We start from the raw sequence: 63,694 nt of genomic DNA on the forward strand, positions 1-63,694 counted from the left end.
CTCTCATAGGGGCACTCACCCCATCGCGAGGGCTCCATCCCCCACAGTCCCCACCTCCTGACACATCACGCTAGGGGTTAGGATTTTCACATATGACTCTGGGGGGACACAAACTTTCGGCTCATAACACACCTGTAACTCCAGTCAGGTCGCATGTGGCTAATAGAAAACAGGATTTGATGTTACAAATTTCTAGCATAAGGCAATTGATAGTCTGGCTGTCAATCCCCGTTTCAGTGCAGGTCCCCTGGAGGCAGGGCGCATGATGGGGATATTTGCACAAGTGTTGTGTAGGGGGTCGCTCCCAGGAGAAGGAGAGAGAGGGGAGAGCAGGCTGGGGCGGGGAAGGCCAGAGCAAGGAGGTGGGCTCAGCCTGACGTGGGCTCAACCCTCACGGGGACCTGGGAGCATGAATTGCACCTCAGAATTGTCCCATCTTGAAGCACGGAGGCCAGCCGTTTATACTGTCATCTCAGGCAGTCATTGGCCTAGTGCCGTCCTTGTGGGGCAGGCACAGCCCTCCAGGCATTTCCAGATAAGGGACGCCCTTCACCCAAGGGCGATTCTCAAGGAATTGAGAGAGACGAGTGTGGCAGTGGGCAGCCTTGGGTCTGGGCGTGTCACCAACGTATCTGCTGCCATCCCCAGTGGGGAGATGGAGATATAGAAATTCTTTGTTAGTGATAAAATAATAGAGGAAAAGAAATTCACTCTCAAGTTCCTGCATCCAGGGATTTGGCGTCAGTCTAGGGCCAGCTGCGGGGCTGGGCTCTGGGGGCTGGCAGTGAGCAAGTCAGACAAGGTTAGGATTCTCCAGGTGCTTGCCTGATAGTCGCGGGCAGAGCGGGCCACTGAGAATGGAGCGCAGTGGGGGATGAGATCTGAGTCTGCAAACTCAGGCCCGCGGGCCAGACCCGGGCACACCCATTTGTTTACACCCGGTCTGTGGCTGCTTTAGGGGCTGCACCAGCAGGTTCGAATGGTCAGACAGAGAGCATACACCCTGCAAGGCAAAAATATTTGCTCTCTGGCCTTTTCCAAAAGTTTGTAAAGGAAACGTTTGGGATGAGGTCCGGGAGGTCACCCGAGGCCTCGAGGACTGCGGACGGTGCGCTTCCGTTCTGAGGGTGCAGGAAGTCACCGAGGGCGTCGGGCAGGGCATCGAGATGATGCGACTTTCATTTTTAAAAGTTGGGTGGTTAGGGGGCAGCGGTGGAAGCAGGGCAACTCGCAATAGCCATGTCCAAGATTATAGATAATGCAATATCGAAAACATGCTTAAAAATAAGAAACCGTGGAACAAGCGTTCCTGTGATCGCTTCTTGGTGTGGTCTTCTCCCCGTGGCAGGTGAGGAACGAGAGGCCCTGGACACCTCCAATGAGGTCAGGTGCCTGGAGGTCGCCGAGCAAGCCAAGCTTCTCTTCACCGGCCTCGTTTCCGGGGTCGTCCTGGTGTTTCCCCTGAATTCCAGACAGGACGTGATGTGCATCCCCCCTCCGGAGGCCGGGAAAGCCATCAACTACATGGCCCTGAGTAAGGATGAGGAGCGCCTGGCCGTCGCCTACGACAGCCTGGTCCTGGTGCTGGACATCAGCCCCGGGGACCCCTGTCCGGTCATCGGCGGGCCAACCTACACCTGCTACACCCAGCTGCCTGAGACCATAGCCAGTGTGGCCGTGCTGGCCGACTACCGCGTGCTCTACGTCATGACCAACGGCGGCCTCTTCCTTTACGAGTGTGTGGCTTCCAAAGTGTTCCCTCTGGAGGGGCATGGAAGCCGGGTTGCCTGCGTGGAGGTCAGCCACAAGGGGCAGCTGGCGGTCAGCGGGTGCGAGGAAGCGCTGCTGTGTCTCTGGGACCTGCAGGCCTGCAAGGGGAAGTTCGAGATGAGCTACACGGTGCGTGGCCGGCCACACCACGCGCGTGCCAGGTCCCAGCATTAGAAACCCAGGACAGGCGCCATTTATTAAGTGCACACCACCTGCCACCGACCTGGGTCGGGACTGGGGTGAGGCGAGTGAGACGCACTGGCCTCGGGTGCAGAGTTTCAGGGGCTGCCAAAAAACTCGGCAATCAGGACAAAGAACATTTTAATGCGATGCTTAAAAAAATCAAAACCAATGCAAAAATCCATGGAGAGCAAAATATCCGCATCTGAAATAAAGACAGGCTCAGTCCTGCACTGGCCCTGCCCTAGCCCCCTCTCCTCGCCCTCATCCCCCTGCGCCATTCTCTCACCCAAACTGTTTGTTCGCCTGACCTATGCCAGGCCCCTCTCCAGCGCCGAGGAAGTGGCCGTGACCGGGACAGACACTGTCCCGCCTCTGGGAGCCACGTTCCCGGGGAGACACTGAGAGCTCCGTAAGGGCAGGACTTTCGGTGTTCTGCCCCCTGAGGTGGCCCCATCCCCAAGAGAGCTCTCGACATATCCTCTGTGCTTGATAAATTTGAAATAAAAGTAAAACAGCAGATACACGACGGGGTGCGGAGCAACAGGGCTTTGAAGAAAAAATAGGGCCGGGTCAAGGGGGTAGAGAGTGGCAAGGGCTGCTATTTAAGAAGGTTAAATAAGTCTGGTGGAACAGCATTCTAGGCAGAAGGAAGAGCAGCTTCGAACGCTCTGAAGAGGGAAACTGGCAACTCTTTTACATAGGAAGTGTCTAAAAGTTTGCACTGTCCATCTCTTAAGAAGCGATTATAATTTTTGTATCAAAATTAAGAGCTATATCACATATTTAAATATAATACATTCATATTACATTAAAATATACATATTAAAATATCATTCTATAATTTGACCCTCACAACGATCTTGTGAAGCTCAGTGTTATTATCCCAGCTTTTCAGATGGAGAACAGAGGCCGTACCTCAGGTTGCAAGACGTGCAAATTGTTAATAAACACAGGGAGAGGACCTTGTGACTAAGAGAGCGGAGTGGGTGTGGTTTCATCTTAAAAGGCCTTTGTCCCACCTGACTTGTTTCATGAAGCCACGACAAGACTGGGATGCCAGTAATCTTTTGCCTCGTTGAGATGGGAAATGTCACACAGCAGTTAAATGCACCTAGATTTTTGACTTTGTTTTTAAATAAACAATTTTAGAAGGATTTTAGATTTACAGACAAGTTGTGAAGACAGTACAAAGGTTCCCGTCTGCCTACGCCTCGTCCACTTCCTCCCGTGTCAACATCTTATTGTGACTGGAGTGCCTTTGTCAAAACTAAGAAATTAATGTGGGAATGATATTATTAACTAAACTATCAACTTATTGGGGTCATAGATTTTTCAACGAATCCCCTTTTTATGTTCTAAGATTCAATCCAGGACCCCATATTGCATTTGGCACACAGTTTAATTAGATAGAATTGTGGCTAATATTTGTGTAACTAAGGTTCTTTAAGAAATTAAACCCTCTGCCTCCCGCTCCCCAGCGCAGACTGTCACTAACCCTCTCAGTCTGACCACTGTGAGGAGGTTTGGTCCTGGGAATATCGATGCTACCCATCTCTCCAGGTTTTTGTCGGATTCACCCCCATGGGGCGCTTACAAGCCTGGCTTCTCATATGCCTGCCTTGGGCTTGGTCTCTTGGGGGTCTTTCAGTCTGAAATTGAGATCACATTGTCTTTTTCAACAGAATTCTTACTGCCAAGGCGTCCAGTGTGCCTGCTTCTCCAAGGATGACAAGTATGTGTATGCCGGCTTGAAGGATCGCTCCGTGACCGTCTGGAGTGTGCTGGATGGTGAGTCATTTTGCTTTGACGGCAGGACTAGGGTTACATCTGGAAAAGAAGGGCCTGTCCTGGGTCCCCAGCAGTAGAGGGCCCCGCTCTGGCTTCCTCGAGCTGGGCCCTCCACTTAGGGAGGTGTCCCCAGGCCAAGGGGACAGGCCACCTGGAGCTACACCTTCTCCTCCAGACCCACTATCTGGGCACCCAGAACTCCAGAACCCCCGCCCCACCTGGCCTTGGGCCATCTTTAGGGCAAGTGCAGACCTCTTCCCCAGGGCCATCTTTCTGAGGGTGGACTCTGCCCCCCGTGTGTGCACCCCTCGGCTCAGGGTGGGGCCGTGGGTGGTGTGCGTGGAGTCTGGATGTGTGAGCTGGGTGGGGGGGTCACACGTATATGTGTGAGGTCCCTAGGGGGCGATAGGATGGAGCTGGGTGTGGGAAGAGAAGGAGGACAAGCCACAAACAGCTGGGGGCTGGCCCTCCTACACCATTACATTCCAGCACGGAACTGAGGATCCCAAGAATTCCCAACCCAAACCTAACCTTCCAAGTGGTTCTGAAGGTACATCCCTCAATGTGGGAGGCTAGAGCATATTTCATTTAATAGTTTATTAGCTAGATTTGCAACATTTACATATTGTGTCTGATAGATGTGGGCCTTGACTCATTCTCTTGCCCCAGACCCCGTAAATGTTAGGGCCAGCCTGTTTAGGACAAACTGCTTTGAACGCCCCATGCCTCTTGGTCTGTTCAATGTTACACTAAGTGCATATTAACAAGAGTTAACATTTCTTGTGTATGAGGTGCTGTCACGGAGCTGTGTAATTCTCTCAATAGCCGCCCCATTTTACAGAGCAAAAACTGAGGCTCTGAGAGACAGAGTGACTTGCCCAAGGTCACACAGTGAGCAATTAGTAGGCTGTGATTTGAAGCAGGTCTGCCTGGTCCCCATGCTCATCTTTGTTACCTTCCCACACTGTCTCCTATAGAGAAGGGAACCCTTATGGCACTGGTCGGGGGGTAGAGGCAATTGCTATCCCCGTTTGACAAATGAAGAAGATGCAGTTCAGAGAGGTTAAGGGACTTTTCCAAGGTCACAAAGCAAGTAATTGGCTGAAGGAATATCTCATAGAGTTGAATACACTGCAATCAATCATTGTAACCCAATACACTGTAATCAAATACAGGGCAGTCTGATACAGTGTAGCAAAGATACCCGGCGCAAGTCGCAGATGGCTCAGAAGCTGCGGGCTGTGGATTGTGGCCTTAAAGGCCCATCCTTGGCAGGTTCACAGCCTCCCTTGCTATCCTTCCTCCAATAATCATAATATTTACTGAGCTCACTCTGGGCTAAAACTGGTACTAAGCACCTGACATGCATGACTTCTTCACATCTTCAGAGCTCTCTTCAAGAGGCAGGTGCCGTTAGCATCCCCGCATTGCAGATGAAGCAAGAGGGGCTCCGAGAGGCTGCATGTCATGCCTCAGATAGTAAAGGGCGTAGCACAGATCTGACCCCATGCAGCCAAGTGCTGAATGTGTGAGATTGGGTCTCTGCAGCCCCTGTTTTCTCATCCATGCCCTCTCCCCACAGGCTCTCTGCTGGCTGTTCAGTTTGTCCATGCCGTGGTGAACAGAATCATCCCCACTTCTGATGGCTTCATTGCCCCTACCAGACACGGCTATCTCATCCGTGAGCGGTTCCAGTGCCCTTCCTCAAGGGCCTCGCAGCAGGACCCTCTCAGGAACTTCAAGAAGGCCGTGTGGATGGTCAAATCCAGGCAGAGAGGAGAGCTGGCTGCTGCTGCAGGAGCGCTCCAGGACTCAGGATCAGGGAGTGCGCAGGGAAACCAGTCCAAATCAAACAAACACTCACAAGTCTGCCTGATAGTGTAGAAACCCCGCGGGGCACGGGGCTCCGGTGAGTTAGCCCGTCCCATCTGGCTGAGGCGGACAGTGTCCGTGCTGATATGCATATCTGGACCCAAGGCCTCTGATTCTGTGACCCAGACCCTGCTTCTCACCATCTTTCTCTTCCTCTCTCCTCCTTGTGGGCTCCATTCACAGACCTGCCACCCCCCGGTTAGCAAGTTGGTGGCCAATATGCTGCCATCTCCAAGATCAGTAGAAAAGAGAGCTTCCTTTCCCAACAGTTTGAACCAAAGTCCTGGCCGTGAGTCTATTGGCCCCACTTGGCTCACACACCCATCCCAGAACCAAATGCAATGCCATGGTTCTCTGCGAGAATGCAGTGAGCTGATTGGCTGGCCTGACTCAGTGCCCACCAGGGCTGAGGATGAAGTCAATACCACCCAACTATGTGGACTGAGAAGGGGCCAGCGAGGGGCTCTGTCTTGGGTGGGCATGGGCGCCCGGACCCTACCCCAGAATTGCCGTGGGGAAGGCAGCCCACTGGTGCCGGTGCCTTCCTGTTGTAAGCAAAGCCAGGATTCCAGACTTTTATGCAAAATGTTCCCATTTTTAAAACTTCGCGATTGGCCTGAATTTACATCCCCAGGCACGTTTGGCCTGTGCGTCTCTAGTTCGCGAGCTGACTTCGCGACCCAAGCTGGCATTAGAACAATAAACCTATTGTAGTTCTTTATCCATCCTCCCTGGCTCCCAGGCTTTGTGTTTAAAGATGCTTTTTTGTCTTAGAAACTGGAGGCTCTTGGAAGCAGATGGAAAGAGCTGGCGGCATCTCACGGCCGTGCTTTTGGACCGTCTCTGTCTTGAGCAAGTTCCACAGTCAAACGGTTTCCATTCCACTGGAGCGGATCTTTCTCCTTCGCCCGCAGCTTTCTCAAAGCGACACTTGCTTCTGGCGCTTCTGCTCTAGGATGGGAGAACCTAAACCTTCAGGGTGCTATTCTTTTTTCCTTTCACTGGATTTGGAGTTTCAGAAAAGGTAACCTTTCAACCAGGAGCTCTTGAGCTGGATGCGACACTGCGGACCAGCTCACTCAGTCGTTTCCCAAACCAGGGTTCCAAGGACAGCTTCGGCAGTTCTGCAAATGTTAGCATCAAATCACACTTTTAAAAAATACTTTAAATTGTAATTTTAAAATGTGTGCTCAGGTGCGTCGGGTAGCAGGTTTTAAGGTGTTGGCAGTCACTAACTTAGGATTCTCCTGCCATCTGCATCTAACTTAGATTGCGAGGGAGCCCTGAAGAGAGAGCTGCTCCTTGCCACACTCCTCTGCGGATCAGGATTTCGCCCAGCGCAGAAATAAAGGGGATGTTGTGACAGAGTGAGATCTTAGCTACAACTTCTGGTTGAAAATGTATGTGTCCATCTCAACAGCCTCAGGGAGAATCAAATGCTTTGTGTGTAAATACTAATTTGAATATAGGAAAAGAATTTTTACTAATAAAATGCTGTTCTGGATTGTCGCTTATGTTGCATTTTTTTGCAGTGAGCTTTTATTTGAGAAAGAGTTTGGTTGCTATGAATGTTTGTGGAGCACTGGACTTTGAGGAGAAAGGACTTGTCTGAGGTCTCCCAGCTGTGGCGGAGCTGGGGTGACAGTGTGGCCATTACAGTCCCCACCTTGCTCACTTACAGCTAAGCAGGACCAGGTCACCAAACTGGGACACTTTTTGAGAGTGAAAGGGCTCACTAAACTCCCAGACAACTGAAATAAACTGGACTGTCCCAAGACAATTGGAATATACAGCCCCTCTTGTTGCAGCAGGAATTAATTTATGTTAAATTCTAGAGACTTTTTTTCTTTTGAGGAAGATTAGCCCTGTCGACGAAAATAATCCATAACCAATCTAGTAATGAAAATTTGGGAGAGTTTATTCTGAGCTCAAATCTGAGGACCATGGCCCGGGGCCTTTCTTCCTGAAGAAAGAAAGGGCACCAAAGAAGTGGGGTGCACAGAGTGGTTATATCCCCCCAGAGAGGATGTTTCACATAGGATTGAAATGTCCCTTTTACAATAGTCGCGAGACTGCTCTGTGGGCACAGCGATTGATGGAAACAGCAGGTAGGTCTTCTGTCTAGGTGAACACAGCAGGGTGGCAGTCTGTTGTCTCAGGCTGGGTGGTCACAGGTGAGCTGGGTGGTCAAAGGTGAGTGCAGCAATCAGTTCCTAGCCTAAGGAAAGATGTTTATCCCTAAGGAAATGCCAAGGTTGGGAGGGGGAGGGAAGTTGCACCTTTATCTCAGGGCCTTTGTTCTTGCCATAGGGAATGTATATACAACGCATGCTCAACAGCCACAGTCAGGTCCTTTTGGAAAAAACAAAGTCAGGCCGAATTAGGTTTATACCAAATGGCTTCCTCATATACTCCAATATATCCTATTGCTTGCCATTTTTATTTGTCAGCCCTGAGCTAACATCTGCTGCCAATCCTCCTCTTTTTGCTGAGGAAGACTGGCCCTGAGCTAACATCCGTGCCCGTCTTCCTCTACTTTACATGTGGGACACCTACCGCAGCATGGCTTGACAAGTGGTGCCATGTCCACACCCGGAATCCAAACTGGTGAACCCAGGGCCACCGAAGTGGAACATGTGAACTTTTTTTTTTTTTCTTTTAAAGATTGGCACCTAGGCTAACAACTGTTGCCAATCTTCCTTTTTTTTTTTAAGGATTGGCACCTGGGCTAACAACTGTTGCCAATCTTCCTTTTTTTTTTTTAAGGATTGGCACCTGGGCTAACAACTGTTGCCAATCTTTTTTTTTTTTTCTGCTTTATTTCCCAACCCCCTCCCCCTGCCCCCATACACTGTTGTATATCTTAGTTGCAGGTCCTTCTAGTTGTGGGATGTGGGATGCCGCCTCAGCGTGGCCTGATGAGCGGTGCCATGTCCATGCCCAGGATCCGAACAGGCAAAACCCTGGGCCGCCGCAGCGGAGCACGTGAACTTAACCACTCGGCCACAGAGCCAGCCCCTACGTGTGAACTTAACTGGCCCCGAGGCTTTTTTTAAATTGAGGTATAATTGACACATTACAGTAGTTTCAGGCGGACAGCATAACGATTCACTGTTTGTGTAGATTGTGACATGATCACCACAGGTACCATCCATCACCAGACATAGTTACAGATGTTTTTCTCTTGTGATGTGATGAGAACTTTTAAGATCTACTCTCTTAGCAACTTTCAAATACACAGTACAGTGTTGTTAACTGCAGTCGCCGTGCTGTACATTGCATCCCCAGGACTTATTTATTTTAAAACTGGAAGTTTTTGCCTTTTGACCCCTTCTCCCATTTCACCTACCCTCCCCCTCCGCCTCTGTCAACCACCAACCTGTTCTCTGTATCTGTGAGTTTGGTTTCTTTTTAAAATTTATTTATTTTTAAATTCACTTTATTTTAACAGTCTAAACAGTTTTTATTACTTATCTCAACTTGAAAATGTTCAAAGCTACAGCAGAGTTGCAATCTGGGGAGAATGAACACGCATTTACTCACCACCAAGGTTCCGGGATTGTCGTATAGCTGTCAATCGTCTGCTAGACCCTTTCAAAGTGAGGCCCGGGCTAGGGTGACGGGAGGGAGGTAGTCCTCTGGGCACAAAGGTTAGAAGGGCACCCAAAACCTCAGCAATCAGGATAAATAATATTTTATTACCATATTTTTAAGGCAATCAAAATGAATAAAAAATGCATGATGAACAAAATGCCAACGTTTTCAACAAAAACGGGATCTGCCCCTGCTCTTGCAGAAACTTCCCTCGCTCTCCTCATCCACTTCCAGCGCTGGTCACACCAAGACACCTCAGCCCCCAAGTACTTCAGGATGAGTCTCTTAGGAACAAGGTCATTCTCCTACATAACCACACACACCTACGCAAACTAACAGTTGTTATTTAATAGCGGTATTTAATAGGCATCCCTAATTTTCCTAATTAGCCCAAAACACCTTTTATAGCTGTTTCTTTCAAACTAGGATCCAATCAAGATTTGGTTGTTTTATCTCTTTAGTCTTCTGTCCTGGAGCGGGAACTGCAGGCCCGCCGCCTGGTCTGCGCGTCCATCTTATTGGAACGCAGCCACGTCCGTTCATTCACATATTGCCCAAGGCTGTTTTCATCCTGCAGCGACAGAGAATGCATGGCTCCAGAGCCAAAAATATTTACAATTTGGCACTTGACAGAGAAGCAAGCCGGCCCTGGTCTTAAGGCTTGATTAGATTCAGGGTAAAGATCTTTTTCCCTTCTTCTTCCCAAAGCCCCCAAGTACATAGTACGGATTTCCCACACGCCCCTGCCTCAACACACACAGCCTCCCCACCGCAGGTGGCACGTTAGTCACCCGGTGAACCCGCGTGGAGACATCAGAATCAGAGCGGAGCCCTGGGGACGAGGCTGCTTGCTAGGAGGCTTAGTCGTCCATTGCTGCGAAACAGATAACCACACCTTAGCAGCTGAAAATAACAGCTCGTTATTAGCCCACAGTTTCCGTGGGTCAGGAGTCCAGCCTCAGTGTGGCTGGGTTCTCTCTGCAGGGGCTCACAAAGTGTCAGCGGGCTGGCATCTCCCCGAGAGGCTCAGAACCCCCTTCCACGCTCCCTCAGGCAGGTGGCAGAACTGAGCTCCTCGCAGCTGTAGGGCTGGGAACCTCAGCTCCCAGGCCACCTCTCCTCATAGGCATTTCACCATGCGGCTGTTTCCTTCTTCCAGGCCAGCAGGAGCGCATCCCTCTGTTGCTGTGAGGCGCTGACCTCCAGACTGGCTTTTAAAGGGTGCCCCTGATTACGTCAGGCCCATCCAGAATAATCTCGATTACCATAAACTCAAAATCAACTCATTTGGGACCTTAAATACACCTGCAAAATCCCTTCGCCTTTGCCATGTGGCATAACCTAATCTCAGGAGTGACAACCATCATGCTCGCTGGTCCTGCCCATGGTCCGGTAGGGGGTCCGGCACACACTAGGGGCGGGACTCTCAGGGCCCATCTCAGAATTCTGTCACAACACGTGACTCTGGGCTTAGAGATTCTGGTCATAAAGCTTGACACCTGGGAAGACTTAGATGAGTTCAAAATAGGATCTTTCAATCTTCTCTTTCTGACCTTGCTGAAACAGTGTCCAATGAAAGACCTACCTATGAGTCTTAGCTTAATGCCATTCAATTTGCAAAATGGTCAGGAATTTGTGTTCCAGCTTCGTCTATGTAAACTGTCAACTCTAAGGTGTTCAATTTAATCTATGTGGATGAGGATAGTAAAGAAAAAATCCAACTTAGTAACTTTTTATGCCTTATAATGAATGAAATAAGAATGAAAAATGTATGTGTACTATTGTCCACATGTTGAACACACACACACGTGTGCACACACACATATGTGCACACACACACATATACACATGCATACACACTCGTGCCCAAGGTGGAACTGGCTTGTGGTTTCCTGTTCTCCAAACGAGTAAGGGCTTCCTTTGACCATATGAAATCTATGGAAATTATGAAAAACTGAAAGTGATCCTTGAAATTTGAACAGAATCCACACTCCTTGGGGACGGGGGGGCATCGTGAGAGGACCCCGTCGGCATGTCAGAAGCCCACACAGGCCTTTGGTCCTCGAGGACAGTGACCGATAGGTTGCCAGGCAGAGTTGGTGTGAACAGACTGTCCAGACGTCTGGCGGCCTCCAAGGGTTCAGGCCGCCTTAACTGCTGCTCATATAGGAAAGCGCTGCAACTGAGCCGAATTCCTTTCTGGGCCGGGAGCCATGTGTCCTCCATGCTTCCTTCCCCTCACCCCCCACATTCACCCAGCGCCATCCTTTCTGCTTTACCTTCTAAATATCGCTCCCTTCCATCCCCTCCACTCTCCCGTCCTGGTCTAAGCCACCATCATCCTTTGCCTAAACAATGAACAGCCTCCCCACCCCACCCCCCATCTCCCGCTCCCCTCCAATCACCTCCCTGCAGAGCAGCCGGGCGTTCGCTTCCAAAGTCAAAGCTGCTTAAGCAGCTCCTTGCATAAAAACCGTGCGGTTTCTACCAGCGCTAAATGCCAAGACCAAAAACCTTAACTCATCCCAGAAGGATGAGTGGGCTGCCCTCTCTGGCCTCTCCACGTTTATCCTGCACCCTCTCTCCCCCTCCCGTTCCTCTGCAGTCTGAGAAGACTGGTCTTTTTAAAAAAGTTATTCATATGTGCCAAACTCCCTCCCTCCCTCCCGAGGGCCTTTGCACAGCTGTTCCCTCTGACTTTTCTCATGGTGAATGTCTACTCATCCTTCAGATCTCAGCTAGAATGCCACCTCCTCCAGGAAGCCTTCCTCAACCCCTACTAGACTAAGTCCCCCTGGTAGCAGGTGCTATTTTCCAAAAATGGTCATGGCAATATTTCCTGTCCCCCATGCTATTCCAGAACCTGGCCATTCCCCAGGTTCTAGAGTCTGTCTACCCTCCTCTTGAACTTGGGAGGAACTTGGAACGGCCACTATGCAAAGACTGAAATGGAGATGATTCTGTGTGACTTCTGAGGCTGGATCAGAAAAGGCAATACAGCTTCCACCTGGCTCACTCACTCCTCTCAGACGATTGTTCTTGGAACCCAGCGGCTATGTGGGGAGGAAGCTCAGGCTGCATGAGGAGGGCACATGTAGGTGTTCCTGGCACCAGCCCCAGCACGGGTCTCAGCCTACTGCCAGCAGCAACTGACAGACACGTGAGCGAGTAAACCTTCAGGGGATTCCAGACCCAGCCTTCCAGCCACCCAGCTGACACCAAGGGGCCAGGGATGAGCTCTCCCTGCCAAGCCTGCCCAAATTCCAGATTGGAGAGCAAGATAATTGTTGTTGTCATTCTAAGCCTCTAAATCTTGGGGTGGTTTGTCATACAGCCAGAGTAACTGTTACACTTGTACCTTCTCTTCGAAGTGTCTGTTCCAGCTGAAACTTTACATTTGTGTGTGTGATTATTTGATTCCTACCCTTCTATGAGGGCAACAGCCTTGTCAGTCTTGGTTACGATTCTATTCCTGAAACCTAGCACAGTGCCTGACAGATGATCATTCATTGCCAATGTATTCTCAGCTTTCCCGTACCTCTTCACATATAAAAAGATGCCCTTTGGTCATTGATTGAATGTTCATTCATTTAATAAATGCTCATTGATGTGGCTCCGTGTCAGGGATTTGTGTTAGAAATGAAGCACAAAACGCAGATGATGTACAAGGAACTATGGGAGGGCGGGGGAGGGGTAGGGTAGCTTCCTGAAGGTGGGGACATTTGAGTTGTGTTTTGAAGTATGCGTAGGTATTTTCTGGGTGATGAAGAGACAGAAGAGGGCAAAGGAAATGGTATGTGCTGAAGCATGGGACCAGGGAGCAGCCAGGCTGGGCAGGCATTGGCAGAAGGTTCTGCACAGACAGAGGGCAGCTTGCGTGGGTGGAAAATTCTGCAAGAAAAAATTCGCAAGGGCTAGGTTCTTATGGCCTTCAGTGCTGCATGTAGGTGCTTAGATTTCTCTCACAAGAAATAGGAAAACCTTGGAGGTTTGGAAGCAGCTGTGGACCCATCTCAGCTCTTGAGAGCACCGGGGCTGGGAAAACTGGATAAGAGGCTCCTGAACTGGTCTAGTTGGGAAGAGGTGGGGACAGGACTAGGGAGGTGAAGGTAGAAGGGCCGCACTAAGTCAAGAGCCATTTAGCAAAAATTCACTGGGCAGGGCCCTGAGTTATGGTGCTGTGCGCCCATACCCGGTTGTCACACCAACCCTAGAAAGGAGAGGTCCACAAACATTGTTTAGTAAATATATCAGGCTCTGCAGATCTTAGGATCTGTTGCAGCTGCTCATCCTGCTGTCACAGCGGAAAAGCAGCCAGAGATGATGGCATGTAAACGAGTGGGCGTGCCTGTGTGCCAATAAAACTTTATTTTACAGACACTGAAATTTGAATGTCATAGAATTTTCACGTGTCACGAAATAGTCTCCTCTCTTGGACTTTTTCCAACTTAAAAAAATTATAAAAGTCCTTCCGAGCCTGCTTGCGGGGCGGGACAAACGCAGAAGCAGGTCTTGGTTTGCCGACCTGTGCTACATAAAGTACGTACTGTGTTGGTTAGGATTTCAGCCTTAGGGACAAGATCCCAGAGCGAGGCCCTCGGCAGCCCCGCCCCCTCCTTGACGTAGGCAAGCCCCGCCTCCAGGGTGGAGCCTGCGCATGCGCGGTCGGCCCTCGAGGGGGGGCGGGGCGGGCCGCGGCTCCGACATCCAACATGGCGCACGCTGGCGGTGGCGGCGGCGGGGGCCCCGCGGGCCGGGGGCTGAGCGGCGCCCGCTGGGGTCGCTCGGGCTCCGCGAGCCACGAGAAGCTGCCGGTGCACGTGAGTGGCGCCCCCGCCCTCCCTCGGGGACCCCGTTGTCTGGCCCCCGCAGGCCGGCGCTCCCCACCCGAGCCCCGCCCGGCCCCGTCTCGGCCTCCTCTCCGCGCAGCCCGGGACCCCGGACCCCCGACACTCGACCTCTCACCTCGGGCCCTCCGAGCCGCGGCCCCACCCCCTCCCCGGCAGGGAACCCCGACCCGTCCTCCGCCGACCGCGGCCCACCGCGACCCTCCCCCTCCCTGCAGGTGGAGGACGCCCTCACCTACCTGGACCAGGTGAAGATCCGCTTTGGCAGCGACCCTGCCACTTACAACGGCTTCCTGGAGATCATGAAGGAGTTCAAAAGCCAGAGGTACCCGCGGGGCCCCCCTACCCGAGGGGCCGCCCTGGGCCGCAGGCGGGCCCAGCCGGGTGGGAGCCCCCAGCCCCGCCGCCCCCAGGCCGAGTGACCTTGTGCAGGTCGTCGAACGTCTCGGAGCCTCCGTTCCTTCTTCTAAAAGACGGGATTGGAGAGTCCCCCCTTGTGGAGCTGTTGTGGGCCTTCCTGGAACGAGGACAGGGATCGGGGAGAGGAGAGCGAGGCGAGTCCCGCAACCGCAGGGTCGGATCCTGTCTTTAACTCAAAATGTTGGTTTTCAAATGAATTTTGTTCATTAAGGATTTTTTTAAGTTAATTTTGATTTTTTTTTCAAGCACTGCGACAAAATGTTATTTATCTTGTTTACTGAATGTTTTGGCACCCTCTCCCCCTCAAATCTTATCCCCAAGGTGAGTGCCTCCCTGGGCTCACCCTCCTCTCAGCCCAGCTTCAGGTGATGTGCAGAACATGCCTGGTGAGGGACCTGGCACACACAAAGGATTGAAAGCACATTGGCTGTTTTTTGTGGGCGCAGAATCAGGAGGGTTAGAGATAGATGGGGGAGCTCATGATCATGCCCTTGTTTGACAGGAGGCTCAGTGAGGCTTCGAGTAGGCGGGGGGCTTGCCCAGACCCACCTTAGGGGCAAAGGCAGGACTGGAACTCAGGCCCTCTGACTCTAGATTCTCCACTGTCACATCCCCACCATGCTCCTGCCCCCTCTGAGGAAATGGGGCAGGGATGGGCAGGTTTCCTTCCACAGGTGGGGTGCTAAGGCCTTGAGCCTTGACTGCAGCCATGAGGGAGACACCCACACTTGCAGGACCTTTGGTCTTTATGCATTGCGATCAGTTGCTGGGATCAACTCCTGTGTCATAGTTGATCCCTAATTCATACGAAATGAAGGAATTTATCACATCACTTAGAGGGCTTTGGCCTCTTGCCACTTCTTGAAGTCCAGGACTGGCAGTTGCTCTCCTGACATTTTCAGAACCAGGCTCGCGTGCTTGGAGTATTTTGGGAGGCTGTGTTGTGTAGATATTTTGTGGTTCTCGCCAGGAGGGCACAGGGAGCCCAGGCCTGGCTGCTCTGAAGTTAGATCACTGCCCACAGAATCATACCAGTCACGTTTTCTGGTGCTCGTGGTCAGTCCAGAAGCTGGGTACAGGGCACCGTCAAGGGAATTGGGAGTAGATTCGCTTTTAATTTGCTCCCCAAGACACTTTTGCCCGCTCCTGTTCTCTGTTCCAGCATCGATACTCCTGGAGTCATCCGACGTGTCTCGCAGCTCTTCCACGAACACCCAGACCTCATCGTTGGATTCAACGCCTTCCTTCCCCTCGGGTACAGAATTGACATTCCCAAGAACGGCAAGTTAAACATACAGTCGCCTCTGTCGAGCCAGGTATGCGGCGGCAGTGGTTTGAGGGATCTCAGCCTCCACGCGGCCCACCCTGCTGCTCAGGGTGGGTGGTGGGGCTCGGGTATGTCACTGCGAGAAAGCCAGTGAAGGGCCAGTCTTTTTCTAGGCGTGCTGATCACCTCTAGCACAAATCAAAATAGATCGAAACACCTGCACAGGCAGCCTCTGCATCCTAAATTGATCTGTTTGGAGGGTTTAAATCAAGAGTGGATGTGTTTGTGTGTGGCTGGGAGGCATTCTTCTAACACGGGTTTCTGTCCGGTCAGAGTAATGGTGTCCACGGTTGCCGAGGGCTTGGCTCAAGCTTTCCCTTTGAGGGTACTTGGCAGGCCACGCTTGTACTTGGGCACGTGGTCCCTCTGGTCACTCTTGGTGCCACCCACAAAATAAAGCAGTTGAGATGCGTGTACGAGTGGCTGTTCTTATTGTCGCTGTGCTTCCCTGGATTGTCAGCGGGGCGCAAGCTCAAGCTTGTGGCATCGGTCCTTCTCTCTCGGGTAACAGCTTAGCTCTGCAGTCCCTTCTTGATTGAGCTCACCAGGCCCCCTGAGGAAAAGAAAGCCTATTTGAGCTTTACTTTTCTAGGATAACCCTTGTCTTTTTCTCCGCCTCCCGCCCTGTTGCCATTTAAGGCAAAATGTTTTGCTGCAGGGGGGTGGGGGGACCCTGTCCAGTGCATTGGGGATGTTTAACAGCATCCCTGACTCTACCCACTAGGCCCTCACCCAGTAGAGACAGCCAAAAATGTCACCAGACATTGCCAAGTGTCTCCTGGGGGCAACCCCCCCAGGGGTTTTAATAGCGAAGGTAAAACTCTGTGTGGGAAGCGCTCTGTAGGTTTCTCCTGCTGAGGGAGGTTGCAGTGGCCTATCAATTAGGAAGGCAGGATTGGAAAGAGAACAGTGAGATGACGATGTGGCAGCGGCTGGTTCCTCTCTGAGGGGGACTCGCACGTCAATTCTGCCTTTTCTCTATGCAAGGCAGGCGCCACCATCAGCACGCCGTCTCATTAAAGCCGAGGAGTGCGTCTCAGTTTTAAAAAGGAACTTTGAAGCGTGCAGCCCCTGAATTCCAAGGAGCTTCCCTTTCACGTTTGCAAATGGAGCCGCAGGATCCAGAAGCAGGGATCAAAGCCTTAGCAGGGCTGATCTTCGCTCATCCCAGCTGGAGAGGAACCCAGCTGGTTTGCAGCTGCGGCGGGGAACACTGGAGTCTGAGGCGCCCATCATGCTGGGTGTCATTACTGTCGCTTGCTGAGAAAGAGCTGAGACGAAGACCCACACTGCGCTCTGCCTGTGCAGGTCACCTTTCTTAATCCCTGACTGTCGGGGTCACTCCGCTCTTGGGGCTGGGTCTCAATGGGAGCTGCGCTGTGCTTCCATTCGGAGGTGGCCCTCTCCCTAAATAGCCACGGGCCCTTGCTGTCCTGCACGCAGGTGGAGCGCTCTTGTGGAAACAGCCAGTCTTGTCTCCCCTGGCTGGCTCAGGTGACGGAGGTCCATTGACGTGGAGAAAGGTGATGAGAGCTTTCACATGGCCGCCCCCTCCAGGGCTTGAGAGTCTTGCTGCCGCCCGGGAGCAGCCATACCTTGTCCCCCTTCCTCAGCTGCCCACTCGGTTTCCGTCCCCATCTGCAGACCTGCCAGGTTCCCAGCCCCGCTTCTCAGCAGTCCTCACACCAGGCACAGACGAGAGGACCTCTTGGCTTCCTGGAGTCCTTTGTGAGGCCACGGTGGCCTGAGAACTTTCCAGAGCTCCCCACACATCAATGCTTTGATGATTTTTTTTGTTGGTGTTTCTAGCTTCACTAGTTTGAAGTACAGCTTTGTTTTTTTCATTTTTCATCCCGTCATGAGTCTTGTCAACTACAGACAAGGAGGGAGTAGCTCTTAGGTGCTGAGGAAGAGAAGTAGGGGAGTCCCAGCCTTTGGGGAGCCCTCTGTGCAGGGTTTCTAGCCTCGGCACTGTTACCATTGGGGCCAGATTGCTCCTTCTCCTGGGGGCTGTCCTGCGCACTGTGGGGTGCTGAGGGCAGCCCTGGCCTGCGCCTCCCTTAATGTGACTACCTGAAATGTCTCCAGACATCTGCCAAGTGTCCCCTAGGGGGCAAAGTCGCCCCAGTCGAGAACACTAGCCTGGAAGGGGAGACAGACAGACGGGTGACAGGAGGCAGGAAGTGTGGCCAGCAGAGGGAAGAATGTTCCCTTGCTGGGGCTTCGGCCTGCTGAGTCAGTGTCATTTTGGTTCTGGTCATCCAGCCCTCGGTTGTAATGTCACCTCAGAGAGCCCACTGCTCCCACTCCCACGGCATTCTCATACCACCCTGTTTTGTATATTTCAAAATAGCAAAACTAGGAAAAGAAACTTTCCTGTTGGTTTGCCTTCCCCAGCAGACTTAGGCTTCTAGATCAGGGAGGACTGTCTTCTGGCTTCTTCTCAACTGTCCCTGTTCTGAAACAGTGCCAGGCACATGACAGAGGAGCAAGACACTGGATGTTGGTAGGAAACTGATGAATCTCAGCTCTGGGTCCATTGAGGGCAGACCCTGCCTCCTGGGAGCCGGCCCTTTTGTGCTGGGCAGGGACGGCCCTTGGCTTGGACAGGTAAAGAGAGAAACCTTAGGTGCAGCTTGTGGTGAAGTGACCCGTTGCCGCTCAAAGGGAGGCTCAGCGGCTCCTCTCTGGGGAGGGTCATTTGGAAGGTCAGGCAGTTCCTGGAGGGTCCCTCTGTGTTTATGTCTTAGTCGCTCAGGGAGCAGGTGCAGCCCACCTCCTCTGTGCCTGGCCCTGGGGTTTATTTGGAGTCCCAGCCCTCGGGGTGCTTGGTGGTTGAGGTGGGGACTTGAGATATAGATGGACGAATATGAGATGTGTGAGGAGTTCAGCGCTTTGAACAAAAGACAACAGCGCAGGGTTTGAGGAGGTGCCGTGGGCAGGTGCTGAGTGAGGAGAACAGGAGCCCTGCCTGTGTCCTGGGGGCAGTCTTCCTGGTGGAGGTGTAAAGGCCTGAGGTGGAATGAGAGGGTATGCGTGAGAAATAGCCAGAAAGCCAATGAGGTTAGGACTTGGAGCGGAGAGGGTGAGAGAGAGAGCCAGGAGCGTGGGAAGCTAGTGGAGAGTTCTGGAAAGGCCACTCTGGCTGCTGTGCTGGAAATGGACTGAAGGGGCAAGAGAGGATGGGGGAGGGTAAGGAGGGGCCCCGTGGGAACTAGGCAGAGTGGATGGTGCTGCGGCCCAGGGATGGGGTGTCAGTGAAAAGTCCGGGGTGATTCCAGGATGCCTGGGCCTCTGTGTGTAGGTGGCGGCACCTGCTGTGATGAGCAAGGCTGGGGGGCAGTGGGGGCAGCGGGTGGGGGCTGCTCTGTGGAGTGTGCCTTCTGAGGCATCTCGTAAATATCCAGGTGGGCTGTGTGTGCACACTCAGGTGGACGAGTTGGCCATGCAGGGCTCCTCATGTGTCTAGGAGGTGTTTCTACCTGTCCTGGACCATGCCCCCCAGGGTGGGCAGAGAAGAGAGAAGACTGGATTGTTCCAGAAGGTTTAGAGTAGGTTGTTGACAAACTATGCCCCGTGGGCCAAAGCCAGCTCGTTTTTGTATGGCCAGTGGTTTTTATGTTTTTTGAAGTTTACATTAAAAAATGTTTTAAATTGTGGTAATATTCACATAACATAAAATTCATTATTTTTTTTTTTTTTTTAAAGTTTTTTTTTTTTTTTAAAGATTTTATTTTTTCCTTTTTCTCCCCAAAGCCCCCCAGTACATAGTTGTATATTCTTCGTTGTGGGTCCTTCTAGTTGTGGCATGTGGGACGCTGCCTCAGCGTGGTCTGATGAGCAGTGCCATGTCCGCGCCCAGGATTCGAACCAACGAAACACTGGGCTGCCTGCAGCGGAGCGCGCAAACTTAACCACTCGGCCACGGGGCCAGCCCCTAAAATTCATTATTATAACCGTTTTAAAGTGTCCAATTCACAATATTCACAATATCGGGCAATCACCACCACTAATTCCAGAACATTTCTATCGCCCCAAAAGGAAGCTGTACCTCCCAGTCCTCCCCTGCCACCAGCCCCTGGCAACCACTAGTTCGCTTTCTGTCTCTATAGACTTGCCGGTTTTGGACGTTACATACAAATGGGATCCTACACTAAGTGGCCTTTTGTGTCTGGCCTTCACTCAGCTTCATGTTTTCAAGGTTCATCCATGTTATGTCAGAGCTTCATTCCTTTTTGTGGCTTGAGTAATATTCCACTGTATGGATGGACCGCATCACGTTCATCAGTTTATCTGTCGACGGACACTTGGGTTGTTTCCCCCTTTTTACTGTACTGTGAACAGTGCTGCTGTGAACATGTGTGTACAAGGATTGGTGTGAACACCTGTTTTTGATTCTTTCGGTGGATACCCAGGAGTGGAATTGCTGGGTCACGTGGTCACTGTGTATAACTTGTTAAAGAACTGCCCGGTGTGTGCCACAGGGGCTGCACCGTTACCGTCTGGCCCTTTTTGCTGGGCCCTGGTCTCCAGGGCTGGTTCTCCACCTTGTCACAGTGACCACTGCAGGGCAGTGGAGCTTGAGAATGCCCCCTCGCAGTGGGGGGCGGGGGGGGGGGGGGGGGGGGGGTGGGACCCCCCCCGGGGGGGGGGGGGGGGGGGGGGGGGGCGCTCCTGGGGACGCCTCCTCTAAAGCAAACCTCGGCTCCATGGCCACGCCCTCTGTCCCTGCCATTCCTTCCAGCTCTTTCCAGCTCCTTCCACCGCCAAGCCTGAGCACTCGGAAGGAACATGAACACAGACTGCTTATGAGCTTGAGGAAAGTGATAAGCAGAAGTGTTCCCCAAGGGTCTTACAACAATTTCCACTGCCAGGGAGAAATGGTATTTAGAATTTCAAATGCTCCGGATCTTTTGCGTCTTTGCTTTCACAGCTCAGACTCTTGGGAGTTGTCTCTATACCTGCTGTCCCAGGCTGAATTGTGTGTCCCGCCCCCAAGTTCCTATGCTGAAGTCCTAATCCTCAGCACCTCAACATGTGACCGTGTTTGGAGATAGGGTCTTTACAGAGATAGTTAAGGTACAATGAGGCTGTTAGGGTGGGCCCTGATCCCATCTGACGGGTGTCCTTATAAGAAGAGGAGGTGAGGACAGACGGAGAGACCCCAGGGATGCGGGTGCATGGAGGGCTGATCTTGTGAGGACTGAGAACATGGCTGTCTGCTAGCCAAGAGGACTCAGGAGATACCAACCCTGCTGGTACCTTGCTCTTGGCCTTCCAGCCTCCAGAACTGTGAGAAAATGCATTTCTGTTGTGTAAGCTGCCCAGTCTTGGTGTTCTGTTCTGACAGCCCGAGCAGACTAGTGCAGCCACCCCATGACGGTGAGGGTGCCCGGCAGAGGTGTCTCTCATGGTGATGGCTCTGCAGTGGTTGGCAGTGGTGAGCCCTGCGTTCCCCATCCTCCTGGAGTCTGCAGGCCAGCAGTTGGTGCCAGCTGCACTGCTGGCTGCTGCAGGGGATGGAAACAGTGGACTCAATCTGTCCCCTCATCACATCCCCCCCGGCAGTGGGTGAAGCCCGCTCTCCTCCAGGCACTGTGTCCGGCAGTGAGCAAAACAGTTTCTTTGCCCTCATGGCATTTGCCATCTGGTTGGGGTGGACAGACAATAAGTAAAATATGTCACCTGTAAGAAGGTGGTACCTGCCGTGGAGAAAAACAGAGCAAGAAAGAGGCTTGGAGGGCTGGGGATGGAGTACTTTTAGTTTGGTGCAGGGTGGTTCCAGAGGACTGAGACTCTGTCCAGAAAGGATTAAATAATCCACTTTTTGTAAATTTCTCCCACATGCTAACTTTTCAAAACATAGAGTGTGTTCTTAGGGTCGACTCAGAAGGACCAGGCTGGCGTGAGTTCAGGAGACTCACCCAGGAGCGCAGACACACGAGTGCTGAGGGCGGAGGTGTGTGTTCTGTGTGGCCCTCCTGCTTCCCTTCCTGCAGGCCCCCAGGAGCGAGCTTTTCCGCATCTGGTTTCAAACTTGGCTCTGTGCTGGGTTTCACTCGTTCTCGTACAGACAGCGGCTCTGTCTGGCGCTGCTCACCATCTGGCCCTGGTGTTGGGCCCGACAGTAACTCACTGTCGTGTTGTTGTCAGGAGAACGCGCACAACCATAGCGACTGTGCAGAGAACTTCAAGCAGCAGATGCTGTATAAGGAGGACAAACCCCAGGCGCCCTTGGAGTCGGATTCGGTGGAATTCAACAACGCCATCAGCTATGTGAACAAGATTAAGACCCGCTTTCTGGACCACCCGGAGATCTACAGGTCTTTCCTGGAGATACTGCACACTTACCAGGTAAGAGGCCGCAAGTCATTTGTGGGGGTTCATGATGTCATTCAATATCGGGTGCGTTGGAAGCATTCAAATTTTCTTGTCTGAATTCATGAAATCCTATAAAATCCTGTTTTTTGGTACTGTGGTAAAATATACAAAATATAAAACTTAGCATTTTAACCATTTTTAAACGGACAGTCCAGGGGCATTAAGTCTATCCATACTGTTGTACGGCCATCCCCACCATCCGTCTCCAGGACTCTCCATCTTAGGAAACTGAAGCTCCGTCCCCGTTAAACACCAACTCCCTATTCCCCCTTCCCAGCCCCTGGCACCCACCGTTCTGCTTTCTGTCTCTGTGAATTTGACAACTCTAGGGACCTCATATGAGTGCAGTCACACAGTACTTGTCTTTTTGTGTGTGACTTGTTTCCCTGAGCATAATGTGCTGAAGGTTCATCTGTGTTGTAGCATGTATCAGTTTCCTTTTTAAGGCTGCGTGACATCCCATTGTATGGATCTATCACCTTTTGTTTAGCCATTCATTTGTCGATGGACGCTTGGGTTGCTTCCACGTCTGGGCTATTGTAGATAATGCTGCTGTGAACATGTGTGTGCAAATACCATTGGAATTCTGTTTATTTTTTTTTTTGGTGAGGAAGATTGGCTCTGAGCTAACATCTATTGCCAATCTTCCTCTTTTTGCTGAGGAAGATTGGCCCTGAGCTAATGTCTGTTGCCAGTCTTCCTCTATTTTGTATGTGAGATGCCACCACAGCATGGCTTGATGAGCAGTGTGTAGGTCCACACCCAGGTTCCAAACCTGTGAGTCCCGGGCTGCGGAAGTGGAACACAGGAACTTAACACTGAGCCACTGGGCTGACCCCTGTTTAGTTTTGATTTTAATTTGCTCCTTAAGGTACCTCTGCACCCAAGAAGTACTAGGAAACACACATTAGAGAGATTGAAAAAGAACCTAAGAAGCCAGTCTTCTTTTCATAAGATGTGACTGTTTTTGGCAGCACAGCTACCCTTTATTTGTTCTGATTACAACTGAGCTGACAGAGATGGATGGTTGCTGCTCCTAGGAGTTCAATCTAGAGGGGAAAGAAACTTAGGGATGGATTGGGGTGGAAAAGATGGGATGCATGGAGGAGAGGTGTGTCAGGGTCAGGTTGAATCTTGACAAATCAGTCAGAAGCAGCAGGCAGAAGAGTAAGGTTGAACGGTAGATGATCTGTGTGGGGAATGGCCTGTGCAAAGACCCAGGAGTCAGAGCAAACAGCTGGCTTCAGGGGACTTGGCAGGAAGTGCAGGCAGGCCGGTGGCGAAGGACATCTGTGTGTGTCATGCTAGGAGCTCGGACGTCATCCTCCAGTGCCTTTTATTTTTCTTAGCAGCGTAACCCACTTTCAAGAGGGAAATCGGCACAAGCTTGTTAAGTGAAATAAAGGAGTGGGATCCTTTTTAACAGAAATGTTTAACAGCAGATTGATAGCATTTGCTCCCTGTAGGCTCAGTGGAGCTGTTTTGTGGCGACAAACGCCTGCCATCAGCAGTGCTGGTGATGAGCGTGGCCCCGTTGGACTCACCACCAGCATCTGCATGGTACTTGCACAGCATTGAGCTTCTAGCTTCTCACAGAGAAGTGGTGGCAAGTGGCGGTTGTGAATATCTGATCTGTGTGGAGGGATGATGTTTGTGGTCAGAGGGGTTTACGGATCCTTCACAGATGCCGTGGGGTCTGGAAGGGTCCTTAGAGAGGAGACTGGGACGGATCTGTTCTGTTGATGGGAGTTGGAGGGCCAGAGAAGTCACATTGTTTGTTCAAGGTCGTAGTGATGGCCGAAGACTCACTCAGAGCTTGAGTAGGAAGGCACCCTCCTTCAGCAGGCAGCTCGGTGTCCTCCAGCCAGAGCCACTGGGAGTTGGTTGGAAGTGTAGATGCCTGGGCCTCACCCTGACTTGTGACTCAGGAGGTCCAGCCTGGCATCTGCATTTTACTTTATGTTTTTTGCTGAGGAAGAGTCACCTGAGCTAACATCTGTTGCCAGTCTTGCCCTTTTTGTACGTGAGCTGCCACCACAGCTTGGCCACTGACAGAGCGTGGTGTAGGTCTGTCCCTGGGAACCAAACCCAAGCCGTGGAAGTGGAGTGCACCAAACTTAACCAGTAGGCCATTGGGGTCTGGCGTTTGTATTTGTTTTTTTAACTTTTTTTTTTCCCTCCCCAAATCCCTCCAGTACATAGTCGTATATTTTAGTTGTGGGTCCCTCTAGTTGTGGCATGTGGGACACTGCCTCAACATGGCCTAATGAGTGGTGCCATGTCCTGGCGTTTGTATTTTAAATAAGCCCTCTGGCGACTCTGGCCTCACATCATCTGCTTCTTCAAGAGGAGCTGCAAGTCTAAATTTTTGTGTGAATTATCCTGATTCTAGAACATTGGCTTGGATTTTTAAAATACACCATGAGGGCTAAAGCAAGCAGCTCTAGGGTGAATGTGGCCATGTGTTACTATTTTTCCATCTCTCTTGGGCCTGGTTGAGACCTTAGCTCTGCCGCCTGCCCCCGCAGAGCTCTTTCCCTCACTGCCCACGCCTCAGGGCTCTGATCCATAAAATAGCCATAATGCTGGTGTGCCGACCCCTGGGTTAAATGTGGTTACCTGAGGTCATCGGTTTAAGCACAGTGCTTGCCTCGGGTCCACTGTGCGCAGCTCTTCCCCATGGTCCAAGTTCGTACATGTGTCCTGTGTGTGTCAGCACTGCACTCACCCGACGTATGCCTCCCTAAAAATGACCACACTCTGCGAATTCGCACCAACCCCAGGGCTTATGGGAAAACAGGGTCAGGGCACAGACAGAAATGACAGCCCCTACTAAAAACGGTGGCGCCGTTGTACGTGTTAAATGGCTAAGAACAACGTGAATCCTCCAGCACATCCGCGCTTGACCTTGGAAAAGACCTGTGGTTCACATGTGCATGTGGGTGTGGGCAGTGCCTGCCGCTCGCTTGGAGGTGCCAGGAGGACTGGGACGTGTTGTGACCCCAGACGGGGCAGGCAGGGTGGCTCCTGCCAGCTGAGGGAGCGGGCGATGCTGAGGGCTGTGTGTGCAGGAGGGTGCTGTTTCTGCATTGGCCCAGTGTTGCTTCTGGGCAAAACCCTGCGTGAGCAAACTTGGACTGTGCACTGCACCCCGGTCGTTGCCTGGAACGGGTATTGTGCTCAAACAGATTTGCACGCTCAGAGCACGCGGTGGAGCACAACTCTCAGGGGCGAGTTCCCAGAAAGTACACCCGAGTCACACCCTGAGTGATCGTCAGCGGCGCCAGGTTCCCTCCGCCGGGTTGCCGATCCACCTCTCTGCCTTGTGCTTGGAGAGCTCCAGGTCGCCACGTCCTCAGGGACATCGCCAGTCCTTTTCATCTTCGTCCACCTGACAAACAAGGATCCTGTGGCGGTGCTTTAAATTGTGCTTCTCCCAGCGTCTTTGGGTTGGTCGTTATTTGACATACACAGAGGTGATCTGTATTTATTGTCTGATCTGAGCGGGCTGGGTCCCTTGTCTCTTGGGCTGTCACGTGTCCCGGCAGCTTTGGGGAGGGGTGGGAAGGAGGCAGCTGTGTTATTTCCCTCCTCAGTAAGTGCTGTGTATGCTGGGACTGAAAACGAGCTCTGCTCAGGGTGCAGCGCCGGGAGACACGAGGGCGCTCGGGGAGTGTCGTGCCGTGTGCTCGGTCACGTTGTCGGGTGTGCGGTTGACAGAGACCTGAGTCAACTGCTCTGCTTGAGGCTTCCTGCCCTCCCGCCCAGGCCCCCTCCAGTCCTCATCTCGTGCTTTAAGCTCTGGGTCAGGCTGTCTTCTTGCACCCTACCATCTTGGTGACTCTGGGTGAACAGGCCCCTCAACCTGGAAGTCCCTTCCCTTCCCTCTTCACCCTCTTCCCTTCAAGGCCCAGCACCAGCTCTGCGCCCCACCCCTGCAGCAAGATGTGCTGCTTGCCCTTGGGAGGGCTCTGGGTTCGCCGCTGACCGTGCACTTCCCCACTCGAAGGACACTCACAGGCTGGGACCAGGTCCTTCTGCGGTGCTCCTCCTGCCCAACACCTCCTCCCTCCCGGCATGGGCCCAGCCCCGGCCAAATGGCCTGTCGCGAGCTTGAGATGCACGCACACAGGTCTGTTCTCTGGAGCAGGAGGGCCTGGCCCAGGGGCCCTGCATTGTCGGCATGGTGGCAGGCTGGGCTGCTCTCTCCTGGTGGCCCTCCTGGGCCCCCCCGGCTGAGTCTCTCTTTCGTGAGTCGGCCGTCTGTCTCCTCCACCGTGGGATGCCCGAATGTCACAGCCTGCGTGCCTCATTCCTTGGCTAACGACTCGTTTTCCCTTTCTGGCCAATCGGCAGAAGGAGCAGCTGAGCACAAAGGGCCGGCCATTCCGAGGCATGTCTGAAGAGGAGGTCTTCACGGAGGTGGCCAACCTCTTCCGGGGCCAGGAGGACCTGCTCTCGGAGTTTGGACAGTTCCTGCCCGAAGCCAAGCGGTCTCTGGTGAGTACAGATCACCCACCCAGCCCAGGGGCCACGTTTTCCTCAGCCAAGATGCTGTGCCTCAGTGCCGCCCCCAGGGCCAGGCCAGGTTTGTCCACTGCCCAGGACGTGCTGGGTTCCCCGAGAAGCCACACAGGGTACAGACATCCATGGGTCCCAGTGCAGGCTCCACCTCCATGGTGGAGCAGACCCTGGAAAGGCTTTCTCTGCACAGATAGTGCCCAGGCCACCAGGGCTGGTTTGGGAGGTGGAGGGTGTCTTCCCATGTCTGGTGTTGTCCCTGACATGCCACCCAGGACTGCAGAGCCGCCCTCTGCCTATAACCATCACCCTGTGGGAAGGGGCGGGAGGGACGGGCCCACCACTGCCCACTCTGGAGGGTCCGGGTGGGGCTGGCTGAGGGTTGTCAGTGACTGAGGGGCAGAGAACAGAGGAGGGGCCTGGGACAGGGACATAGAGGGCTCAGGCTGCCCTGCCAGCTTTTCCCCCCCAGCTGTGGCCTCAAGCCTGTGGGGCTGCACTTCCCATTTCCTCTTCTTTTATTTTCCATCAATGTAAGGCTTTTAATAAAAATTAAAATTCCCATAACGTAAAATTCATTATTTTTAAGTGAACAGTTCAGTGGCATTTAGTACATTCACAATGTTATGCAAGTGCCACCTTTATCTAGTTCCAGAACATTCCATCACCACAAAAGGAGACCCCGTCCCTGTGTCATTCCCCATCCCCTTCCTCCAGCGCATGGCACCCACCAGTGTGCTGTCTGTCCCATGGATTTGCCTGTTCTGGACATTCATGCATATTTGGAATCTCACACACTGTTTCCTTCTGTGTCTGGTTTCTCTCACTCAGCATGAGGTTTTCAGGGTTCATCCATGGTGTAACGTGTCAGAGCTTCATTGCTTTTCATGGCTGAGTAATATTCCATTGTGTGGATGGACCATGTTTTGTTTATCCATTAACCCATTGGTGGAATTTGGGTCGTTTCCGCTTTTTGGCGATTGGGAACAGTGCTGCTGCTATGCCTGTGCATATACAAGGATTGCTTGGAGTCCCTATTTTCTTTTTTTCCTTTTTTTAAAGATTGGCACCTGAACTAACAACTGTTGCCAATCTTCCTTTTTTTTTTTTTTCCCTGCTTTTTCTCCCCAAATCCCCCCAGTACATATTTGTATATTTTAGTTGTGGGTCCTTCTAGTTGTGGCATGTGGGATGCCGCCTCAACGTGGCCTAATAAGCAGTGCCATGTCCGTGCCCAGGATCCGAAACAGCGAAACCCTGGGCTGCTGAAGCAGAGCACACGAACTTAACCGCTGTGCCACAGGGCCGGCCCCCATGGAGTCCCTATTTTCAGTTCTTTGGGTTCCTGCCTAGGAGTGGAATTACTGGGTCATATGGTAACTGTACGTTTCGCTTTTTAAGGAGCCACCAAACTCTTTTTCCACAGCAGCTGCACCATTTTACATTCTCATTAGCAACATACTAGACTTGCAGTTTCTCCACGTCATCGCCAGCACTGGTGTTTTCCTTTGTTTCTTTTAAATTCTAACCTTCGTAGGTCGCTGCGAAGTGGTATCTCGTGGTTTGGTTTGCGTCTCCCCGGTGACTGATGATGCTGAGCGTCTCGTGCTTATTGGCCGTTTGTACAGCGTCTTTGGAGAAGTCTCTGTTCAAGTCCTTCAACCCATTTTTTAGTTTCTCTGTTTGTTGTTGGATTGTGGGAGTTGTTTGTCCATTCTGGATACTAGATCCTTATCAGATATTTTCCTCCATGAGGTAGGTTTTCTTCTCACTTTGTTGTTAATGTCGTTTTGCACATAAATTTTTAGTTTTGATTAAATCCAGTTGTGTATATTTTTCTTTGATTGCTCATGCTTTTAGTGTCAAATCTAAGAATCCGTTGCCAAATCTGAGGTCAGGAAGATTTCTCCGTGTGCTTTCTTCTAATAGTTTTAGCTCTTACATTTAGGTTTTTGGTCCGTTTTGAGTTAATTTTTGGATGTGCTGTGAGGGAGGGTCCAGCCTCATTCTTTTGCATGTGGAGATCCGGTCGGCCCGATACCATTCGTTGAAGAAACTGTTCTGTTCCCACTGAAGGGTCTTGGCGCTGCTGTTGAAAATCGTTTGTCCGTATCTGTGTGGGTTTATTTCTGGACTCTCAGTTCTAGTCCGTTGATCTCCTTGTCTGTCCTTGCCAGTGACACAGTCCTGATTGCCATGACTTTGTAGTAAGTTTGCAGTCAGGAAGTGTGAGTCCCCCAACTTTGTTCTTCTTTTTCAAGATTGTTTCGGCTTTTTGGGGTCTCTTGCAATTCCGTAAGAATTTGAAGATCGGCTTTTCCATTTCTGCGAAAAAGGCTGTTGGGACTTTGATAGGATCCCACTGAGTCCTTAGGTCGCTTTGGGGAATATTGCCATCATAGCAGCCTTACGTCTTCCGGTCCGTGAACACGGGGCATCTTCACATTTGTTTAAATCTTCATTCATTTCTTTCAGGAATGTTTTGTAGTTTCTAATGTACGTGTCTTGCACCTCCTTGATGAAGTTTATTCCCAAATGTCTTATTCTTTTTGATGCCGTAGCAAATGGAATTGTTTTCCTCATTTCATTTTTGGATGGTTCATTGTGAGTCTGTACAAATACCACTGCTTTTTGTGTGTAGATTTTGTACCCTGCAGTTTTGCTGAGCCTGTTTGTCAGCTTTAACAGTTTTTGTGCATTCCTTACGATTTCCTACATGTCACATCATGCCATCTGCTAACGGAGAGTTTTCCTTTTTCCTTCCCAATTTCAATACCTTTTCTTCCTTTTCTTTTTGGCCTAATTCTGGTGGCACCTCCAGTGCTGTGTTGAGTGGAGGTGGTGAGAGCGGCAGCTGTTCTTGTTCCTGATCTCAGGAGAAGAGCTTTCCGCCTTTCGCCGTCGGGTGTGCTGTGAGCTGTGGGTTCCTCCTAAACGCCCCTGATCATGTTGGGGAAGTGCTGTTCTGTTCCCAGTGTGTTCACTCTTCTGTTTCCTCTTTTCGTACTTCCCCTGTGCCCTTGATGATGACTTGGGCTGTGAGCACACGAGAGCCTGCCTCGCGCCCCCCCCATGCGTCCGTTGCCCCTGCCCCCCGCTCTCTGGGTCCTGCTTCTGAGTGAAGATGCAGCAGGGGCAGGGCAGGGGGCACTGGGGCTCGGAGGGAGTGGCTTGGGGAGCAACAGGAGTCCAGGTTTGGGTGCTGTCAAGACTCTTGGTCGAGTCAGCAGACTTCCAATGCGTGGCCGGGGCTCGTCCCTGCCTTGCTGTCTCCAGGACATGGAACGCTGTCCCTAAGCCGCACCTGGAAACACTTCCTGACTCAACATTGGAGAAGCCCGCTGCCCGTCTTTGGGGCTGACATCAAGTCCCAGAGCTGTAGCTCATCCTTCCCACCTGCCTGCAGCCTGGGGCATCCTTGGGGGCAGGGCCGAGCACCGTGAGCACACAGACCAGCCTCCACGCTCGCTCAGCCTCCTCGGGCCCAGCACGCGGCATCACCTCCCGGGCCTCGTTTCCTGCTCTCTTGCGTGGGCATGACTGGCTCTCTTGCTCAGGTGGGGACTTGACAGCTATTGACCTTCAAGTGCTTCGCACAGGGCCTGATCCGTGCTCAGTGCTCTAGAAAGAGCAGCTGTGGTTGTTCAGGAAAAGCAGGCGTAGAATCCGACTAGTTGCCTCATCCTTCCTCCGAGGGTCAGCATCCTCCCAGAATGTTTGCTCCAGGCGGACAGGGCCTCCTTCTCAGTCCTCGGCACCAGCCTGCTGCCTGGCCTGTGGGAGGCCCTCAGGGAGTACCTGGGGCAGGTTGAATGAAGCCCTTGTCTGGAATCCCTCCAGGGACGGGGAGCTCACCCCTGCCAAAAGTGTCCGCACTAGGCCTCTCAGCCAAGCCCACTTCCACGTGGCCCTGTCCTTATGTCCGGCTTACTCCTCCGAGTCCTCTGTCGGTCCCGTGTGTCTGTCTGAGGTTCAGAATCCCTCCTTGGCTTTTATATCCCTTTCCCAAGTAATGTCCTTCCCAGTCCTGGCATCACTCCTGTCTTCCTCCTCTGTCCACGCCCCTGCTTGTCGCAGGCTCTCCTCACGGGCTCTGGGGCCAGTGGCTGAGGAGCAGAGGGTCTTAGCCCCTCCCTCCATCCTCACACCCTCTTGTGTTGGTGCAGCCGGAGGCACTCGGGCTCGGTCTCCCCCATAGCCCACGCTGGGTGGTGTCACTCGCTGCAAAGCCCCGTCCCACCCCTGTGAAAGCTTGGTGGATTGTCTTCAGGTCCCGTCCTCTTGGATGTGGGTCTCGTGTCTCAGCTCTGACCTTGTTGTCAGCTGGGAAATGGGCACACATGGTGCTTTGTCACCTCCCACTGCAGAAGCCTCAGCTCCCTCATGGGGGAGTCGTGATGAGGACATCTTCCCTTAGGCCGGTTGGAAGATTCCTCAGCCAGGTGCCTGGCTGGGGCGAGCCCGGGGCTGTGAGGGGAAAGGGAGCCCTGGCTGTTCCACGGGGGGCAGCGCCACAGGTGCTTGGTAGCTGGTGACGCTGGCGGTCTGCTCTGCTCGCCCTGCTCTGTGGTGTTCGGCAAGGTGGCCTCGGTTCCTTGAATTTCACCCTGGCCAGGACTCTTCAGGTGCTAATTGGGGGAAGCGAGTGGAGCCCCTCGTCCTCTCGTGGCTGTGGTCTCGGTGCCCCCTGCTGGGCATAACTCTGAATTTGCCAAGTTGAACACTGACAGCACCTGCCCTAAAAAATAAGCATTTCCCTCAGAAAACTGCCTGCCCGCACCGTTTCTTTAAATGACACCTTAGCACGTCAGCACGGTTCCTTAGTGTGCATTGGGTACTTAGAGCTATCTTATACTTTTAAAAGACTGAATCAATTCTTTTAAATTACTAGAAACCTATATGTAATCTGTTGCATAAACTGATCTTGTATTGATGATCCTTTATATTAATGTCTGGGTTTCTGTTAAAACTGCAGGAAAAAGAAACTAAAGATGAAATTTGATATTGTCCTGATTAAACTTGACCGTTTGACCTGCATCGGTGTCGGCAGACTGCCTGTAGAGGGCCGCTCGGCCTCTGCCACAGATCGCTCTGCGGCTGTCGCCGGGAAAGCGGCCGCGACCCAGAGTTCGCAATGGTCATGGCTGTGTGCCAGTAAAACTGTTTACAAAAACAGGCAGCGTGGTGACTAAGCCAGCCCTAGCCAATGGTCTTTGGGGTCCATCTAGCTCAAGCACTCACAAATTGGGACATTTAACTAAAAAATAAGAGCTGTCTGAACTGTTAGGGGAAGATGGGCGATATGGAGCTGGCCTTCCAGCTTGAGAGCTTGGCTAGGCGAGCGGTGGCTTTCCCTGTCAGCTCCCTGGTCCCACTCAGCGCGTCGTTCCGTCCGCCGCCGCCTCATTTAGGAGCAGTGTTTGCGCCTTGTCTGGGATCAAAAGCAGAAAGGCCACTGAGTGTCACTATGTGGATGTGAATTTTTCCCCCTCAGCTTCTTGGGATAGCTTTGCATCTTTGAATAACTGCTCTCCAAATAAGTTTAGTCTCCTAAGGGACAGATTTTGCTTATAGTTAAAAGATAGGTCTTGGGCCGGCCCGGTGGCGCAGCAGTTAAGTGCGCACGTTCTGCTTTGGCAGCCCAGGGTTCACCAGTTCAGATCCCGGGTGCGGACATGGCACCGCTTGACACGCCATGCTGTGGCAGGTGTCCCACATATAAAGTAGAGGAAGATGGGCATGGATGTTAGCTCAGGGCCAGTCTTCCTCAGCAAAAAGAGGAGGATTGGCAAAAAATGTTAGCTTAGGGCTAATCTTCCTCAAAACAAAAAAGATAGGTCTTTATTATTGTCATTATAATTATAAAAATAGTGTGTGCTCATGAGAAAAATCAACCATCAGTAGGAGTGTCAAGTATGAGAAGTAACCTTCCTCCTTGCGTCAGTTTCTCAGTCACTCTCTCAGAGTGAAGCACTTACAAGAGTCTCATATTAGGTATCTTTCCAGGAATTTTCCTCTGCGTGTGCAAACAAATGTTCATCCTCAAAAAAAACTAAATGGCATCCTGTTTGTTCTGATGCTAGGGTTTTTTTTCTGTTTTATGTAACAACGTGTGAGGTATGCCTGTCCACAGCAGGGACACAGACGCAGAGTTAGGCTGTACCTGATAGGTGTTAGCTGCTGGGTTTGGAGGCGCCACGGCCTGTTCACCCAGCCGCGCTCTGAGCCGACAGCACGCCCTCCCTGGGGTCTCCGCATCCAGGTCCTGTGGTAAGGGGACTGGGAACACGGCGGGGTGATTGCAATGTGCCTCCTGGCCCTGCGCACGGCCCACAGAAGAGCCGAGGTCTGCCTGCCTTCCCCCTGTGCCCTCCAGCTTTGCAGCACATTCACATAGGTGGGCATCCTGGATAGATTCTTCCAGAACCGTTCTTGGTAAATATTGCCAACGCCCTGTAGAAGCCCCACTTGGGACAAGCGTCCCTGATCTGTTCATCGTTGGCTGGCGTAGAGCCTGGGAGGACCAATGACAAACCCCCCACCGCGTAATGTTGCTGCCCCGAGACATTTTTTCTCATTCAGAGGAAAGAGTACAGACTTGGCTGGAGTCCCCGAGGGACCTGGTGGCTGTCCGCTGCTTCCTCTTGCTGCCAGGGCTTTGCGAATGCCAGTCCCCTGCTTGAAATGCGTTTCCTTTCTGTGGTGCACTCACACACATGGTCGGAGCCCCCTTGTCAGTGGTCTGCTGGGTGAGCCCCCACAGGCCCAGGCCCTGCCTCGATGTCTCCCCTGAGCCCTCCTTCACCTGTCAGGACCCTCGTCTGTCTCAACCTTCTGTGAGCCTTCTCCCAGCTCATGCTGTTAGACATGGTGATCTGGGCACACAGGTCTCTCCCCCAGTAACGAGAGCGTCTCGAGACCAGACCCACCTAGCATGTAGACAGGGCCCTGGCCCATGGCAGGCAGCGATTGCTGGCACCGTGGGCTGAGGTGAAGGCGGTTCCATGGGCTCAGACACATCGGGGACCCGCACTGTGGGCCTGGCCTCGTCTCTCCAGCACTCACTACCTCCCATGTCTGTGTCCTCAGTTCACAGGAAATGGGCCGTGCGAGGTGAACAGTGTCCAGAAGAGCGAGCACGAGAAGAATCTGGAACACAGCAAAAAGCGCTCTCGGCCCTCACTTCTCCGTCCCGTGTCTGCGCCCGCCAAGGTAACCGTCAGCCGTGTGCATAGATGTCCATGTATGGGGACACCCAGTGGCCTGGTCTTCTCTGTAGATGACCTGCGAAGCACTGTGCAGAGGCCCGGGGCAGGGGGCCACATCTGGATCCTGGTCTGGCTTGAAATGCGTCACCTGTGGGACTTGGGAAGTTGGTTCACCTCTAAGGTGCCATTTACTCGTTCCCCTTGGCTTGTGTGATTGTTGCGAGAAGGAGTGTTAGCTCCTCCCACAGAAATGGTATATGCTGATCAGTCTGCTCCTTTTCACCATCATGACTCTTTCACTAGCAGGGCCACCATGTACAGTTGTGCAGGTTGGTCACTGCACAAGGCGCCTTGCTGAGGGGTGAAAGGGGCTGAGATCCAGCTCCTGTAGCACTCATCATGGTAGTGATTTTCTAATCCCATCATTCCGTGTGCACTTACTGGTTGTCTTCCTAGTGTAAAGAAGAGCTTTCTCTTCATTCTCATTTACTTAGTTACATACATCAATATGGACTCAGGGTTACAACCCATGGCTGTCATTGTTTGTCCTGATGCCTGAACTGTCTCAGTTTGGGCCAGTGGGGCCCCTTTGGGCTGGCTCCTGTGTCCTCTGTGACATGTCACCATCGTTCTCAGGCTCTGGGGAGATGGTTTTGTAGCCTCCTCGATGCCCCAGGAGAACAGCCAAGTTCAGGTCCAAGTCCAGTTTAGACAGAAGTCTTTGCAGAGATCTAAAACCCAGGCTTCTGCGGGATCATCTTGTCCCCTTCCTGTACCCTTCCTGTTACCTTCATGGCCCACGGGACAAAACGACCCAGGCAGGGAGGAGGTTTCTGATGTTGTATCCAGGGACGCCTCTCCCTTGCTGCTCTAACTTTATGATGCTCCCGTCTGTTATCAAAAGCCCTTCCCTGCCAAGGTTGAGGCCCCAGAGCGTGGGCTGGCGGTGGTGTGCCCCTCATCCTTCACTGAGTCACAGAGGCAGAGGTGGGTGATTCTCAAAGGACTAGGCTGCTGTCATGGCCGCCCTTCCCTGAGAAGTCCATCCCAGGGGTCTGGGCAGACCTCATCCAGTGTCCCGTGGCGAGTCCATCGATGGTTCCATGTTGGCCACGTTAAGACTCACAGAGACAGACGGGCTGCCGGGGATGCACAGGGCATTGACAGCCAGGATTTCTTTCCGCAGAAGAAAATGAAACTCCGTGGTACCAAAGACCTGTCCATCGCCGCCGTGGGCAAGTACGGGACCCTGCAGGAGTTCTCCTTCTTTGACAAGGTGAGCGTGTGGGCCGCTGGCCTCGCCCGGTGCACGGCTGCAGGGCGGGGGCTCCCAGGAGGGGAGCAGAGAGTGTAGGGAGCTCTGGGGTGAGGAAGGAGTGTGAAAGCCGTCATGGGCGGGGGCAGCGTGGTGGTCAGGTGGGAGGGGGAGCTCAGAGCCGAGCCGGGCTCATGGTACACACCTGCCACTCCTCCGTCGGGTGGCTTCTCTAAAGCAGGGGTGGTGCTGGGGCTCCCGCCAGGGTCGGTGGGCAGTGCCAGCAAGGTGGCCCCGTGCATGGGCTGTCTCAGCTGCGAACTGCTGCCTGGAGAGCAGTGCCTGCAGACCACAGCCGGTCGCTTTCGAGCACGCCTGTGTTGGTGACCTAGTGATGTGGGAGGCGAGGGCGCAGGGGCGGGCTGGGCCTGAGCTGCTCTCCCGCAGGTCCGCAGGGTGCTGAAGAGCCAGGAGGTGTACGAGAACTTCCTCCGCTGCATCGCGCTCTTCAACCAGGAGCTGGTGTCTGGCTCCGAGCTCCTCCAGCTCGTCAGCCCGTTTCTAGGGTGAGTGACACTTCCCCTGCAAGTTGGCCCTTCTCCAGACTCCATCCATCCTGCTTTTTGTTGTTGTTTTAGAAAAACGCCACATGCTTTTTACAATTTTGTCTTTAAAGTGAAATGGGTGTCATTATCAATTCACTTGCAGTTGTAAGAAAGAACACAGAAAGATCCTGGGGACCATCCCCCCAAGGTGACATCTGTAGTCAGCATCACAGCCCAGATGTTGACACTCACGTAACCCACCCGTCTTTTCAGGTTTCCTATTTCGCTAGTACCCCTGTGTGTGTGTGTGTGTTTATTTGTATGTGACTACACGACTGTCACCTGTGAAGGTTCCGAGTCACCATCACAGTTGAGATACTGAGCAGCTTCAGAACTGCAAGGCTTCTTGTGTTGACCTTTACTCCCGCGTCCACGTGCCTCCCACACCCCAGCCCCGCAGCAGCCACTCGCCTGTGCTGCATCTCTCAAACTTCTGTAAGAAAAGCGTTAGAGAAACGGACTCATGCCGTGTGCAACCTCCAGGATCGGCTGTTTTCACCTGGCATAATCCTCTGCAGTCACTTGATGTCTGCTTTTGAAAATTCTCACTGTCAGAAATTGCAGGAAGAATGAGATGACCACGCGGTGCCCTTGCCGCCAGGGAGAAGTCCCGTTAGCGGGCTGGCAACTCACTTCAGCACATCTGCGGCAGCGCAGGCAGAGCCGGCCGGGGCAGCGCAGGGCTGGCGCGGGTGGTGGGCGAGGCGGCCTCGCGACACAGTTCGTGCGCTGAGGCTCTCCAGCCGTGTCGCGGCGGACGAGGTTCTTGGCTAGCCTGAGCCTCAGTTTCCTTGCTGTCAAATGGGGCTCAAAAACATTCCTACACAGGGTTTCACAAAGCTCCTGGTGGCCTCTGCGCCTAAGACTGTTAAAATAGCCCCTCGTGGGGCCACCCCTGGCCCGGTGGTTGGGTTCATGCGCTCTGCTTTGGTGGCCCAGGGTTTCCCCGGTTTGGATCTGGGCCATGCTGAGGCAGCGTCCCACACAGCACAACCGGAGGGACCCACAACTAAAATACACAACTGTGTACTGGGGGGCTTTGCGGAGAAAAGGAAGATTGAAAAAAAAATGATTGGCAACAGATGTTAGCTCAGGTGCCAATCTTAAAAAAACAAAAAGCCCCTTGGACATGGCGAGTGTGCCTTGTGAGTGCCCAGATGCGGCGTCCTTAGCCCTGAAGGCAACTCCAGGGGCAGCTGCTACCTGAGCTCCTTCCTATTAATTAAAATTTTTTTTTATTGAGGTCGTAATAGTTTATAACATTGTGAAATTTCAGTTGTACGTTATTATCTGTCAGTCACCATACAGATGTGCCCCTTCACCCCTTGTGCCCACCCCATAACCCCCTTCCCTGCCGGTAACCACTGATCTGTTCTCTTTGTCCATGTGTTTGTTTATCTTCCACAAATGAGCAAAATTGTACAGTGTTTGTCTTTCTGTCTGGCTTATTTCACATACATAACACCCTCAAGGTCCATCTTTGTGGTTGCAAATGGGAGGATTTTGTCTTTTTTATGGCTGAGTAGTATTCCATTGTGTGTATATACCATACCACATCTTTATCCAGTCATCAGTGGGTGGGCACTTGGGTTGCTTCCACGTCTTGACTATTGTGAGTAATGCTGCAGTGAACATAGGGTAAGTCTCTTTGAATTGTTGATTTCAGGTTCTTTGGATAAATACCCAGTAGTGGGATAGCTGGGTCGTATGGTTTTTTCTACTTTTAGTTTTTTGAGAAATCTCCATACTGTTTTCCACAGTGGCTGCACCAGTGTGCCTTCCCAGCAGCGCTGTGTGAGGGTTCCCTTTTCTCCACACCCTCTCCAACATTTGTTGCTTTTTGTCTTAGTGATTATAGTCTTTCTGATGGGTGTGAGGTGATTTCTTAGTGTAGTTTTGATTTGCATTTCTGTAACATTGAACATCTTTTCATGGGCCTGTTGGCCATCTCTGTATCTTCTTTAGAAAATGTCTGTTCGTATCCTCTGCCCACTTTTTGATCGGGTTGTTTGTCTTTTTGTAGTTCAGATGTGTTGAGTTCTTTATATATTTTGGAGTTAACCTCTCGTCAGATATATGATTTGTAAATATTTTCTCCCAGTTGGTGGGTCGTTTTTTCATTTTGATCTTGGCGTCCTTTGCATTGCAGAAGCTCTTTAGTCTGATGAAGTCTCACCTGTTTATTTTTTCTTTGGTTTCCCTTGTCCGAGTAGACATGGTATTTGAAAAGATCCTTCTAAGACCAAGGTCAAAGAGTGTACTGCCTGTATTTCCTTCTAGGAGTTTTATGGTTTCAGGTCTTACCTTCAAGTCTTTGGTCCATTTTGAGTCTATTTTCGTGTTTGGTGTAAGATAATGGTCTACCTTCATTCTTTTGCCTGTGGCTGTCTGGTTTTCCCAGCACCATTTGTTGAAGAGGCTTCCCTTTCTCCATTGTATGTTCTTGGCTAAAAATTTTTAACTAGTTTTTAATGTAAAGTAAGATACATATCCAGGAAACCACACAACGGAAGAATGGTTTGGTGAATCATCATTAGGCAGACGCCTTGTGCCACCACCCTGGCCACACATTGGCCTTCACCAGCCCCAGAAGCCCCTCCACGTGCCATCCCGGTCGTGCTCCCTCCCGGCTTGAAAGTGCCTCCTCCTCGTGCTGGTTATGATACGGCCTCCCTGGCCGGCACCCTAGCCCCCCCGCCCCGTCCCCCCCCGTCTTCTGGGGTCTGTTTTCGCCTCTGTCTTACAAGCCCCCCCCCCCCCCCCCCCATTTTATTCCTTACCATCTCTTTGTTGGCACCCCTACGCCAGTGGGTCTCATCGCGTCCTTCTCCACAGTCCTGTTTCCCATGTCGCTCTATCCATCAGGATGCACTGGTGTCCGCTGAGCTCTCTCTGTGGTTCGTTCGTTCATTCATTCATTCATTCACTGGGGGTTGCAAAAGAGAGGACCTCAGCAACGTTTGTCACCTTTTCGTGGCCCGGGGAGATGCTTGATTTCTCCTTTTATTTCAGTGTCAGGCTGCTGAGTCACTCTCCTGCCTCATCAGGACCAAAGGGGCCATTGTATTCTTTCCCCATTTTTTTGGCATTATATGAACTCATGAACTTAAACACATTTCCTGTATTTTGATACCTTTTCAAGCTGAGAAAGCTGCGACCCAGAGCACATACCTGCCACTTTCCCCGGGACAAGATCTCACAGAGGTTCACATGGTGACCGGTGGTCTGGCCCCGAAGCCTGGCCCTTTGCCCACTTCTGCCCTCTGGACACGCGTGTGCCTGTTGAGTTTCCTGTAAATGGTGTTGTGCTGTCAGTGGGATGCAGCGTCCTCTCTTTTTGTTAACTCAGCATCTCTTGGCTGTCTTTCGGTGTCAAATGTGAACGCATGTGATCGTTTTTAGTGACTGCTTAGTATTTTCTTCCTTGTAGGTACCAGGGTTTTCTCAGCAGGGTGGGTAACGATGCACGCTTGTCTCCTGTTTCTCCCTACAGTCAGTGCTCAGAGGTCAAGCTAGGGTTGTCAGCAGCTGCCTCCTTGGTGGTCCTGAGTGTCCACATTTCGCAGTGACCTTTTCCCTGGGTTAACTTTCCCAGACTGCTGAAGATCTGTTAATGCTTTCAACAGTGGCCCAGAGCAGGATGGCGGGGTTGCACAGTCTTGGCTAAAACGTGGCTGGCTTTTTATACCTGGAGGGCATGCTCACGCGCTCACTCGCAGCGAGGTGTGTCTGCTGAGCCCAGAAGCCAGTGCCATGCCCCCGATTCCTGGCAGAGACGCACTCACTGTAGCTGGAAGGTGAACTACAGTGGGTGAGAGGCCGGGGTTGGGGGCAGGGTAGGTGGGCGGCATGTGGGCCTTGGCAGGTTGGGCACATGACCAGCCCCGAGTCTGAATCGGGCCTCTGCTTCCTACCAGCAAAGCGAGAGTTTCTTCATTTGTAAAATGGCCGTATCTCCCTCCTGGGGTTGTCAAGGGGCTGGGGGAGAAGAATAAAGGAACAGGAAATGCCGGGTGCTGAGCAGATGGGCAGTGCGAGGTTGGGGTCAGCTGTTCCCTTTGGACATGTGGGCGCGTGTGGTTGGGCGGGGCCCAGGAGTGTGCAGCGAAGTCCAGAGACGAAGTGGGCCTCCACTCACTCATCTCAGCGTGACACCTGGCTGGGCTGGTGTTCACCTCCGCGGGGTCCCTCTTAGCATGTGCAAGCTTCAGCTGGGTGTGCAGACCCGAGGGCAGCTGAGCACGGTGGCTCAGAGAGCTGGCCTCTGGTGATGGCACAGCCGGAGTGGGGGCTGGGCGGGGGCATGTTCCCTCCAGATTGTGCAATTTGTGTTTATCCTGGCTGTAACTGCAGACGTCCCCTGCCCTCATTTTGTTGATGTCTTCTGTCCTGCATTTCTGTTTGTTTGTGGTTTTCCTGGTGAGCTGAGTTGGCGCGGGGTCCTTACAGTGGGGTACAGCGTGTCAGCAGACTTTATCTGTAAAGGGCCAGGGTTAGAGACTCTGGCATTGTCCTGCGTAAGCAGCCACAGGCAATATTAAGCAAATGGACACAACTGTGTACCACTAAAACTTTATTTACAAAGACAGATGTGGCAGGTTGGTCATAGTTTACTGGACCCTGGCCTAATGCCCAGCCTCTTCCAGTCAAGGAACATTGCTGACCCCAGCTTCTGCCAGCTAGGTTGTGTTTTCCAGACTATCTGAAGGCCGTCCTGTGAGTGACGGGGCCTGGTTGGTGACAAAGTGGTGGTGGCATATTCACTTGCGCCTGCAACGACACTCGGTTCTGCCCCTCCTCCTTGATGTTGAATTCTGACCATCTTTAACCACAGGCGTCTACACGAAGCCATTCTAAAATCTCTAGATCATTCCTAGAAAACCCCAGAGTTTCCAACTTACTGTTTGTCTTTATTTCTGAAGGAAATTTCCAGAACTCTTTGCACAGTTCAAGTCCTTCCTGGGGGTGAAAGAGCTGTCATTTGCCCCGCCCATGAGCGACAGATCGGGGGATGGAATAAGCCGGGAAATTGACTACGCATCTTGCAAGCGCATTGGATCCAGCTACCGGGCGCTCCCCAAAACCTACCAGCAGCCCAAGTGCAGTGGGAGGACGGCCATCTGCAAGGAGGTAGCACTCCCCAGGGGCTCATGTCAGCTTATGTGGTGCATGCTCCCCACTCTGCAAGACAGCTGTCCCCCCCATGCTTCAGATGAAAGGCTGGAGTGTCAGCCCCCCCAAATGCTGTGTAACAAATGGTGCTGGGATGTGTGGAAACAAAATGCCTGAGCAGAGGTGACGGTTTCTTAGCCAACTGGTAGTTTTGGCAAGTCTTAAAGCACCGTGCCAGCACAGGGTTTGGCACATTCCTCCATTAGACTTAGATTGCTTTCTGCCTTGATCCTGCTTTGTCCCAGCTTCACTGCCCTCAGGATGTTTCTCTTTAGCTTGACGAGGAAACCCTTCTTCAGGGTTAGTGGACAGACTGTTACTGCATTTCCAGAATTCAAGAATGCATGCTAGATTCCAGGATGTATTCCAGGAGTCAGCAAACTATAGCCTGCGGGCCAATCCTGGCCCACCTGCTGTGTTTGTAAATAAAGTTTTATTGGCACACAGCCACACCCCTTCATTTACGTATTGCCTGTGGCTGCTTTACCAGGACAACTGGATAACTGCAAAAGCTGAAATGTTTATTATCTGACCTTTTACAGAGAAAGCTTGCCATCCCCTGAAGTAGTATGGTTTGTTCACTTGAAAGTCATGTTTTCTTTTAAGATCACTTTAAAATTAATTTTACTATTTGTACGATAAGGTAATCTCCTGTAAACTCAGGGTGATATTGCTTATCCTTGTATCTTCTATACCGGGGGACACAGTAAACAATTCTGGTCGCTGGGGCTGCCGCGCCGGTGACAGTATTTCTTCTTGGCACAGGTGCTGAATGACACCTGGGTCTCCTTCCCCTCCTGGTCGGAGGACTCCACCTTCGTCAGCTCCAAAAAGACACCCTACGAGGAGCAACTGCACCGCTGTGAGGACGAGCGTTTTGAGGTGCGTGTGCTGGCACTGTGGGGCCCTCTGGGCTGACCCTCGGTCCTGGCCAGAATCGGGGAGCCCTGGGGTGCATGCCTCTCTCCCCTTCACAGCACTACCTTCTCACTTTCCCCTGTTCGCCTCCCTCCCCACCATCCTTTTGAGTATCAGGGATTCTGGCACTTTCCAGCAGGGGACAGTTCCTAAAAGCATCCCTTTTCTGCTTTGCTGGCCTCTAGGCTGGCTAGGCAACGATGCTTTTCCTTTTTGTTCTTAAAATATATATATATTTAAATTTGATTAATTAAAATTAAGTTAAATTAGTATTTCTCAGTGAAATTTTATTCTGAGATCCTTGTAGATTCATATGCAGCATGAGAAATAAGACAGAGCGACCCAGCATTCGCTTCCACCAGTGGTAACAACGTGTAAATCTCGGGTGCAGTGTCACAGCCGGGATGTTGACGCTGACCCAACCCACGCTTTCATCCACGTCTCCCCAGTTGGATTTGTGTTCATGTGTGCACGTCTGTGTGTGCGTGTGTTTGGTGGTGTGCACGCGCGTGTATGTGTATTTAGCTCTGGCGGTTCTCACCTGTGGAGGTTCATGTATCCACCACCACAGCCAAGATGCTGACCGGCCCCTCCTCCACTAGGAGCCCTCATGCTATCCTTTACAGCCTGGTGCCTCCCTCCCCGCCCCACCCATCCCTGACCCCTGGCGGCCACTGACCTGTCCTGTCTTCCATCTCCATCACTCTGTCATTTCAGGAAGCTTGTAGAAATGGAGTCACATGGTATGTAACCTTTGGGGCCTGGCTCCTCCCTCGGCACATGGGCTGGAGACTCATCCTGGGGGCTGTGTGTGCCCCGAGTCCCTTCCTTTTTATTGCCAGGTGAAATGTGCTTTTGATGCCTGTGAGGGGGTCAGCCCAGGGACTTCTTCCCTCCTCAGATGAGTCCACCAGTGCTGAGCATCCCACAGATCGGTCTGTCAGCGCCAGGTCCTGCCTTTGTGCCTCCCCCTGGTTGTCACTGTTGCCGAGGTCTGGACCCCACCCGTGTAATTAGCCGCTGAACCCTCATTAGGGCTGCCACTTTCTGATGTCCATTATCTGCCCCCGAGAGATGTGGGATTTATTAGCTCTGTACATATGACCCTTCTGCCTGCCCACTGGCCAACCCCTTCCTGCCTTCCTTTCCGTAGTTAGACGTCGTCCTGGAGACCAACCTGGCCACGATCCGGGTGTTGGAGAGCGTGCAGAAGAAGCTCTCTCGAATGGCGCCGGAAGACCAGGAGAAGTTCCGTCTGGATGACTGTCTCGGGGGCACATCAGAGGTGATTCAGCGCCGGGCCATCCACCGTATTTATGGCGACAAGGCTCCGGAGATCATCGAGAGCCTCAAGAAAAACCCCGTCACTGCCGTCCCCGTCGTCCTGAAAAGGTGTCCCCTGGCTTCTGGCTGCCCCGCCCTGCTGAAGGGAGCCCCCCGCCCCCCAGGAGTGCATTAGTGCTCTTTGTCACGGGTAATCGCAAGAGGGAGTCCCGGGGCCTCAGGCTGGCTTACTGTGTTTTCCAGTCTTCCTTCATCTCCCTATTCCACTCCTGAGAGGAAAGCACAACTGTGTTAATGGTTGTCCGTCTTTCTAGAATCTTCTGCCATGTACATAATCATGTCTGAACATGAGAAGTAATTATTTTAAAGCATAAATGGGACTGTCCTGTACCACAGCTTGCTTTTTCTTTAGTAACACCTTTTGGGGGTCTTTCCATACTAGTCATACTGGTCAACAGGTATTGATTAAGTAGCCACCCTTGACCAGGTGTTGTGCCCATCCCTGAGGTTACAGAGCTAAGCAAGGCCCACACAGTCCTTTCCCTCGTGGGCCTTGTAGTCAAGCACGGGAGTCCTGCAGTCAAGCCAGCGGCTGCACAGAGCGTGGTCGGTGCCGTGGGCCAAGACAGGGAGGAGGTGCTGGGGTAGTGATGTTGAGAAACCGTAAAACCGGCCATGCTGATTCTATGGGGCCATTGCTCCCGCCCGCCCTCCTTTCTTCAGACAGAACTGGCTGCGCAGGCCAGGAGCTGGCTGTTCCGAGTCTGGAACGCACTCAGCTGGGCCTGCGGGGTGGAGACAGCCTGGTCCTGGGCAGGGATGGCTTGGGTGGGCACCCTGGGCTGTCCCCTTTTGAGCCCCATGCTGAGTCCTTCCGGCCGCCACAGGCTGAAAGCCAAGGAGGAGGAGTGGCGGGAGGCCCAGCAGGGCTTTAACAAGATCTGGCGGGAGCAGTATGAGAAGGCGTACCTCAAGTCCCTGGACCACCAGGCCGTGAACTTCAAGCAGAACGACACCAAGGCCCTTCGTTCCAAGAGTTTGCTGAACGAAATCGAGAGCGTCTATGACGAGGTGAGGCCGTGCTGAGCGGGCCGGCTGCGTCCTGGCGCTGGCCCTGCCACCTCGGGCAGGCTGCCTGCTCTCTGCCTCTGTTGCCCAGCATCGCCCTTGCAGGGCTGGCTAGCGGGGAAGGTGGATGTTTCTGTGGCACCTAGCCTAGGGCCGGCCGGGGAGGAGGGTTACACAGCTCTGCCATTGTCAGCAGAGGCCCCCACCGTGGGCCTTTAGGTGACCGAGCAGCTTTCCTCTACTGCTGACGATGTCCCAGGACCCCCTAGAACTCAGAAGGAGCATCACATCTGGCCCTTGCTCGGACTGTACTGCGCGGTACTGGTACTGTCCCGATTCTAGCAGTGAGGAAACTGAGGGATGAGCACTGGCCACTTACCAAGGCCAGTCGCAGGAGACCAGGGCTGCAGGCCTTTGGGCTCTGCCTCCAGCTGCCACATCGCGCCCTCTTGGCAGCTTTGGTGTGTTCGGGTCACAGGACCTGCACCACAGCGGAGGCAGGGCTGGGCTCTGGGGCTTCCAGGATTTGGGCTTTGAAAAATGCGTGCAGGGAGTGAGTTACTCGCAGGAGCCGTAGGGGGAGCCACTGGGGCCCCGCAGCCCTGGCCCGGCTCTGAGTTGTCACCGTGGGCCGCCCCACCCCTTAATGGCTGCCCTGTCCCCAGCACCAGGAGCAGCACTCGGAGGGCCGTGGCACCCCCTGCAGCGAGCCGCACCTCATCTTCGTGTATGAGGACAGGCAGATCCTGGAGGACGCAGCTGCCCTCATCAGCTACTACGTGAAGCGGCAGCCAGCCATCCAGAAAGAGGACCAGGGCACCATCCACCAGCTGGTGCACCAATTCGTGCCCAGCCTCTTCTTCTCCCAGCAGCTGGAGCTGGGGGCGTCTGAGGACTCTGCCGATGAGGGCCGGGGGAGCCCCCTGGGGCACAGCGCAGACCCTGGGGAGCGGAAGAAGCCAGCGCCGGGGCCACAGAGCAGCCCGCCGGAGGAGAAGGGGGCCACGGGCGCGGCGCCAGCCTCAGAGCAGCTGCCGCCGCAGCACAAGCCCCTGGACGACGTCTACAGCCTCTTCTTCGCCAACAACAACTGGTACTTCTTCCTGCGCCTCCACCAGACCCTGTGCTCCAGGCTCCTGAAGATCTACCGCCAGGCACAGAAGCAGCTCCTGGAGTACCGGACCGAGAAGGAGAGGGAGAAGCTGCTCTGCGAGGGCCGCCGGGAGAAGGGCAACGACCCCGCCATGGAGCTGCGGCTGAAGCAGCCAAGTAAGGCCCCGAGACTCCGCCGGGGCCCTCAAGTCTGCGGCGGGAGGGGAGAAAGGCGGCCGGCAGTGTGGGTAGCCTGTGATCGGAAACGTTCACTTTTTCTGACTTTTCATTTTGAAATAATTGTTAGCTCAGATGAGAAATTTCAAATGGAAAGTTGCGAAAGTAACACAGAGTACCCTCCCCCAGCCTCCTGAGCGGCAGCACCGCTTCGGGCTGGAGTGTCCTGATGGGACCAGGAGGCGGGCGTCGCAGGCCACACCAGCCAGACTACAGCCACGGCGGCTTCTTGCCCGTCTTCCTGGGTTGTGACGCTCTCAGTGGCCTCTCCCCACGCCTAGCCGCGTGGAACCACTGCCCAGTTGAGCTGCCGTCCTGGAACTGCAGGCCAGCATCAGGAGGCCTCTGTGGCGGGCGGCGGCGAGTATGGGCTCCGTGTGTTCTTGGAGAGCCCAGACTCATCCCTGTGGGGGCCTCGTGGGCCTTTGGTGACCGCGTCCCCGCCCTCCCGCAGGTGAGGTGGAGCTGGAGGAGTACTACCCGGCCTTCCTGGACATGGTGCGCAGCCTGCTGGAGGGCAGCATCGACCCCACGCAGTACGAGGACACTCTGCGCGAGATGTTCACCATCCACGCCTACGTCGGCTTCACCATGGACAAGCTGGTGCAGAGCATCGCGCGGCAGGTGAGTGGGCGCAGGGCCGGTGGGTGAGCGGGCTAACAGGAGGGCGGAAACGAGGCGGTCGCACCTCCCTGTGGGTCCCTGCCTGTCCCCAGCTTTGAAAACCATCCCTTCCATCACTCTCATGGGTGTGCAGTTGGCCTGTGGACGGTACCTTTTGTTTTTTAGTTAAGGTAGAGTTCGCATAACATAAAATTCACCATTTAAAGTGTAGAATTCAGTGGCATTCAGCACATTCACATTATAGAACCATCAGCTCTAATTCCAAAACATTCCCATCGTCCCAAAAGGAGAGTCCGTCCCCATGAGCAGTCCCTCCCCGGCCCCTGGCACCCACTAGTCTGCTTTCTGTCTCTGTGGATTTGCTGTTCTGGATGTTTCCTATAAATGGGATCACGCACTGTGTGGCCCTCTGTGTCTGGCTTCTCTCGCTCAGCATGAGGTTTCCGAGGTTCATCTACGTCATAAAGTGTGTCAGAGCTTCGTCCCTTTCTGTGGCTGAGCGCTGGTCCACTGTGGCTGGAGCACGCTTTGTCATCTGCTCACCCGGCGATGGGCACTTGGTTGCCCTACCCTGGTGATTGCGAGCGTGCTGCTGTGAACACCCGGGCGCACAGGTTTGTTGGAGGCCCTGTTGATAGACCTTTCATGAGGGTGGTTTGACACCATGTGGAGAACCTCAGCCCGCTTCTCCAGGGGGACGATAGCAGTGATGTCCATCAGCATAGTTTATAGTAGCGGAAAGTCCCGCACAGCTAAACGGCAGCGAGAGGAAGTTGGTCACATAAACATAAACAGCAGAGCCGCAGGCGAGACGGGCGTGGTCCCGGGCTGCGTCCTTCTCATTCCCGCTGGAGTTTCCTGATCAAGTAAGGCTGCTCGCTGTGAAGCGGAAAAGGAGTTAGGGAAAGAGTCATGTCGTTACGCTCCCACCCAGAGGCACTCACTAGAAACAGCATTTCCTTCCAGGTTTTCAAACTTCTTATTGAAGGAAAACACACAGAAAAGTGCCCCTATCCTAAGTGTGTAGCTCCACGGTCTTGACAAGCGGACACCCCGCTCCCGCTTCCTCCCAGCCCCTGCCCACCCGTGGGCGCCCACTGCCCTGATTTCTGACGCGGTCAACTCCCTGGTTTTGAGCTCTGTGTGAATGGAAGTGCACAGCGTGTCTGGCTGCATCCAGACAGTGTGATCCTTTGAGATGCCTCTCTGAAGAGATGTCCGTAGCTCCTTCATCCTCATCTTAGGAGGATTCCGGGGAACTAGCCTGCGTTGGGGCCCTTGGAGCAGGGCTGTGCATCTCTGGCATTGCCTCCACTCCCCTCGGGTGGGTCACAGGCAGGCTCAGCCAGCCTCGGTGGAAGCTTCTTGCTTCCCGGCACACGCTGCGTCCTGCCCAGTACTCAGGATCGGTGGTCCCTCTCGTCTCTCCTGTGCTGAGGGGACGGTGAGATCGAGTTGTGGCTTACCCTGCATTTCCCCAGTGGCTCAGGGATCCGTGCCTTGTCATCCCTCTGTGGCCATCTGGACATGCTGGCTCTGGAGAACCTGACACGCCTCCTGCTGCTTTTCCCCATGGACGAGTCGGGGGCTTCAGGTCTTCTGGCTACAATGACTTGTCAACACTGATGGCTGTGTTCTGACACCCTAACCCTTTTGTCCTTGGCCACCTCCTCGTTTCCTTTTGGGGGCCAGGCTGGGTCTCTGTCCCTCCCGTCACTGTCTGCAGTCATGGCCACTGTGGTCAGGTAATGGGGAGGTGGGCACGGGGTAGCATGGAGAGAGGACATGCGGGGCCCTGCGCACAGCTCCGGGAGGGCAGACAAGGGGTACACGACAGGGCTGAGTACTGTACACCCAGGCTGGGGCTCGGCTCTGGCGCCTCCAACAGGCCACAGCTCTGGTGACAGTGGCTTCATCTGCAGCACCAGAGGGTTGGACCAGATCAGGCGCTTTGATTAATGCTTTAGGAAACATCCCTTTCTTCACAAATGTCTCCTGTAGACCTATTTTTAAAAAAGGGAGAGCGAAGGGATAAAACAGAGCTGGTCAGCTGGAGCCCTAGGGGCGCCGACCCCCCAGCATGACCCCACCAAATCCCCACACGAGTGCCCGGGCTGGATGCTCGCAGGGCCCTGCCCGCCCACGTCTGTCACCTGCCTGGCAGGGCCCTGTCCACACTTTTTGCCGCTTTTTTTTTTCATTAGCGTTTCTTGTTTCCAGTAACAGCAGCCAGTGCTCATTGGGAGCTTGCCACATGCCAGGCCCCAGATGAGGCCCAAGTTTCCCCATGTCGTGGTGTTCACTCAGTGCAGGGACGTGCGGGAAGAGCCCACGGCCGGTGTCTGCAGGCGCGTGTCTGGGCCACAGGGAGTGCCCGGCAGGCCACTCACACTGGCTCCGTCTGGCCCCGCAGCCCTGCTGTGGGCGTTACTCATTTCTTCCCAAACCTGAGGGTTTTAAATGTGTTTGTAGGAATTAAAGGAATTGTGTTCATAGCTGAACATTTAAGGGAAATGACCACCCACCATCGCATCATCTTTAGATAATTATCGTCCCCCTTTGGGCGCATTTTCCTTTGTATTTTTTCTGTGCTTTTCTCACACCCTGGCAGGGTTTGCTCATTTGCTCTGGTCTGGTCTGGTCTGTCCTAGTCTGGTCTGGTCTGCCCTGGACTGGTCTGGTGTGGTCTGGTCTGCTCTGGTCTGGTTTGGTGTGGTCTGCCCTGGTCTGGTCTGGTGTGCTTTGCTCTGGTCTGGTCTGGTCTGATCTGGCTTACACCCAGCACAGAAATTGCCCTGTGCAGCCCATTGGATTCTGGCCTTCATCCCCGCCTCGTGGACTTTGCCACCTCCTTTTTGGGTGGGAGGGGGCTCCAGCAAGAGGTGGAAGGGGCGGCCATGCATCACCCTTCCTGGGGAGTGCCCACGCCAGGCACTCACCGGCTCTCTGGCCCGCAGCTGCACCACCTTGTGAGCGATGACGTGTGTCTGAAGGTGGTGGAGCTCTACCTCAATGAGAAGAAGCGGGGCGCTGCCGGCGGGAACCTGTCCTCGCGCTGTGTCCGCGCCGCCAGGGAGACCAGCTACCAGTGGAAGGCCGAGCGCTGCATGGCTGACGAGAACTGCTTCAAGGTGAGAGGCCTGCTGCTCTCGCCCATGCGGAGCTGGGGCACGAAGGGGCGCCCACGACAGGAGAGGGCTGGCCACTGCTCCTGGGCTACACCACGGCTTGGCCGCCAGCCAGCCCCAGTGCCCTGCACTTCTTTTACTGGGCCCCTGGATGCTAACCCAGAAGGTGGGTGTCTGGCGTGTGGTCCCTTGAGGAAGGATCAAGGCCTGGAGGCTGGCAAGGTGGGGTCCCCTTTCAACCATGTCCTGTGCCAGCCTGGCTTTTCCTGCAGCTTCAGACTGTTCGTCTCCTGCCTCCCAGGTGATGTTCCTCCAGCGCAAAGGGCAGGTGATCATGACCATCGAACTCCTGGACACTGAGGAGGCCCAGACGGAGGACCCTGTGGAGGTCCAGGTGAGGACCCTGGTCCCGTGCCCTGTGCCTGGTGTGCAGTGGAGGCCAAGAGCGGCCACGGGCAGCACGTGGGCTCCCGCCCCTATACCCCATCACATGCTGGCCAAGCACAAGCCACGGCCATGAACTGTCCGCCCAGAGGAGCCTCCCTGTGCGGCTCCACACGCTCTTTGGGAGCCCGAGGGACTGTGCGAGCTGCAGGCAACTCTCAGGAGCCAGCACATGTGTTCAGGGCCGCGTGAGAGCCAGGCCCCCTTCCCCCAAAGCCCTGGCCCCTCCCACCTGCCGCAGATATCCCGACATCCCCGTTGTGCCCATGGATGGTGCGGGCACTCAGACCCCCTGCACTCCCCGTGCCTTAAGTTCATGGCTCCGGGTCCCAGGCCCCGACCATCAGGGGAGACTGCCCGCCCCACCCTAGACCCGCACGCTCCGCTGGAGCAGACTTTACCCACTCGCCTCCCTGCTCCCAGAGGGCGGTTAAATGCAGACCTGCATGCGTCCCAGGACAGTCACAGAGGCGGCTGGGGGTCCTTGTCCACCCTTGTCGTCCCTCCCCTTCGTTCTTTCTGTGGCTCATGCATGCCCTTCTCTTTGTCACCTCCCAGCGGGTCTAGCCTTTGCGCGCGTCACTTGGCTGGGGCAACTGTGTCCATTCCGCAGGCTGTTGTAACAACACTATGAACCGGGGGCTTTAAACAACAGCAGTGTCTTCTCTCAGCCTGGAGGCCAGAAGGCTGAGATCCGGGTGTCGCAGGGCTGTGCTCCCTCTGCGGCCTTTAGGGGAGGATTTCCTTTCTTCCTCCAGTTCTGGGGCCCCAGGCGTCCTTGGCTTGTGGCCGCATCACCCCAGGATCTGCCTCTGTCTTCACACGGCCTTCTTCCCTGCGTGTCTCTGTTTTCTTTTCTTACGGGGACACAAGGCAATGGAGTCAGGGCCCACCTTACTCCAGCGTGATTTCCCTTGACTGTGTCTTAACCTGACTCCGTCTGCAGAGACCTTGTTTCCAGATGAGGTCATGGCCACAGGAACTGGGGCTTTGAACTTGGACACCATTCAAGTGTTTTTGGTGTTGGGAGGCACCATTCAACCCATAACAGTGATCAGTTCATCCCAGTTGGTCTGGGACATTCCCAGTTTTAGCACCTAAAGTCCCACGTCCCAGGAACTCTCAGTCCTGGACACACCAAGACAGTTGCTCTCCCAACACGTGGCTGCCTCAGAAGGTTTTATGGAGTCTAACAGTATATACGTGAATAGTTACGTACAGCAAAAGTATGATTTCTCTTGTTGCCCTTTTGACCCTAAATCAAGCAGCTGAAGATCTGTGGGCCAGGAGCTGGGACACTATCTGCTCAGGAGCTTTCTGTGTGGAGACACAAACTGCGGCGACACTGGTGCCCGTGTGCCGCCGGGAGCAGGACCCATAAGCCCCAAGCCCCTCACAGAGCCAGGGCTCACCTGCCGCAGCCACAGGGGCTCCCCGCCCAGCGTCGCTGCCTGCTGCTTCTGGGCTCCCCACACCGGAAACACTTTCCAGGACAAGTGAGGGTTGGGGCCTGCACGCCCTGCCCCTTCTGGAAGTTCCCAGCAAACGTGGTTTTGTTAAGCTCACGTCTGGAGGAGCCTCCGGCTTTACCCTGGGGTGAGCGATGACTTGGACACTCCAGGCCATGCCCACCCTGGACCCGGGTGGCCCTTACAAGCCCTGCTTGTTACTCACCCCCTACTCCAACCTGGTCTTTCCCTCTTTGTACCTGCTGTTCGTGTCCTGATGTCCGTTCCTGGCCCGCTGGCCTCCACACCCCGCTCTCTGTGTGGGGGGCCCCCAGGTGAAGTGACCACGTGATGAATAGCAATAGAAATGTCATCACACAGCGGGGACGTCTCCACTTAAACACAAAATGGCAGTTCCGTAAATTGTCTGACTCGTGGCCGGGTGTGCTTGGTCCCATTCTAGCTGAGTCCTTTATCCTCAGCTGCAGTCTGGAGCTTTCCATCACACATCAGGGTCCTCTTAAAGCTTTGGGAGGGGTGGGGACGAAATCCCTGGGAACCTCTGAACTCAGGGTCCTGGGGGAGAGGCCCGTGACCCCCGATACGTGGGGACTCATGGCTCTGTCTCGGGCTGCCCCCCAGCACCTGGCTCGGTATGTGGAGCAGTACGTGGGGACCGAGGGTGCGTCCAGCTCACCCACTGAGGGATTCCTCCTGAAGCCCGTGTTCCTGCAGAGGTGAGAGGACGAGCTTCCTTCCTGTGGGCCCGGGGAGACTCCTCTGTCCTTCACTGGGGCTGAATGACAGTGTTTCTCTGTCTGGGAGCGTTTCTGGGACAGCTGACATGTGCTGTGGTGTGGCCTTGCCCTCGTGAGGCTCACAGTCTCGGGAAGCTGAGCGATGATCTCGTGAGGATGGGGCATGACCGGGCTCACCCCAGCCGAGGGCATGGAAGGGCCTGGCCGAGACCCAGGATGAGCAGTCAGAGGAAGGAGAAGTCACCGGAAATGGCAGCCAGCAGGCCAGAGGCAGGAGTGGCCGCCGCCTGGGACACCACCTGGGGGCCAGATCTCATCTCCAGCCGGATTAAGACAGTGGCCCTGAAGATCGGGGGGACCTTTGTGGGGGTTTAGACTCCAGTGTGGACTTGCGAGGTGGGGACTGTCCTGGGGGAGGGGGTCCCAAGAGTTCCAGGACCACTGGTGACAGGAGGTGAGGGTCCCTGAGACGGCAGAAGTGTCAGCAAGGAGGGAGGGACATGGGCATAGAGAGGGAACGAGGAGGGAGGTGTCATCAAACTTGAAGAGAGTGGAGGACCCTGGTTGAGGGCTCCGCCTGCCAGAGGGACAAGAGAAAGAAAAGCGGGTGGGGGGAGCGAGTGGGAGGCCCCTCCCATTGTTGCCAGCACCCAGGAGACTGGTTTTAGGATTCTCTGGATTGAAGCGGTGGGTGGTGGTTTTCCTTCCTTCGATTTGCGTTTCTCCAACCTGGGAAGTCAAACATCCTCCCCAAGGTTATGAGACTCGAGGGTTTGCATGTCCTCTGGTTCCCGCTGCCAGCCCATCGGCGTGCGCAGCTGGAGTCGGCTGCCAGCGCGCCTCCTCTTACCCACAGGAACCTCAAGAAGTTCCGCAGGTGGCAGTGCGAGCAGGTGCGCGCCCTGCGCGGCGAGGCCAAGAGCTCCTGGAAGCGGCTGGTGGGTGTGGAGAGCGCCTGTAACGTGGACTGCCGCTTCAAGCTCAGCACGCACAAGATGATGTTCATTGTGAACTCCGAGGACTACATGTACCGCCGCGGGACCCTCTGCCGGGCCAAGCAGGTGCCCGCCCCGCCCCGCCTGTCCCGGGGACCTGGGGGCCTGGGCCGAGAGGTCTAGCCGGGGGTGTCTGGGGTCCCGAGATCCAGCCCACGACCATTTTGGGGTGCCTGGGCCGCCCTGACTCCCCACCCCACCCCCCCCTGCAGGTACAGCCCCTGGTCCTGCTGCGCCACCACCAGCACTTTGAGGAGTGGCACGGCCGCTGGCTGGAGGACAACGTGACAGTGGAGGCGGCCAGCCTGGTGCAGGACTGGCTGATGGGCGAGGAGGACGAGGACATGGTGCCCTGCAAGACGCTCTGCGAGACAGCGCACGTGCACGGCCTGCCCGTCACCCGCTACCGAGTGCAGTACAGCCGCCGGCCGGCCTCGCCCTGACGTCCCTCGCGCCCCACGACGCCCAGCCTGGCAGTGCCGCTTCCTGGCCTCCGCGTCCGTCAGCGCATTTTCATGAACAACCTGAGGGGCAGGGCATTCCCAGCACGCTGCTACGCGCTCGAGGCTATGTTGGCTCGTGGCCTCATGCTGCCAATCCCCTCAGCTTTCCGGCTTCCTTTGGGCCCATCCTGTGCCAAACGTGAACCCCCTGCACTTGAACTCGGGGGCTCCGTTCCTGCCGGAAAGCGGGGGATCAACGCGCTGGCCGAGCAACAAACAGTTGCATTTACACACCTGCCAGGCCACTGCCGACACATGTGCCAGATGCCCGGGCGGGTCACTGCTGGCCCTTCTGTGCACGCGGCGTCTGGGAGAGTCTGATGACCCAGCAAGGACACGGTTGCAAGGGGGCAGTGTTCAGAACCCCACATCGAAGGAGCTGGCCCAGCGGACCCACTTGGAGAGCACTCTTTCCCGAGTGGTCCCGAGGGCTTCTAGAAACATGTCCCGAGCTGGGCCACCCCCGCATCTGGTGGTAGGGGCATTGTATGGCCCAGCCGGTGCACAGGGTCGTTGGTCACTCTGAAAGAGGGAAGAGCCACCTCAGCCAGACTGGGGCACTCCGCGTTGAGTGCCCATGTGGAGTGGCAGATGCCCAGCACGGCCGGCAGACCCCATTCGGGGAGAGACGCCAAACCCGAGTTGATCTGGCAGCCGGACTCTGGGCCAATGCTCCTGCTAAGCTCAAGTGTCCCACGCTGGGAGGGCCCTGGGCGCGGTCGTGTACCTAAGATGGACATTCTAGAAGTACGTACTGCACGCCACAAATATTTATTCCTTTACACTCTCTTAGCAGTTGTAACTTCTGCCACAGCTCAGTCCCGCAGCCTCCTGGGGGAGAGAGCCCTCTTCGTGGAACTCCTCGGCCTGCCTGACGGCCCCGGAGAGTGGGTGTGAGGGGCTGAGGCAGCTGTCCTGCAGAGGCATCCAAGCTTTCTGTGCCAAGCTACCAAGGAATTTGGGCTGGCGGCCAGCTCCTTGAACTTCTCGCACTGTGAGAACCCCTGGCCAGGCCCCAGGCCCCACCGGACTGAGCGGGCTCCACGGACAGGCCCAGCGCCATCCCCACGCTGCCGCCTCTGCTCGGCCATAGCCCTCATCTTCCGCAGCTGAGCTGTGCCAAACCCACAATTCCGGGAAGTGGAGGCGTGTTTCCAGGAGTTTCTAGGAGTGACCTGTGGAACTCGAGGTTTGAAAACCTTGGACTCTGTGTGGGCGACTCCGAGGCAGGTGTGCCACTGGCCTCCTCGCCCACGTTTTCTCAAGTGTAACCCGGGCACTTTGTGCGCATCCTCATTTTATAAGAAGGGAATTGCTCATTGGAATTCCCAAATCACATCCTGCCGGCAGCCAGTCACCCTTGGAGGCCCGTGCCCTTTGTGCCTCCTCGTGGGCCTGGGCGCACGGGCCAGCCCCCCAACTCCCCTGCATGCTTCTGGGGAGCATCTCTTCTGTTTTTGCAGAATTTCTGTTCTGGGGCTTGTACTTCCTTTGCAGCTGTTTTGAATGTAGTTTTCCTTTTCTATTTATTTGCACATTAAAGTTAAAAATTAAATATTGGCCAAAAGTTGTGAGGCTGGCTCAGTTATTTCAAGCAAGAGAATCTGGGGAGAGAATGGGAGGCAGCCTTTCCCTGCCAGGTGGTTGGAGGCCCCGGAGGGAGTGTGCGCGTGCGCACCCGGCAGCCTCTAGTCTCCAAACCCCTGTGGACCCCCAGGCCCCCTAGGCGTCAGCCCCCCTGAGTGTTTTCTAGAATATAATTCCAGGCTCAGTGTTTAGATTCAGTAGAAATGAGAGGTGTTTCCTTCGAGCGTTGTGTGTGCAAAACCGAACTGACAGACTCTGAGCTTACTCTGCCCGCCCACTCACTTCTGCCAGCAGGTCTGGAGTGGGGTCTCGCCCTCCCCCAGTCCCACAGACCATGGTCCCCGTGCTCTGGTCCCCGCCCGCCCTTCCTCTCACTCACCTTCTGCATCCTCTTCATCACTGTGTCCCCTGAACATCTCCAGGACCCCCTCCAACCCGGCCCCGCCCCTGCCTCCAGGTAAGAGGGAGCCCACAGCTCTGCTCAGGGTCCCTTAGCTGACTCTCTTGAGGCTTCTCCAGCGGAACTGCCGGCCCCACCCCTCACCCCACGCAGCGCCCACAGCCAGGCCTCGCCTCTCAGGTCCCTGAGCTGGGTCTGCACTGCCTTCTGCCCTGCCCCCTCCCAGGAGTTGTCCCCAATGTCCCTGAGTGGCCGTTGCTGCCTCCGAGCCGAGGGCGGGACCTCAGTCCTCCCGCCGCGGAGGAGGACCTAGCCCTGCGGACCCCCAGGCTGCAGCCTGGTGAGGAGGCCCTGAGTGGGGACCAGCCCGCCGGCTGGCCCACGGTAGTACCAGATCAGAGGTCCTGTTCCCAGCCACTGTGTCTGTGGCAACCGGTCACACAGCGGTGAGAGCAGCCCTCGCCAGCAGCTGTGTCCCCACGCCGCCCCTCCCCACCTCCTTCACATCTGTGGAGGTGCCTGCTGCAGGACCCTGTGGGCCGCCCTCCCCTCCCCAGGGTGGTGGGGGGGCAGCCCGGGATGCTTGGGGAGGTGGTAGGAGGGTTTGGGGGGGACCCAATGAACGTTTATTCTGCTGCAAGTGAGGCATTTGTCTTGCTGGCTGTTGGCGAGGTGTGACTTGCACTTCACGCCCGCTGTCCTGGCTGAGTGGGCTGGCTGCTCCAATGAGCAAGGTGACCTGCAGTCAGTCTCGGGAGGCCCGCGGTGGGGTAGGACATGGCCAGCAGGAGCCTGCAGGGACCCGGCTGCGGGCTGCAAGGATCGGAGTGTGGGTGAGGTCTTCTGAATGCACTGGGCCCCTCCATGAGGGCGGCCTTTGGAATCCCGACTCCACACCGGGGGACAGTCAAGCAAACAGACTCAGATTTGGGGTCCCAGGGAGGAAGCGCAGGGCACCAGGGTGGGAAGGGCCGGACCTCAAACCCTGGGCCTGACCTTGGCCCCCAGTAGTCAGGGTCACAGCAGCTCCTCTGCCGGTCTAGCTCCTTAATGTCCCTGCCCACAGGCTGGGGCCCAGCCGGGAATGAGGGGAGGCGGAGCATGCTCCTGGGCACCCATCTGGCTTCAAAGTATGACAAAATGACAACCCTTTCCACAAGGATGGCTACCGTGAGAAGCGCTGCCCTGGGAGGGATGCAAGCTCTCTGTCTCATCCGCAACCGCGCCCCCCCCATCTTCACTGGGGACAGCGGGGCGGGGGAGGGGCTGGGGGAGGATGGCCTGGAGGGGCTTCCCAGGGTCCAAGCAGGGCTGGAGGGGGAAGAAACTCAGGACTAGCCACTGGCTTGAGTGTGTTTGCCATTTTTTTCACCATTCAGAAAAGTTTTAAATTGTAGTAAAATACACACAACGTAAAATTTACCACCTTAACCATTTTGAGTGTCCAGATCAGTGAGTGGCATTAGTACATTCACATGGTTGTGCCACCGTCTCCACCACCCGTCTCCAGGACTCTTCGTCTTCCCAACTGAAACTCTGTCCCAGTGAACACTCCCTCCCCACGCCCCCCCGCCCCCCGCCCCAGCACCCTCCGTCCTGCGTTCTGTCTCTGTGAGCATGACTCGTCTAGGGACCGCGTGTAAGTGGGGTCGTACAGCATCTGTCCTTTTGTGTCTAGTTTATTTCACTCAGCACGTCCCCATGGTTCATCCATGTTGTAGCAGGTGTCAGAATTTCCTTCCTTTTTAAAGCTACTATTCTGCCTTTTTTTAAACATGAGTTTTTACGGAAAGTGACACATGGTACAGAAAATTCCAACAGTACAAAAAAGCACCAGAGAAGTCCCTCTCCCCAAAGACAGCTGCTTCCAGGAGGTGCTGCACGGCTTGTCACCCGACTGGGACAGCGGCCTGCCGAGTCGGAGCCCCTCCTGCCGGAACGGGGTCATTTCCGGGACAGGCCATTGACACGCACCCCTCTCTGTGCTGCTGGAGCGCACACAGGCTTTCCTGCGTGTGTCCCCGCCGTAGTTCCCAGACACGGAACACCTGAGTCAGACCACCCTCCGCAGCCTCTGGCCTCCCCTGCACGCCTTTCCTGCTCTGCCCGTGGAGGACAGGCAGGGGGTCCTCTTCCTGGCTTTCTTGTGGTATCATCGGTCACACGTTGCTAAGAGACACAGGCATAGGGCTGAATCTGTCATTGGTGCCTGTGGAAACCGCTCCGAAATGGGGGAGAGGTTCCTGGCCAAGACCCCTGCCCTGTCCAGAGTTCCCCAGGCCTCAGCATCCCTGACTCTGGGGCTGGGACAGGGACCTTGGCACCTCGGCCTCCAGCTGCACTGACCCTGCCCAGGGCTGCTAGGTCACTTCCTGGCTGGTCCCTGCGTCCCCAACTGTGTGACTAGATTAGGGCTTGCCATGCCAGGACACAGCTGTGTGGGATCCGCTCTCCCATTGCCCCCTGAGGTCCTCCTGCTCCCAGACCCCCCGGCACTGTGGCCAAAGCCTGATGACACCAGGGCTCCCTCCCCAACCATGTAGAACCCCCAGTTTGGGGCTCCCTCAGGGCGGGACCCTCAAGGCCTCCCAGGCCCAGAGGGGCATCAGGGGCAATCATGTGCAGGAGAGAAGCACCATCCCCTCTGAGCCTCAGTTTCTCCATGTGCAGTTGGCCCCCATCTGAGTGTACGTGGTGTCCCGGCACCTGGGAGCAGGAACATGGAAGGGCTGGAGGAGGGGCAGTCCCCCAGGAGGGTGACTCATGGGGCCCCCTGGCCTGGGCTGGCCCCACCACCTCACTTATGGCCATGACCACCCCCTGGTCACACCCGGGGCCCCAGGTTGAGGGTGGGGCCAGGACAGGTGCAGAAGGGGCTTTGAGAGCTGCAGCTGGGCTCCCCTCACCCCTAGGGCAGCATGCAGTCAGCATCGGGGGCTCTGGCTGAGGACCGAGACCCCTCAGATATCCTCAGCAGCCCCCTGACTCCAGAGGCACCTTCTTCTCTCAGCACCTCACTCTGCTCCTGCCAAGGGGCCCCCGCTGGCACATGGGTGAGGCAGCAAGAAGGCGGGGCAGCCCCACAGAGGACCCAGGGTGCTGGAGTCGGGGGCAGGGTGAGGGATTGCTCACCTATTCTGACCGCTGACCTGGGGAGGCAGGGTCCTGCCCGCCAGTGACAGGAGGTGGGGGGAGGCTTCGGGAAGGGCCAAGAGCCCCTGATGGAGGGGCGTGATCTGGAGGGCTGCAGATGTGACTGGCCAGCAGGAAGTGACCACTTGTTCCAGAGAGGCTTCCTGGACTGGACAGGGGCTGGCAGAGGGCGCGGCAGCCTGGGACCTCATACCCCGTCTGGCTGGCCCAACGCAAGGCACGTCTGCCAGACTGAGTGAGCCCTGCTGCCAGGCCTCCTTAGGCCACACCACAGGCCTCCCACGGGCTCGCTGGGGACAGGGGCTGGTTTATCTCCCCAGGCCCTGTCCACTCCTCCGCCTGCACTCAGGAAGCTGGGGGTGGGGGTCCAAGCAAGCAGGAAGCCCGAGGTCAGCCGGCGCAGCCCGGAGCAGCTGGCCACAGCCCTGGCGGGATGCATGCGATCCTGCTGCTGTGGCCCCTGGCGCTGGGGCTCAGCCTGGACGACGGCACCCAGACCCCCAACATGTACGACGAGGGTGGGAGCGTGGGGGACGGTGACAGTGACGGTGAGTGAGCTGGGGCCCTGCCCCGGCATGGGGGCACGGAGCTGCTGAGGGGGAGACGGGGAACAGAGAGGCCCTCTAAGCCAGCCCTGAGCCCACTCGGCTGTGTGTGTCCATGTCCAGCTCTGTTTCCCCAATTCAGGGGGCTCCTGAGAGCTGGGACCGGATTGCAGCCCCTTTGTGGCACATGATCCACCCAGAGGGACCGGCTCAGGCGGGGGGGCTCCTGGGCTCTAAGTGCTTTCCTCCTGCTTCTGTCCCCCAGGTGGCACGGCGGGGCCCTGGAGCAGTCCCCAGGCAGCCACTCCTGGCCCACTCCACCCTCGCAGCTTCCCCGGCCAGGCCCGCGCCAACGACAGCGACACTCTGGAGCTCCCGGACAGCTCTCGGGCGCTGCTGCTGGGTTGGGTGCCCACGAGGCTGGTGCCCGCGCTCTACGGGCTGGCCTTGGCGGTGGGGCTGCCTGCCAACGGGCTGGCGCTGTGGGTGCTGGCCACCCGGGTGCCTCGGCTGCCCTCCACCATGCTGCTCATGAACCTGGCGGCCGCCGACCTGCTGCTGGCCCTGGTGCTGCCGCCACGCATCGCCTACCACCTGCGGGGCCAGCGCTGGCCCTTCGGCGAGGCTGCCTGCCGCCTGGCCACGGCCGCACTCTACGGCCACATGTACAGTTCTGTGCTGCTGCTGGCTGCCGTCAGCCTGGACCGCTACCTGGCCGTGGTGCACCCGCTGCGGGCCCGCGCCCTGCGAGGCCAGCGCCTCGCCACCGGGCTCTGCAGTGCAGCCTGGCTGGTGGCGGCCGCCCTGGCGCTGCCCCTGGCACTGCAGCGGCAGACCTTCCAGCTGTCGCACTCAGACCGCGTGCTCTGCCACGACGTGCTGCCCGTCGGTGCCCAGGCCTCCTACTGGCGGCCAGCCTTCACCTGCCTGGCGGTGCTTGGCTGCTTCCTGCCCCTGCTGGTCATGCTGCTGAGCTATGGGGCTGCCCTGCGTGCGCTGGCCGCCGCCGGCCGGCGCTACAACCACGCACTGCGGCTGACAGCGCTGGTGCTGGCCTCGGCCCTGGCCTTCTTTGCGCCCAGCAACGTGCTGCTGCTGCTGCACTACTCCGCCCCACGCCCCGATGCCTGGGGGGACCTGTACGCGGCCTACATGCCCAGCCTGGCGCTCAGCACCCTCAACAGCTGTGTGGACCCCTTTGTCTACTACTACGTATCGGCCGAGTTCAGGGACAAGGTGCGGGAGGGGCTGCTCCGCTGGGCGCCAGGGGGCGCAGCGGCCTCCAAGGAAGGGGGCAGCGCGGGGATGGGCACGAGGTCCTCCTCGCTCGTGTGACGGGCCCTCGGAAGGGGGCAGTGGGGAGGGGTGTTTGGGTTGAATAGGGTCCCCTCCCAATTCACGTCCCCCAGGGACCTCTGAACGTGAGCTAATTTGAAAATAGGGTCTTTGCAGGTGTCATTAGTTAAGATGAGGTCACAATGGAGTAGGGTGGGCCCTAAACCCGACATGACTCGTGTCCTTATAAGAAGAGGACACAGAGACACACAGGTGAAGACAGAGATCGGGTGATGCACAAGCCAAGGAACCCTGTGGACCGCGCAGCCCCCAGGCACTGGAAGAGACGCCTGGGATGGATACCCAGAGACTCGAGGAGCCAGCCCTGCCCACCCCTCATCTCCGGCTTCTGGCCTCCTGAACTGTGAGACAATAAATTTCTGTTGTGTTCAGCCCGTTTGCGGTCCTTTGTTACAGCAGCCCCAGGAGATGAAGGCAAGGGTTAAATGCAGATTTCAGGCCCAGTCGCACCCCCCGACTCGCCCAAGCAGGAGCCCATGATGCTGCAGTTGACCGGCTCCCTCCTGTCCAACAGGGGATGAGGCGAGGCTGATGCTGCCCTGGACCCACCGCAGGCCCCTGCCCAGCGCTAGGCTCAGGACCCCACCTCCAAGTGCCTCATGTCGGTTCTATTTGGCCCAGATAGCCTGGGGCCGGGTTCGTGGTCCTCGTTCCCAGAAGTCCAGATTCCAGCTTTGGGCCAGGCCCCAGGGCTTGGGGCATTTCCTGAGGAAGCACAGTGGAGAGCCCCACTCTGCTTTCCAGAGCCTGGTGCAGCCCGTCACTGGGAGCCACAGGGCTTGGCCTCCCACTGTCCCCCTGGCCACAAGACATCACTTCCCTCCCCAAACCTGTGGTCTGATTCCTTTTCTGGCTTGAGTTAACTTTCCCGCGGTCCAGGAGGGTGGGGTAACAAGAGGATGGATGGTGTGCACCCAGGGCCAGGGAGTGCAGCCTTGCGACCCCCACACCCTGCTGCCTGCTCTGAACTGAGTCAGGGGGCACCACGTGGGGAAGGACAGCCACAGCCCCCAGCACACACGCCCCTGTCGCTCCCCACCCCCCCACCCAGGTCAGCAGGTGGCAACTTGGTCAGGAGCCACTGAGGCATCAACTGTGGGAGTAAGCAGCCCCCTGGAGGCAGAGGGAGTGGGGGCCATTCCTGGGCTCCCCGTTGAGTTCAAGTCTCTGATCTGAGAGGAGTGAGCCAGTGAACGGGCAGCCCCGGGACACGCATGCGTGCGCGCACACACACATGTGCTCGTGACCCTGGAGAAGTGTGAATAAGATCAGTGAAGTGTATGGATGTCAACAGCCTGGTGTGATGATGTACCAGAGTTCTTCCAAGATGTCTTCCTGGGGAAGGCCGGGGAAAGGGGACCAGGACCGCCCTGCGGTGGTATAATTTCTTCCAAATGCTCAGGACACAGATCTTCAAACCCTCCTCCCCACTCCGCTCTGAAAGGCTGGGCTGCAGATGAAGGAACGGAGGTGCGGGGGCCAGATGAGAGCTGGGGCTCCAGCCCTGGGCGCTGACCCCAGGCTCGCCTGCCATAAGAGGCCAAAGCCCCTTGTGACTCTTGGAAACGAGCTTTTATTACACCAGCGGCCTCTAGGGCGGCGAGCAGCAACAGGGCCCCAGCCTGGGGAGCTGTGCCCCGTAGGCTGGCGGGTCAGGGCTCGGGGAGTGGCTGGAGCTGCACACAGGCGACTCACAGGCTGGGCAGCCCCCTCAGGGGCCCTGCTGTCCCCAGCGGAGGTCAGGGATGAGCAGCGCTGGCTGAAATAAATACCACTGTGGAGGGAGAAGACAGGCGAGTGAGCGCAGGTGATGGAAGGGAAACAAGCGTCCTCCGAGGCTTACAGAAAGGGGAGGGAGCGCGCCTCCAATGGTCCTGGAGCGGGTTGCCCTCTGGGCTGCTGGCAGGAGGCCCGGCCTCCAGGTGGGGCTCTGGGAGATAGGCGTGGGGATAGGGGGAGGCCCGCAGGTCCGCAAGGCCAGAGAGGCAGGAAGCTGAAGACGCCTGTGTCTGGAGCCAACGGCTTCCCCACAGGGCCTGGCACCGCCAGGACCGAGCACTCAGGGATGCCAGGGGTGACCCAGGGGTGCAGGGACTGTCAGTCTTGGGACAATCTGAGGTCTAAGTTCTGGGGCTCAGCAGACCACGTGTCCCAAAGGGAGGCCAGGGCTTTGTATTTTGGAGGAAGGCGGCCTGTATATTTTTGAAATTGTTAACAAGGAAATGGATGCGACATCCTTATTTGGCCAGATGTTGTGTCCACTCAGAAAGAGGCCTTCCCAGAAGTGTCCCTTTTCCTGGGAGCAGCATGTCAGGCTGTGGGAGCTGCTCTGGCCCAAGGGGGTACACCCAGCCTCGGGGCTGGGGGCAGGACACCTGGAGTTCCAGGTGCAGCTGGGGAGGTGGGAGGAGGAGGTGAGGGGCCTCCAGCCACCTGCAAGCTGGCTGTCCCCCCAGGTCCCTGCCATTCTGTCTATCAGATTCATTTGGAGGCAGGGGTCACCTGGGGCAGAGTCCACCAGTCCAGCAAGCAGTCTAGGAAGCTCTCCCATCAGTGGCCCTCTTCTGGCAGGCAGACAGGCACAGGATGCAGCCAGATCTGTCCTCCTGCTCGGAGTGTTAGGAAGAGAAGCCACTCTGACTGATGGGGAGAGAAGAAAGGAGTATGTGGGCTGCTGGGCCCGTGTGCCCTTCCCTGAACCACCTCCAGGGTGACAGGTGACCCCTGGGGTGCGGTGGTGGGGGGACATGACCCAGCCTGGCCCCTCAGGACCCTGCCTACCCCGACTTGGCCACGGAGATGGGATGGGGCATTCACTTCTGGTAAGAATGGAGCAGTTTGTGTGGGACCCCCGACCAAACGGGAAACCTATCTGTGGACCTCAATCCAGCTATAAAAAAAGAAAGAACTGTGGAAATTAATAAAAGAACCTTAACTAAACCCGAGCCGGGAAAGCCTGTAGGGGGCGCTCTCACCCCCATCACATGGTCAATTACATCACATGGTCAATTCCCTCGGACAGGAAGTACAACTACTTGACTACTGAAGAAGACTTCTCTCCCCACCTGGCAACAGCCCAGCCAATGAGAAATGCCACAGCCCAGCCAGTGAGAAACGCCACAGCCCAGCCAATGAGAAACGCCACAGCCCAGCCAATGAGAAACGCCACAGCCCAGCCAATGAGAAACCCCACAGCCCAGCCAATGAGAAA

At 55.1% G+C, this 63,694-nt stretch overlaps 3 protein-coding genes and 1 long non-coding RNA gene across 8 annotated transcripts in view; 3 read left to right on the top strand and 1 right to left on the bottom strand.

The window, feature by feature from the left end:
• The window catches only part of NWD1 (NACHT and WD repeat domain containing 1), a 68,390-nt gene extending 61,877 nt beyond the window's left edge, over positions 1–6,513 (top strand). Inside the window, 4 exon segments of the mRNA XM_046672465.1 lie at positions 1,349–1,899; positions 3,636–3,741; positions 5,324–5,650; positions 6,388–6,513. Of these exon segments, the coding sequence (XP_046528421.1) occupies positions 1,349–1,899; positions 3,636–3,741; positions 5,324–5,625 (959 nt within the window). The 3' untranslated portion in view covers positions 5,626–5,650; positions 6,388–6,513.
• A 7,364-nt stretch (positions 6,514–13,877) lies between these two features.
• Positions 13,878–54,999, top strand: SIN3B (SIN3 transcription regulator family member B). Of its 4 annotated transcripts, none has more exons than XM_046671467.1 (19): positions 13,878–14,027; positions 14,273–14,379; positions 15,637–15,790; positions 21,955–22,155; positions 26,539–26,682; positions 33,793–33,915; positions 35,098–35,187; positions 35,614–35,732; positions 40,694–40,901; positions 41,709–41,825; positions 43,015–43,253; positions 44,033–44,216; positions 44,879–45,482; positions 45,997–46,166; positions 49,124–49,297; positions 49,596–49,688; positions 51,829–51,923; positions 52,801–53,005; positions 53,152–54,999. In XM_046671467.1, exons 1-19 carry the CDS (start codon positions 13,920–13,922, stop codon positions 53,380–53,382), a joined length of 3,366 nt encoding a protein of 1,121 aa, XP_046527423.1. In that variant the 5' UTR covers positions 13,878–13,919; the 3' UTR covers positions 53,383–54,999. The 4 variants fall into 4 exon arrangements, with proteins under 4 accessions (XP_046527423.1, XP_046527425.1, XP_046527424.1 ...); XM_046671468.1 differs by lacking the exons at positions 13,878–14,027; positions 14,273–14,379 and adding exons at positions 16,789–17,109; positions 17,245–17,324 and having other exon boundaries at positions 15,658–15,790; XM_046671469.1 differs by lacking the exons at positions 51,829–51,923; positions 52,801–53,005; positions 53,152–54,999 and adding an exon at positions 51,007–51,454.
• Positions 46,182–51,551, bottom strand: LOC124244719 (uncharacterized). 2 transcript variants are annotated; one of them, XR_006890098.1, is made up of 3 exons: positions 51,447–51,551; positions 47,633–48,169; positions 46,182–47,045 (listed from the first exon to the last, which is right to left on the bottom strand). It is a non-coding gene; the product is annotated as an uncharacterized LOC124244719 (long non-coding RNA). The 2 variants fall into 2 exon arrangements; XR_006890099.1 differs by lacking the exon at positions 51,447–51,551 and adding an exon at positions 50,181–50,999.
• Positions 55,000–59,015: 4,016 nt separating the features above from the next.
• F2RL3 (F2R like thrombin or trypsin receptor 3) lies at positions 59,016–60,462 on the top strand. Its single transcript, XM_046671080.1, has 2 exons — positions 59,016–59,130; positions 59,429–60,462. Exons 1-2 carry the CDS (start codon positions 59,016–59,018, stop codon positions 60,460–60,462), a joined length of 1,149 nt encoding a protein of 382 aa, XP_046527036.1.
• Positions 60,463–63,694: the final 3,232 nt, after the last annotated feature.

Source organism: Equus quagga, chromosome 9 (genome assembly GCF_021613505.1).
Source record: "Equus quagga isolate Etosha38 chromosome 9, UCLA_HA_Equagga_1.0, whole genome shotgun sequence".
Taxonomy (NCBI): Eukaryota; Metazoa; Chordata; class Mammalia; order Perissodactyla; family Equidae; genus Equus; species Equus quagga.

Bases quoted from the DNA above. Each gene is read 5' to 3' on its own strand.
- SIN3B (XM_046671467.1), top strand. From the start codon at position 13,920: ATGGCGCACGCTGGCGGTGGCGGCGGCGGGGGCCCCGCGGGCCGGGGG. The intron at 14,028-14,272 runs GTGAGTGGCGCC...CCCTCCCTGCAG, and splicing joins ACGAGAAGCTGCCGGTGCAC to GTGGAGGACGCCCTCACCTA. The intron at 26,683-33,792 runs GTGAGTACAGAT...CTGTGTCCTCAG, and splicing joins CCGAAGCCAAGCGGTCTCTG to TTCACAGGAAATGGGCCGTG.
- F2RL3 (XM_046671080.1), top strand. From the start codon at position 59,016: ATGCATGCGATCCTGCTGCTGTGGCCCCTGGCGCTGGGGCTCAGCCTG. The intron at 59,131-59,428 runs GTGAGTGAGCTG...GTCCCCAGGCAG, and splicing joins GGGGGACGGTGACAGTGACG to CCACTCCTGGCCCACTCCAC.